At 44.2% G+C, this 72,089-nt stretch overlaps 1 protein-coding gene across 1 annotated transcript; it reads left to right on the top strand.

Moving 5' to 3' along the window:
• The first annotated feature begins 12,705 nt into the window (after nt 1-12,705).
• Nucleotides 12,706-66,190, top strand: LOC115154625 (fibroblast growth factor 11-like). The gene is made up of 5 exons (XM_029701065.1): nt 12,706-13,014; nt 49,066-49,176; nt 51,133-51,236; nt 63,620-63,818; nt 63,956-66,190. The coding sequence occupies exons 1-5, from the start codon at nt 12,822-12,824 to the stop codon at nt 64,150-64,152; spliced, it is 804 nt and encodes a 267-aa protein (XP_029556925.1). The 5' UTR covers nt 12,706-12,821; the 3' UTR covers nt 64,153-66,190.
• The last annotated feature ends 5,899 nt before the right edge of the window (nt 66,191-72,089 follow it).

The raw sequence follows: 72,089 nt of genomic DNA, 5'->3' as shown, positions 1-72,089 counted from the left end.
GTATTGCGCTAAGCCTCGCAACCACTAATGCTTTTATGTAAGGCTCTTAAAATATTTTAATTAAAAACAAAAATGAAAGCATCATTTGGAGTGGTGGTTAGTGCCTCCCCAAAAAGCAGATAGCTTTGGATAGAAAGGGAGTGCCAAGATGCTATTTATAGAGTATTCACAGCGCTGTTGTTTATCAGTGATATTTAATCACAGTCAAACAACATAGTAAAGGAGACTAACGTAAGCTGTTTAACTCCGTCACGTCCAAGAGCAATCATTCCTCCCTTTAACACACGTCACCAAACAAGTCTCCTAACAACACACTGCTCCTAATGATTACGTTGCACAAGTAACGTTGAGTGTACTGTAAGTACAGCTACAATGTAGGTACATCAGTGGTCCATGAGACCAGATCTCGGAGTTCCCTTTATCTGTAGTTGTTGTGTTTTTGCCCTGCTGTTGTTTCCTGTCTGGCACTGTGTGCTGTTTTCTGTCTGGCACTGTGTGCTATTTCCTGTCTGGCACTGTGTGTTGTTCCCTGTCTGGCACTGTGTGTTGTTCCCTGTCTGGCACTGTGTGTTGTTCCCTGTCTGGCACTGTGTGCTATTTCCTGTCTGGCACTGTGTGCTGTTTCCTGTCTGGCACTGTGTGTTGTTCCCTGTCTGGCACTGTGTGCTGTTTCCTGTCTGGCACTGTGTGCTGTTTCCTGTCTGGCACTGTGTGCTGTTTCCTGTCTGGCACTGTGTGCTGTTTCCTGTCTGGCACTGTGTGCTGTTTCCTGTCTGGCACTGTGTGTTGTTCCCTGTCTGGCACTGTGTGCTATTTCCTGTCTGGTACTGTGTGTTGTTCCCTGTCTGGCACTGTGTGCTGTTTCCTGTCTGGCACTGTGTGCTGTTTCCTGTCTGGCACTGTGTGCTGTTTCCTGTCTGGCACTGTGTGTTGTTCCCTGTCTGGCACTGTGTGCTATTTCCTGTCTGGTACTGTGTGTTGTTCCCTGTCTGGCACTGTGTGCTGTTTCCTGTCTGGCACTGTGTGCTGTTTCCTGTCTGGCACTGTGTGCTGTTTCCTGTCTGGCACTGTGTGCTGTTTCCTGTCTGGCACTGTGTGCTGTTTCCTGTCTGGCACTGTGTGCTGTTTCCTGTCTGGCACTGTGTGTTGTTCCCTGTCTGGCACTGTGTGCTATTTCCTGTCTGGTACTGTGTGTTGTTCCCTGTCTGGCACTGTGTGCTGTTTCCTGTCTGGCACTGTGTGCTGTTTCCAGTCTGGCACTGTGTGCTGTTTCCTGTCTGGCACTGTGTGCTGTTTCCTGTCTGGCACTGTGTGCTGTTTCCTGTGCTCTTGACTACCTGGTGTGTTTGGAACAGAACCCTCCTCTTGAGTGTAATCCTCTGTCCCTCACAGACTGTCCCACCTCACATTTTAGCCATTTTGCAGATGCTCTAAAGCTTACCGTATGCTTCCCAGTCAAAACAGCTCTTGCATACGTAAATTATGACACAGTTTTGTGACGTTTTTGTTTGATTTGGTCTTCGGCAGATTCTTGAGGCAAGTAGAAGTTTGGTACCCGAAGTCTAAGCCCATTTGACGGTGATTGGTCAACAGTATTAGGAATGGGAACATAGAATGCGAACATGAAGTGTCTGTTGTCATTAAACGAGAGACTAGAGACATTTTTCCACTTGAGAAATACTGCACCAAACATCTTAGCTGGATGTAAAATTGCATTACTAAGACCTCTTCTGCAAAAATGATTTTTGGATTTATCTTAGATTCATTCAGACTATTCTGAGGAAGTGTTTCTGGCTATGTTGTTGCTACGGTGGCTCAAGAGGGACAAACAGGATGGCCACTCTGCAAACCCTCTCCTGGACAGAGCTGAGAACTTTTTGGTGATGATCAATAGACTAGTAGGTATAACTTTTCAAAGACATACCAATTGTCCCTGAGATGGCCGCTGTCCACAACTCAGCAGTGCTGAATGTCAGAGCTCAGGATCTGTCCATGGTATCACTGCCATGGTAACGTTTTGACGAGCATGACTACTTCAGAGCCGTCATCAGAATGCCTTGGAGCGTTAGCTGTGGCTGCAGCGGTGATGAGTTCACACAGTTTGGTCAACCACTGATTAATACTGGATGGTTGTGCCGCCTCCAGTAATTGACGTCATTGAAATCTGTTTACTGGCCCTGCAGATATTTTATGGCCTTCTTTATTCAAATCATTCAATGCTTAGTTTAGTTTAATTTTTGTTTAATTTATTTGCACCAAGTAATAAACAATAGAGATAAAAAGTAATAAAAAGTAATAAAACGGTGTGCAGGTTTGGTTGGAAGTCCAAGGGCTTATATGAAAACCACACCACAAAAAAATGATATACAATACATAAGTACAAAAAAAAGGTTTGTTAAAACAGATAACAAAACGTACTAATTATGAATGTACAGTTGAAGTCAGAAGTTTACATATACTTAGGATGGAGTCATTAAAACTCGTTTTTCAACCACTCCATACATTTCTTGTTAACAAACTATAGTTTTGGCAAGTCGGTTAGGACATCTACTTTATGCATGACACAAGTAGTTTTTCCAACAATTGTTTACGGACAGATTATTTCACTGTATCACAATTCCAGTGGGTCAGAAGTTTACATACACTAAGTTGACTGTGCCTTTAAACAGCTTGGAAAATTCCAGAAAATGATGTCATGGCTTTAGAAGCTTCTGATAGGCGAATTGACATCATTTGAGTCAATTGGAGGTGTACCTGTGGATGTATTTCAAGTCCTACCTTCAAACTCAGTGCCTCTTTGTTTGACATCATGGGAAAATCAAAAGAAATCAGCCAAGACCTCAGAAAAAATGTAGACCTCTACAAGTCTGGTTTATCCTTGGGAGCAATTTCCAAACTCCTGAAGGTACCACGTTCATCTGTACAAACAATAGTATGCAAGTATGGGACCACGCAGCCGTCATACCGCTCAGGAAGGAGACGTGTTTTGTCTCCTAGAGATGAACGTACCTTGGTGCGAAAAGTGCAAATCAATCCCAGAACAACAGCAAAGGATCTTGTGAAGATGCTGGAGGAAACAGGTACAAAAGTATCTATATCCACAGTAAAATGAGTCCTATATCGACATAACCTGAAAGGACGCTCAGCAAGGAAGAAGCCACTGCTCCAAAACTGCCATGAAAAAGCCAGACTACAGGTTTGCAACTGCACATGGGGACAAAGATCATACTTTTTGGAGAAATGTCATCTGGTCTGATGAAACAAAAGGAGAACTGTTTGGCCATAATGACTATCATTATGTTTGGAGGAAAAAGGGGGAGGCTTGCAAGCCATCATGTTGTGGGTGTGCTTTGCTGCAGGAGGGACTGGTGCACTTCACAAAATAGATGGCATCATGAGGCAGGAAAATTATGTGAATATATTGAAGCAGCATCTCAAGACATCAGTCAGGAAGTTAAAGCTTGGTCGCAAATGGGTCTTCCAAATGAACAATGACCCCAAGCATGCTTCCAAAGTTGTGGCAAAATGGCTTAAGGACAACAAAGACAAGGTATTGGAGTGGCCATCACAAAGCCCTGACCTCAATCCCATAGAAAATTTGTTGGCAGAACTGAAAAAGCGTGTGCGAGCAAGGAGGCCTACAAACCTGACTCAGTTACACCAGCTCTGTCAGGAGAAATGGGCCAAAATTGACCCAACTTATTGTGGGAATCTTGTGGAAGGCCACCCAAAACGTTTGACCAAAGTTAAACAATTTAAAGGCAATGCTACCAAATACTAATTGAGTGTATGTAAACTTCTGACCCACTGGGAATGTGATGAAAGAAATAAAAGCTTAAATGTCAGGAATTGTAAAAAACTGAGTTTAAATGTATTTGGCTAAGGTGTATGTAAACTTCCGACTTCAACTGTATAAATGAATTGATCACTAATCAAGAAAAAAAGTATCTGTTTTGTTTAAATGTGTGAGTATGCATGTGAGTGTGTGAGAGTTGGGCTACATGGAGGAGATTACTGAGTAGTTTGGTTAATCAGGCTGACCCCCGTCTTCGCTTGAAGTTATTGAGGGATGAGGATGTTTAAGTAATGTGAAGATAAGAATTCCAGAGTATTGTTTTTATTAAAAAAAAATATTTAACCTTTTTTTAACCAGGAAGGCCTCATTGAGATTTGAAATCTCTTTTTCAATAACGTCCTGGCCAAGATAGGCAGCACCAAGTCATTACACAATTACAGACAGACCACATTAAAAACGACAGGTAATCTAGTAAAAAAACATAGAATTCACAAGAGTATAACAAAATCATAAAACTCGAAATTAAAAACATTGACAGGTCAGGGAATCAGCCTCAAAATCCTTCATCAAAGATTCAAAAACACCAATCGAGACAAGTTTAAAAGTATTTTGTAAGGCTTTCCAGGGCAATTGCGCAGAGTACATAAAAGCCCTTTTTCCAAATTCAGTTTGGACATTTGGAACAGGTAGCAGGATAAAGTCCTGCGAACGAAGAGTACCCACCACATTTTTTAACAATACAAATGCTCAAATAAAATGGTAGTAAACCCAAAATGGCTTTGTACAAGTATACCAGTGACTGAGCCTACTATTGACTAGAGAATGCCAGCCAACCTGGTATATAATGTGCAGCAGTGTGTAAAGGTTTTGCAGGTTAAAATAAATCTCAACGCTTCATGGTAAATGGTGTCAATTGATCTCAAACACTGAGTGGAAGCATTCATATATAAAATATCACCATAGTCTAGTAAAGGCATAAATGTAGCTGATACTAGCCTCTTTCTGGCTTCAAAAGAAAAACAGGCCTTATTCTTCAAATAAAATCCCAACTTCAGCTTCAATTTTTTTGTAAGTTGTTAAATATGCAATTTAAAAGAGTGGCCATCATCAATTAAAATTCCAAGATATTTATATGAGGTTACAGTCTCAATCTCATTGCCCTGACAGGTAGTAATAGGTGAAAGGTTCAGAGATCTATTTCTTTCTTTATAAAACACCATTAGTTTAATTTTGTCAGTATTGAGGATAAGCTTCAATTGACACAAGGTATGTTGAACAGTATAAAAAGCAGTTTGCAAGTTCTGGAAAACTTTTGTGAGACGAGGCACAACAATAAATAACAGTATCATCAGCATTAAAGTGAAGTTGCGCATTTTGCAAATGTTTGTCTAAATTATTGATATAAATAGTGAATAAGAGGGGACCAAGTACAGAGCCCTGCGGCACATCATTACAGACAGGCAATTTACAGACATAAGCCCATCAAATTGACTGCACTGAGTTCTATCAGACAGATAGTTAGCAAACCATGCAACAGCATGCTCCGTAAGGCCTACACTCGACAATCTCTGCCTCAGTATAGCATGATCAACTGTATCAAAAGCCTTAGAGAGATCAATAAAAAGTGAGTCACAGTGCTGTTTTTTGTCAAGGGCTTCAGTGATCTCATTTAAAACCTTCATGGCTGCTGTAATTGTGTTATGTTTCTTCCTGAAGCCCGATTGGTACATTGATAAAATAGAGTTAGCATATAAAAAACATTTATATACATAGGGTTTCATGTATTTTTTGACAGGGGTGAGAGCTTTGAAATTGGCCTATAGTTATTTAAAAGAGTTGGATCTCCCCCTTTTAAAAGTGGTAGGACACTTCTTTGGAAATCTGTCATTTGGTCTGATGAGTCCAAATTTGAGATTTTTGGTTCCAACCGCCATGTCTTTGTGAGAATCAGAGTAGGTGAATGGATGATCTCCGCATTTGTGGTTCCCACCGTGAAGCATGGAGGAGGAGGTGTAATGGTGTGGGGGTGCAATGGTGTGGGGGTGCTTGCTGGTGACAGTCTGTGATTTATTTAGAATTCAAGGCTCACTTAACCAGCAAGGCTACCACAGCACTCTGCAGCGATACGCCATCCCATCTGGTTTGCGCTTAGTGGGACTATCATTTGTTTTTCAACACCTCCAGGCTGTTTAAGGGCTATATGACCAAGAAGGAGAGTGATGGAGTGCTGCATCAGATGACCTGGCCTCCACAATCACCCGACCTCAACCCAAGGAAAAGCAGCCAACAAGTGCTCAGCCTATGTGAGAACTCCTTTTGAGAGAATGCCAAGAGTGTGCAAAGCTGTCATCAAGGCAAAGGGTGGCTACTTTGAAGAATCTAAATATAAAATACATTTTGATTTGTTTAACACTTGTTTTGGTTACTCCATGATTCCATATGTGTTATTTCATAGTTTTGATGTCTTCATTATTATTCTACAATGTAGAAAATAGTCCAAATAAAAAACCCTTGGATGAGTAGGTGTGTCCAAGAGGCTCAGTAATCGAGGAGACATTGAAATCACCAAATAGGCACCAATCTCATCATGGCCTGCTGCTAATATCTTTAAGTTAGCAATTACTTCCATCACCTCCAGGACACCAGGAGGATCAAACTGAAGTGGATACGGGAAATGTTCCTTAACGTAATCCAAAGGATTTCCATCAGTTTTCTCAATTGTCTTTGACAGAGAGGAAACCACATTCACAAAAAAGTTATTCAATTCACATGAAATAACATCATTCAATATAGAGCCCACAAACCTTTCTCCACCTATCTGTTTTATAGCCTCTTTTTCTTTCCACTCCATTCCTCTCAGGCCAGTAAATGTAGTCGGGCGCTCTGCTGTACAGTGGTATGTCCCTATCTCTGCATGTCTTTCAGATATATTACTGTGATCTTTATGGCCCCGAGACTCCTGGGATATCTGAGTTACATCTAGTTCTCGCCACCTCTTCTTTTCTATCCCCTCCTCCTCTCTTTACAAGAGACAAACAAACGCACATGCATAAACACACCCACCCACACACACACACACACACACACACACACACACACACACACACACACACACACCACACACACACACACACACACACACACACACACACACACACACACACACACACACACACACACACACACACACCTCTGTCCTCAGCGCCCCTTTTCGTTCCTGTCTCTGTCTGTATTTGTGGGGTGGCAGGTTGCCTAGTCGTTAGAGCATTGGGCCAGTAACCGAAAGGTTGCTAGATCGAATCCCCAAGCTGATAAGGTCAAAATTGTTCTGCCCCTGAACAAGGCAGTTAACCCACTGTTCCTAGGCCGTCATTGTAAATAAGAATTTGTTCTTAACTGACTTGCCTAGTTAAATGTAAAAAATGTACTCAGAGGTTTTGGGAGGATGAGAAGCTGTTCTCGGTAGATTAACTCTGAAATCACACGAGTCATTGTGTGCCCAATACTATCCTAACTCCTCTCCTAATCCATCAGATTAAGGGTCATATTAATCTAGCTTTCATATTTGTTTTAACATTCTTTCCTGGGGAAATGAGGGAAGGAAATTGAGGAGACCATCTAAAGAGAGAGTGCTGGATGGCAGGAGTGAAGTCAAAACATCGCTGTCTCAAATTTCCTTGAAGTCTAAATGGCTTTCGATACAAATCCCCTGACGTTCACAGAATGGGGTAGCTGAACCAGATGACAATTCCAATGCAACATTCCCTGCTATATGACATGGATCTTTACCTAATGTTTTATACAACAGTAATGGAAATGTTTATGGATCTGAGTGACTGCCATTCGGTCTGTTTGAAAATGTGACATTGATGTTATAAACTCAATAACCACAACCTGATGATTACTCTGATGGACATGACTTAATATTCTAAACATTTGGTTACTGGGCACTAATGTTACATACGGATGAATGCACACACACACAAACTATGGCCCCACAGCCCCTCAGCTGTTTGCCCGCCTGCAAGCCTCACTAACTCAGACCCCTCTACTTTAACGCATGCACGCATGCCTGCACACACACACACACACACACACACACACACACACACACACACACACACACACACACACACAAACACACATAATGCAGAGCGGCACTCAGGCCTCAAACATAATTACCAGGCGGTCTGAGTAAATACCAGAGAATGGAAATGATATCTGCAGCTCACTGCTAATGAGGAGCTGACCGGGAGGTCATGGACATTAGAAATATCCTCTCTGCAACCAAAAAGAGAGGCTGGTATTCCACATGGTTACATAATGGTGGGGGGATTACTGAAGGATACCTCCTGTCATCTGTGTGGAGCAGTGGTAGAGGGAGAGAGATAAAGAGAGGGGGTGACAGAGAGACAGAACTGGGCCAACTGTTTGGACGTGCCTGTGTGTGCGCGTGCGCCTGTGTTTGTGCCCCCCCCCCCCCCTCCACCCCCACAATGAAGGGGATCTCAGGGAAGGGATGCCCACATTTGTCAGGCAAGTCTGGGGGTCCTCTGTGGAGTGCAGTAGCTTTGGAAAAGCAGATCAAGGTCGCACTTAAGCCGTCCTCTATGATGAGAGCCACAGAGACAGACTGAGAAACACAAAGTCCCTGCAACTACATTAAAAACACAAAGTAATCTAAAAACACAAATATTCATCCACCTTCCTCTCCATCTCTTCTATTTCATCTATTCTATTTCAATACATTCCAAGTGACAAGTGTTTTTGAATTCAACAAACAAATATGACATTTTCTTTTAAATCACATTGATAATGTTAATCAGAAATAAATGAAAGCTCCCAACATTTGTTAACCTTGACCCCAACCTTACATCTACTAAACACTCACTTAGCGTTAATTAGGTGTTACAGTACTATTATTAGACTTCTGATGTAGAGAGATGAAGGAGTTGTAAAAGTCTTGGCAATGTGTGTAATGTCTTCTCCATTAGGAGATTGACTCTGGTCTCTTCTCTCCACTCTGCTCGTCTTATGGCCTGTGTGTCCATCTGTCCGTGTGTCTGTCTGTGTGTGCTCTGTATAGTGGTGCATGCAAACAGACAGACAGAGGAAGGATCAGATGGAAGGAAAACATATTTCCTGTTTCCTTGTCAATGGTAAGTGTATTACCCCACGCCACCCCCGCTCTCTCCGCCCTCCTCCTCCTCCTCCCCGTGGAGACCAGACGTCTACTGTCACCTGTCAATCAGTGTTGACCTTGCTCCCAATCGAGGAGGCGTAATGTAAATCGACCTTGCATTTTCAACTTGCTTCCACTGCTGGTTTCCATGGTGATTGCCTTGTAAAGAGGTGCCATGCCAAATAAAATGGAAGTGATTGATAGGCTTTATTGGGGTGTGAGGGACGGGACGAGTTAATTACTGTGGGTGATTTTATGCTCAATAACAGTTTTGCTAACGATGCAGGGTAAACAACAATGACAAATAGGATAACATGACAGGGGGGAGCTGGCCCGTCATGAGCCTCTTAACTGTAAATACAGCATATATATGTTCAATGTTAATGTCCAACTAAGCAATTTCTCCAGGAAGGGTTTACCCAGGAACTGTGCATACTGTGCATTTGTAAAGTATTCAGACTCCTTCCCTTTTCCCACATTTTCTTACGTTACAGCCATATTCTAAAATTGATAAAATTATTTGTTTTATTTATCAATCTATACGCAATACCCCATAATAACAAAGCAAAAACAGTTTTTTGGAAATTGTTGCAAATGTATAAAAAATAAATAAATAAATAGAGTATTCAAACCCTTTGCTATGAGACTCGAAATTGAGCTCGGTGCATCCTGTTTCCTTTGCTCATCCTTGAGATGTTTATAGAAATTGATTGGAGTCCACCTGTGCTAAATTCAATTGATGGACATGATTTGGAAAGGCACACACCTGTCTATATAAGGTCACACAGTTGACAGTGAATGTCAGAACAAAAACCAAGCCCTGAGGTTGAAGAAATTATCTGTAAAGCTCCGAGACTGGGTTGTGGTGAGGCACAGATCTGGTTAAGGGTCCCAAAAAATGTCTGCAGCATTGAAGGTCCACAAGAACACAGTGGACTGAGCAATTGGGGGAGATGGACCTTGACCAAGAACCCGATGGTCACTCTGACAGAGCTCCAGAGTTTGTCTGTGGAGATCTGTGAACCTTTCTGAAAGACAACCATCTCTGCAGCACTCCACCAATCAGGCCTTTATGGTACAATGGCCAGACGGAAGCCACTCCTCAGTAAAAGACACATGATAGCCCGCTTGGAGTTTGCTTAAAAGCACCTAAAGGACTCTCAGACCATGAGAAACAAGATTCTCTGGTCTGATGAAACCAAGATTGAACTCTTTGGCCTGAATGCCACGCGTCACATCTGGAGGAAATCTGTAACCATCCCTAAGGTGAAGCATGGTGGTGACAGCATCATGCAGTGGGGATGTTTTTCAGCGGCAGGGACTGGGAGACTAGTCCCTGCCGAGGCAAAGATGAACGGAGCAAAGTACAGAGAGATCCTTGATGAAAACCTGCTCCAGTGCGCTGAGTACCTCAGACTGGGGCGAAGGTTCACCTTCCAACTGGACAATGACCCTAAGCCAAGACAACACAAGAGTGGCTTCGGGACAAGTTTCTAAATGTCCTTGTGTGGCCCAGCCAGAGCCCGAACTTGAACCTGATCGAACATCTCTGGAGAGACCTGAAAATAGGTGTGCAGCGATGCTTTCCATCCAACCTGAAAGAGCTTGACAGGATTTGCAGAGAAGAATGGGAGAAACTGCCCAAAAACAGGTGTGCCAAGCTTGTAGTGTCATCATACCCAATAAGACTCAAGGCTGTAATCACTGCCAAAGGTGCTTCAACAAAGTACTGAGTAAAGGGTCTGAATACTTACGTAAATGTGATATTTCAGTTAATAAATTTTTTGCAAACATTTCTAAAAACCTGTTTTTGCTTTATTATTATGGGGTATTGTGTGTAGATTTATGAGGGGGAAAAAACAATTCAATCCATTTTAGAGTAAGGCTGTAACGTAACAAAATGTGGAAAATGTCAAGAATGTCTGAATACTTTCCGAATGCACTCTATGTTTTTCTGTGTGTAAGTGTGAGTGTCAATGTGTGTGCTGATGTGTGTGGTGTGTGTGTGTGTGTGTGTGTGTGTGTGTGTGTGTGTGTGTGTGTGCGTATGCGACTGGATGAGTGTATGCGATAGACTGAGCTTGGAGAGCCAGGGCCGGTGGTGTTCTGTGGTGGGTGTTGTGGCGGGAGGGAAGGGGGGAGGCTGTCTAACTCAATCTGTCCCTGGTCGTGTATCTGTCACGGTTAGCGTAAGCCAGCAGCCTTCCTTGACAGACACTCAATGACCGTCTCTGTAAGCAAACCTGCTTTTTCTACCCTCCATTTCATATGAGGAGTTTGAGGAAAGAGAAGGAAATAGAGGAGGGAAAAGGGAGGGAGACATGCAGCAGAGTCTCCAGAGAGAGTCAGCATGACATACTAGTGTAACGAAGATGGTGAATGACAGAGAGCATACACACCAAACAGAAACACATACCGTATGCAGAGATGTACCCAAAAGTGTTATGTGTGTTTATGCATGCACCTTAAGCACTCGTTCTCTTCCACACGCACACACACACATTCTCTCTCTTTCTCGCTCTCCACCTCTGACGGACAGTCGGATGGATGGGGAGGCAGCGCGACAGAGACATTGTATCTCTTCTAAGAGCGTTAACTCTGAGGAGAGAGGTGGCTGCATGGTTTCTCTCTCCTCAGCCTCTCTCTGCTTCTCTCTTTCTCTCCTCTTCCTCTCATTCCCAGTCGATCTCATTCTCTCCCATCACAGCCGCTCTCTCCCTCCCCCCTCTCTCTCTCTTTTCCACTATCTCTCTCTCCCCCTCTCTCTCTCGTTCTCTCTCTTTCTCTCATGAATGTCACCTCTACTGATGGTGGCTGCTGAAATTCACACACAAACACACGCACGCACGCACGCACGCACGCACGCACGCACACACACACACACACACACACACACACACACACACACACACACACACACACACACACACACACACACACACACACACACACACACACTCTCACACTAACTTGCTGGCTTTGGGTGGGTGGAGGGAGGGAGGGGGGGTTAGGTGAGGGCTGTGTGGAGAGAGAGCATGCCAGAAGAGGCGGAAGAGAAATCTCTCTCTGTCCATCCCTCTGTTCCGTTCCCGGCTTCATTCTTGTGAGTCCGTCACCGTCCCGCCTGTATGCTGCCACTGGATCTAAGTCTGCTGGATTACCGCGCCGTTTCTCCGCTCATTATTCCTGCCGCCTGCTTTTCCTCGGCAGGCAAAGTTGGGCATCCAGAAACTACATGGTGACTGCCTGTATATTTTTTATGCTGTTTAAGCTTCAAAATGATTTCACTCTTCATTGGAAGAAGTGTAATTTTTATATGACAGAGAAAAGAGCTCTGTCTCTTTTTGGGGGATTGTACACTTACAGGATAGGCTAGTGATTTTGCAATATTTTGAACTTCGTTGTCTGGTGATTTGGTCGTGAGGGACAAGATGGGTGGGGTTAAAAATGTAAGAAATGGAGATGTCTTGACATGGTTTTTTATCGAACAGACATTCTAACCTCAATCACCCTTCTTTATTTTGACTGATGATGTGACCTTACTGGTCTTTGTTTTGGGTGTTTTTTTTAGTGTTGGTGCATTTATTTATCATCACACTGGAGGGTCAACGTTGGATGTTTGACTGCACTTGAACTTTCACCTTCTCCAGCTATTTCCTTTTCCAGGGGGCTCTGAACCTAACCCCCATATCTGTAACACCGCGTAGAACCCCTCTCCCCCTCTGGGGCTCTCCCTGGACCTTCCCATCTCTCTCTGCTGCTTGAGGACAGAGACAGCCCCACCAGGAGAGGGGTTGTTGGGTAGGAAGACACCCCCCTCCCAAAGGTGAGAGGGGGGGGAAGATGGCAGCTCTCGCCAGCTCTCTCATCAGACAGAAACGGGCGGTCAAGGACGACGGACAAAACCGACCTGTAGCCAACAAAAGGAAGCCCTGTCCCAAGAGCAACAAGTCTCTGTGCCAGAAACAGATCTTAGTCCTTATCTCTAAAGTACGGCTATGTGGGGGTCGAAAAGGTCGAAACGAAAAGAGACCGGGTGAGTCATCGCTCTCTTCTTCCTCCTCCTCCATCTCCTCCCCTTCCTCTCTGCCAAGTCACTGATTGGTTGGTGGAATGGTGGTCACAGGTAAACACAAGATATGCTTTTGAGCCTGTCTGTAGTTTTTTGGGGTAAACATTTTGGGGGTTCGATTTTTTTGCCTAATTCATAACAAACAGAATGTGGGGATGTTCAAGTTGGAATTATTTGTCTTTTTTCTGTTGAATGAATGAATGATTAGAGAATTAGATTCTATCCAATGTGTTCATTTGGGTCAAACCATGTCACAATGAAAAGGAACGCCATATTAGATGCCGCTGGTTGTAGTGGGTATGCCCTAGTCACAGACAGACAACAGAGCCAAATCAGCAGTGGTGAGCAGGAGTCTCCGTCACACTGCTGGATTATATAGTGTACAGTCAGCCTTCCCCAAATCCACACAGCTGTTCCCATCCTGGGTAGTGGCTAGTTGCATAGTGGGTATGTCATGTGGAGCGGGTTATTACTCTGTCCATACTGGAGGGACCACATGATGCAGTAGACTACAAAGAGAAAACCCACATCTCACATGCATATACTATTCTTAGTTCAGTGCACCTTTTAGAACTGCCTTTGGGGAGGTAATTAGAGCCACTTATTTCTGTCTAAGTGTGTGTGTGTTGATAATGTGCACTGTAATGACACCTCCGGTTAAAATTCAGTTATGTTAAAGACCCTTCGACCTTTCCACCCCCACTCCAGAGCTGATTAATACATTTCAGATTGAGAGCAATCTAACCTGTGTTCTGATCTAAGTAACCTTGCCACATGCAAAAAAATACAATGATCACAACATTGTTCTTTTCAATGTCCATTGGGTGGCCATGAAAATGTAGACCACACGAGCCGCCTGATTAATGAAAATGGCTGCTTTCTGTGAATTCTTCTGTGCTTCTGGATAGTGAAGAGTTGAACATAAAGGATCATAGCAGCCGCCATATTGAGAATATAACCCATAACGCATTTCATACTACACTAATATTTTATTGTAACCCCAGATCATCCCTGTTTGGAGAATCACCACTTATCTACAAAGGCTAAAATGTCTGCTACGTTATAATGGTGTTTTCAAGATGTTGCTGAATAGTGTTGCAGAGTCAAGAGATGCTACTTCATGGACACAGTAAGGACAAGTCAGAGAGGGTCATTTTAACTACCATTTATCCAATAGCAAAAAATACAAGACGGTTTAGGTGCTGAATGGAAAGAATAGTAAATGGTAAATGTAATTTTCCATGCAGTTTTCGACTATAACTTAATATGCAATTTATCTACCCAATGCAACACTGTACCTTTTCTTACATGACTTGTCAACTGATACAGTATCGCCTGTCTCTCTCTGCTTGAAATTCATCAGCTTACAATGCATAAATGACATTCAGATAGTAAGTGGAATACACAGCGTGTACAAATCATTACGAACACCTGCTCTTTCCATTACACAGACTGACCAGGTGAATCCAGGTGAAAGCTATGATCCCTTATTGATGTTACCTTTTAAATCCACTTCAATCAGTGTAGATGAAGGGGAAGAGACAGGTTAAATAAGTATTTTAGAGCCTTGAGACAATTCAGACATGGATTGTGTATGTGTGCCATTCAGAGGGTGAATTTTATTTTATTTACATTTTTATTTCACCTTTATTTAACCAGGTAGGCCAGTTGAGAACAAGTTCTCATTTACAACTGCGACCTGGCCAAGATAAAGCAAAGCAGTGCGACACAAACAACAACACAGAGTTACATATGGAATAAACAAACATACAGTCAATAATACAATAGAAAAAAGTCTACATACAGTGTGTGCAAATGAGGTAGGATAAGGAATATATAGGCCATAGTGGCAAAATAATTACAATATAGCAATTAAACACTGACGTGATAGATGTGGCAGAAGATGAGTGTGCAAGTAGAGATACTGGGGTGCAAAGGAGCAAAATAAATAAAATAAATAACAGTATGAGGATGAGGTAGTTGGATGGGCTATTTACAGATGGACTATGTACAGGCGCAGTGATCTGTGAGCTGCTCTGACAGCTGGTGCTTAAAGCTAGTGAGGGAGATATGAGTCTCCAGCTTCAGAGATTTTTGCAGTTCATTCCAGTCATTGGCTGCAGAGAACTGGAAGGAAAGGCTGCCGAAGAAGGAATTGGCTTTGGGGGTGACCAGTGAGATATATACCTGCTGGAGTGCGTGCTACAGGTGGGTGCTGCTATGGTGACCAGTGAGCTGAGATAAGGCGGGGCTTTACCTAGCAAAGACTTATAGATGACCTGGAGCCAGTGGGTTTGGCGACGAATATGAAGCGAGGGCCAGCCAACGAGAGCATACAGGTCGCAGTGGTGGGTAGTATATAAGGGGCTTTGATGACAAAACGGATGGCACTGTGATAGACTGCATCAATTTGCTTAAAGAGTGTTGCAGGCTATTTTGTAAATGACATCACCAAAGTCAAGGATCGGTAGGATAGTCAGTTTTACGAGGGTATGTTTGGCAGCATGAGTGAAGGATGCTTTGTTGCGAAATAGGAAGCCAATTCTAGATTTAATTTTGGATTGGAGATGCTTAATGTGAGTCTGGAAGGAGAGTTTACAGTCTAACCAGACACCTAGGTATTTGTAGTTGTCCACATATTCTAAGTCAGAACCGTCCAGAGTAGTGATGCTGGACAGGCGGGCAGGTGTGGGCAGCGATCGGTTGAAGAGCATGCATTTAGTTTTACTTGCATTTAAGAGCAGTTGGAGGCCACGGAAGGAGAGTTGTATGGCATTGAAGCGCACCTGGATGTTAGTTAAGACAGTGTCCAAAGAAGGGCCAGAAGTATACAGAATGGTGTCGTCTGCATAGAGGTGGATCAGAGAATCAGCAGCAGCAAGAGCGACATCATTGATATATACAGACAAAAAAGTCGGCCCGAGAATTAAACCCTGTAGCACCCCCATAGAGACTGCCAGAGGTCCGGACAACAGGCCCTCCGATTTGACACACTGAACTCTGTCTGAGAATTAGTTGGTGAACCAGTCGAGGCAGTCATTTGAGAAACCAAGGCTGTTGAGTCTGCCGATAAGAATGTGGTGATTGACAGAGTCGAAAGCCTTGGCCAGGTTGATGAATACAGCTGCACAGTATTGTCTCTTATCGATGGCGGTTATGATATCGTTTAGGACCTTGAGCGTGGCTGAGGTGCACCCATGACCAGCTCGGAAACCAGACTGCATAGCGGAGAAGGTACGGTGGGATTCGAAATTGTCGGTGATCTGTTTGTTAACTTGGCTTTCGAAGACCTTAGAAAGGCAGGGTAGGATAGATATAGGTCTGTAGCAGTTTGGGTCTAGAGTTCTGACTTAGAGTATGTGGACAACTACAAATACCTAGGTGTCTGGTTAGACTGTAAACTCTCATTCCAGACTCACATTAAGCATCTCCAATCCCAAATGAAATCCTTCCTATTTCGCAACAAACCATCCATTACTCATGCTGCCAAACATACCCTCGTAAAACTGACTATCCCACCGATCCTTGACTTCGGCGATGTCATTTACAAAATAGCCTCCAACACTCTACTCAGCAAATTGAATGCAGTCTATCACAGTGCCATCCGTTTTGTCACCAAAGCCCCATATACTACCCACTACTGTGACCTGTATGCTTTCGTTGGCTGGCCCTCGCTTCAAATTCGTCGCCAAACCCACTGGCTCCAGGTCATCTATAAATCTTTGCTAGGTAAAACCCCGCCTTATCTCACCTCACTGGTCACCATAGCAGCACCCACCCGTAGCACGCGCTCCAGCAGGTATATTCACTGGTCACCCCCAAAGCCACTTCCTCCTTCGGCCACCTTTCCTTCCAGTTCTCTGCTGCCAATGACTGGAAGGAATTGCAAAAATCACTGAAGCTGAAGACTCATATCTCTCTCACTAACTTTAAGCATCAGCTGTCAGAGCAGCTCACAGATCACTGCACCTGTACATAGCCCATCTGTAAATAGCCCATCCAACTACCTCATCCCCATATTATTTATTTTTTTGCTCCTTTGCACCCCAGTATCTCTACTTGCACATTCATCTTCTGCCACACCTATCACTCTAGTGTTTAATTGCTAAATTGTAATTACCACTACAGCCTATTTATTGCCTTACCTCCCTAATCTTACCTCATTTGCACACACTGTATATAGTTTTTTTTCTATTGTGTTATTGACTGTATGTGTGTTTATTCCATGTGTAACTCAACTGTGTTGTTGTTTGTGTCGCACTGCTTTGCTTCATCTTGGCCAGGTTGCAGTTGTACATGAGAACTTGTTCTCAACTGGCCTACCTGGTTAAATAAAGGTGAAATAAAAACAACAAACAAATTCTGGGGATCTGTTTTGATATTTGTGCTTAGAGTTGTGAAAATGTAGCACATGCAGCACTTGTGTAAATTGCACCAAAGTGCTAAAAAAAACTATCTGCTGTTTCAGCTATAAGGTCTTTGTGTGACATACATTTTTTGTGCGTCTTTGTTAGTGTTTGTAGATCTCTATTTACATGTGAGTGAGGAATACTGCTTGTGTGTGTGTGTGTGTGTGTGTGTGTGTGTGTGTGTGTGTGTGTGTGTGTGTGTGTGCGTGCGTGCGTGTTAATGTATGTACAAGTAAAATAATGGAAACGAGTAAATAAGGATACAAAGTATAATGAAGGCAGCTACTTCCACACAGCTGTGGTTCCTGAGTTAATTAAGCACCCAACATCGCATTATGCTTAGGCTTACGTATCAAAATGCTGGGCAGGTTATTATTTTGGCACATTTTTGGGCTACCGTGGCTATGCCCCCATAGGAAGACAATTCCCCAATCCACGGGGCACGAGTGGTCACTGAATGGTTTGATGAGCATGAAAACAATGTAAACCCAGGCAGGTCACCCGTGATACAAGTCAGTATTCGATGTCCATCCATGTCTGAGGGATGTCAGGAGATGACGTGGAAACAGATCCCTATGGGCAACAGTGATCACTTTTACCTTCAAGTAGGCTTTAGTTTTGCTTGGGCATAAGCATCTCCCTCTGGTTCCAAAGGTTGCATGTTAAAATCCAGCGATAAAGTTTGTTTTGTTTATATTTTTTGTTTTAAGCCTAGCCCAAACCTTAACCCTTACTTGACACATTCATAGTTAATCCCTAACCTTAAGAATTCAGCTTTAATGCATAAACTTAACCTTGGAACCATACAGCAACCACGCACTTCAAAATGTGACGTTTGGAGCAACTTAGAAATTTGACGTTTGAGATACATGGATGAACATCTAATTCTGATGTGAGACTGTGTGAGCTTGTTGTGTAAACCATATGCCATGGCCGTCTCAGTCCCCAAATCTCAACCCAATTGAACACTTATGGGAGATTCTGCAGCAGCGCCTGAGACAGTGTTTTCCACCACCATCAACAAAACACCAAATGATGGAATCGCGTTCTTCCAATAGAGTTCCAGACACTTGTATAATCTGTTCCAAGGTGCATTGAAGCTGTTCTGGCTCGTGGTGGTCCAACACCCTGTTAAGACACTTTATGTTGGTGTTTCCTTTATTTGGGCAGTTACCTGTATGTGTGCCTGTGTGCCTGTGAGTGTGTGTGATTGCTTGCCTCCCGTATATGTGTGTTTGAGTTTATGTGCATGTTTATGTCTCTGTGTGTGAAAGACCCAGAATAATGTATGATAACGACCTCTCCACGGGCCTGAAATAGCACCGTGCTGTATTCCCATTGTTCTCGTGGCTACAGAGTGCACTGCTGCCATGCCTCATAGCTTTGTTATGGTAATACCCATTGGTGTTGCAACTGTGAGCGATATCATAAACAACAGTGAAAAACAACAGGAAAGCTTCGATGCTCTCACATATGACTGTATATTTGCATAACACAGCTTCAGGCCACTAAATGTCTCATAGTTGAGTTCACTGCACTTTAGGGTACTCACTTCGTTCTAGTGTTTGTGACTTTCATTTAGGGTGTGTGCAGAGTGTTATATAAGTGATCCATCGCCATTCCTCCATTTTAAGTGCATTCTACAATCAAGCCATCAGCATTGGCATGGTAATAGTTGTCTTTTTTACAATACCACCAGGAGAAATATTTAGGCTGAGGCTGCAGATCCGTAGGTAACCTTGTCCCGCCCCGCCCCCCCTGGAAGACCCATATCATGTTCTGAGCATGTATTTATTTACCTTTACTTTACACACATATTTTGTGGTCACCCTCCATTCACATTTCTCCCTGCCAATCGGAAATGATAATTCTTCCAAGTTTAACCGGTGAAACATCCATGCAGCATCTTCATGCTAACCATTTGATCTCAGTTTCATAGGAATATGCATTTAGGTCTTCTTAGTTATGTACAATGTTACTTTGAATTATGTACAGTGAGCAGATGTTGTTAAACTGTAGCATACCTGTGTTTTGTTTCAGTCAGATCCGCAGCCACTCTGAAGTATTTACCACTCTCATTAAACTGTAATATTTGCAGTATACACATTTCCTATAATGGCGGTAGGTGTACAGTGTTAAAGATGTCATATTACCATCAACAGTGTGATAGTTGCAAAATGCAGCATCAGCCTCTGCTCCCACCTTCCCTCCACCTCTTCCTGTCCTGACCTTTCTTAAGATGGCCGCCTGGCTGGCCCGCTATATGAAAGCTCTCTGCCAGTGATCTGCAGTGATTCTCCCCTCTCCGGTCCATCCAGCGCATTAATATAGAGTATACTGATTAATCAATAATTACCCCCTTAGTTTGTTCAAGGAGGAATCTGACCTGGGAAGGGTGGGATATAGAGCAGTGACCCTCTCCTCCCCTCACACACACTGTCTAACTCGCTCTCTCTCTCACACACACACACACACACACACACACACACACACACACACACACACACACACACACACACACACACACACACACTCTCTCACTCACACACGAATATTCACGCTCACACACACCTACAACCTGGCCAATGACACCTTGGCAAGATGAGAATGAGACAGTAATATGAACCAAAGCTAAAGAGGAATGTTTGATCTGCAGTTAGTGCATGTTGACAGCCAGACAGACAGGAAGTGTAGTATAGTCCCAGATGTCTTCTGGCGCAGAGGTGGGCCGTAGTAAAGCATGAGTAGGCATCAGTAGGGCCAATCGACTGTACTCTGGAAAAGTGCTGCGGGTCACAAATCTGGGACCCTATCGGCGAGCAGGAGAACAGGGAATGTGGTGAGATCCAGCGTAGGATAGCATTTAGCTGACCGCAAGAGATGAGGGCCCTAAAGTTGCTTACTGGACAACACCTGATCAGACTGAGCGGTGTTAGGTAGCCTCCCATCAGATCTTTACTGACAGCGACAGGGGTCAGAGAGAGAGAGAAGGGAGCGAGAGAGAGAAGGGAGCGAGAGAGAGAAGGGAGCGAGAGAGAGAAGGGAGCGAGAGAGAGAAGGGAGCGAGAGAGAGAAAGAGAAGGGAGCGAGAGAGAGAGAGAGAGAAGGGATACCATGAGGTTGAGAGGTAAGAGACCACGGTCAATAGAAAAAGTATTTATTTCTACACGTTAAGCCCTTCTTTTCCCTTTTGACAAAATAAAGCATCACTATAAGCACTGTCAGATCTGACAGTAATACATTTTAATGGCAAACTACTGTACATTGAATAAGCCGTGTCGATAGCCATCACATCTGCATAATAATTACAATGTTTTTCTTTTTTTTTACCCCTTTATCTCCCCAATTGGTAGTTTTAGTCTTGTCCCATCGCTGCAGCTCCCGGTATGGACTCGGGAGAGGCGAAGGCCGAGAGCCATGTGTCCTCCAAAACACGACGCTGCTAAGCTTCTTGACACACTGCTCACTTAACCTGGAAGCCAGCCACACCAATATGTCGGAGGAAACGCTATACAACTGGCGTCCGAAGTGAGCATGCATGCACCCGGCCCGCCACAAGGAGTTGCTAGAGCGCAATGGGACAAGGATATCCCGGCCGGCCAAACCCTCCCCTAACCCGGACGAAGCTGGGACAATTGTGTGCCGCCTCATGGGTCTCCTGGTCGCAGCTAGCTGCGACACAGCCTAGGATCGTACCCGGGTCTGTAGTGACACCTCTAGCACTGTGATGCAGTGTCTTAGACCGCTGCACCACTCGGGAGGCTATAATTACAATTATTAAGTGCTTTTATCACGAGTAAACCATATGCAATCCTGTTTTTAAGCTTGGTGTTTTATTTGAGATTTAAAAATGTCTTTAGCCATAACAAACAAGATTTAAAAATAACCTTTGTGTCTATTTTCAGAGTGTACTGTATTATGGAATAAAACCTAGGGAAAGAGTCGAGACCCAGCTTGTGTCTGTCAGTCGCTGGGCAAAACAATGAGCAAAGATCATTGTCCAACCAATTTCCGTGGATTTTCAAATTTGTCCATGAACAACCCTTGTTGCGTCACAATGACTAAAATACCTCTTAGCAAATAGCATCCAAGGACCAGGATGCTAGTATCCATGCGTAAGCCTATCCAATTAGTTTAGGAACAGAGGGAGAATAAATTCCTATATTCCACTGTTTGATAATGAGAATGCCCAAGATGCATCACATTACAGCCTTATGCAACAGCAAAGATTTGGGTCCGTTCCATAATCTTTGAGGATTTTTTTGCTCAAAAGGAAAAAACACAATTAGAAGTGAAGGGATTGATGTTTTTGGTTTGGTGGCTTAATTTTCTGTCCATAAAATAAGTATCCAAGCTGGAGCTCCTAACTGAGCTGCAGGATACAGTAGATGGAAAGCTTTCAGAATCATGCTGATATCTAAAAGAAATGCAGAATGCATAAATCAGATTATCATTCTCTTTGAATGGATCAGAGGAAACGTGGCCTTTGGCCAAATACACAGTGATATTAGAGTACAGTAGCCCTGATAGCTTTAGTGGCGGTTGTATTAGTCACATGCGCCGAATACAACAGGTGTAGACCTTACAATGAAATGTTTACTTACGAGCACCTAACCAACAGTTAAGAGATAAAAGTAACAAGTCATTAAAGAGCAGCAGTAAAAAATAACAATACCGGGGGTGCCGGTACAGAGTCAATGTGCGGGGCCACCGGTTAGTTGAGGTAGTATGTACAGTGGGGGAAAAAAGTATTTGATCCCCTGCTGATTTTGTACGTTTGCCCACTTACAAAGAAATGATTAGTCTATAATTTTAATGGTAGGTTTATTTGAACAGTGAGAGACAGAATAACAACAACAAAAAATCCATAAAAACGCATGTCAAAAATGTTATAAAATTATTTGCATTTTAATGGGGGAAATAAGTATTAGTACTTGGTGCCAAAACCCTTGTTGGCAATCACAGAGGTCAGATGTTTCTTGTAGTTGGCCACCAGGTTTGCACACATCTCAGGAGGGATTTTGTCCCACTCCTCTTTGCAGATCTTCTCCAAGTCATTAAAGTTTCGACGTTTGGCAACTCGAACCTTCAGCTCCCTCCACAGATTTTCTATGGGATTAAGGTCTGGAGACTGGCTAGGCCACTCCAGGACCTTAATGTGCTTCTTCTTGAGCCACTCCTTTGTTGCCTTGACTGTGTGTTTTGGGTTATTGTCATGCTGGAATACCCATCCACGACCCATTTTCAATGCCCTGGCTGAGGGAAGGATGTTCTCACCCAAGGTTAGACGGTACATGGCCCCGTCCATCGTCCCTTTGATGCGGTGAAGTTGTCCTGTCCCCTTAGCAGAAAAACACCCCCAAAGCATAATGTTTCCACCTCCATGTTTGACGGTGGAGATGGTGTTCTTGGGATCATAGGCAGCATTCCTCCTCCTCCAAACACGGTGTGTTGAGTTGATGCCAAAGAGCTCCATTTTGGTCTCATCTGACCACAGCACTTTCACCAGTTGTCCTCTGAATAATTCAGATTTTCATTGGCAAACTTCAGACGGGCATGTATATGTATTCTTGAGCAGGGGGACCTTGCGGGCACTGCAGGATTTCAGTCCTTCACGGCGTAGTGTGTTACCAATTGTTTTCTTGGTGACTATGGTCCCAGCTGCCTTGAGATCATTGACAAGGTCCCCCCGTGTAGTTCTGGGCTGATTCCTCACCGTTCTCATGATCATTGCAACCCCACGAGGTGAGATCTTGCATGGAGCCCCAGGCCGAGGGATATTGACAGTTCTTTTGTGTTTCTTCCATTTGCGAATAATCGCAACAAATGTTGTCACCTTCTCACCAAGCTGCTTGGCGATGGTCTTGTAGCCCATTCCAGCCTTGTGTAGGTCTACAATCTTGTCCCTGACATCCTTGGAGAGCTCTTTGGTCTTGGCCATGGTGGAGAGTTTGGAATCTGATTGCTTCTGTGGACAGATGTCTTTTTTACAGGTAACAAGCTGCAGTTAGGAGCACTCCCTTTAAGAGTGTGCTCCTAATCTCAGCTCGTTACCTGTATAAAAGACACCTGGGAGCCAGAAATCTTTCTGATTGAGAGGTGGTCAAATACTTATTTCCCTCATTAAAATGCAAATCAATTTATAACATTTTTGACATGCGTTTTTCTGGATATTTTTTTTGTTATTCTGTCTCTCACTGTTCAAATAAACCTATCATTAAAATTATAGACTGATCCTTTCTTTATCAGTGGGCAAACGTACAAAATCAGCAGGGGATCAAATACTTTTTTCCCCCACTGTACATGTAGGTAGAGTTATTAAATTGACTACAACAGAGAGTGGCAGTGGTGTGGAGAGGGGATGCGGTGCAATGCAAATAGTCTGGGTAGCCATTTTACTAGATGTTCAGGAGTCTTATGGCTTGGGTGTAGAAGCTGTTTAGAAACCTCTTGGACCTAGACTTGGTGCTCCGGTACCGCTTGCCGTGCAGTAGCAGAGAGAACAGTCTATGACTAGGGTGGCTGGAGTCTGACAATTTCTAGGGCCTTTCTCTGACACCGCCTGGTATAGAGGTCCTGGATGGCAGGAAGCTTGGCCCCGGTAATGTACTGGGCCGTTCACACTACACTCTGTAGTGCCTTGCGGTCGGAGGCCGAGCAGTTGCCACACCAGGCAGGGATGCAACTAGTCAGGATGCTCTCGATGGTGCAGCTGTAGAACCTTTTGAGGGTCTGAGGACCCATGCCAAATCTTTTCAGTCTCCTTAGGGGGAATAGGTTTTGTCATGTCCTCTTCAGGACATGAGCTGTAGTCAATGAATAGCATTCTCACATAGGTGTTCCTTTTGTCCAGGTGTGAAAGGGCAGTGTGGAGTGCAATAGAGATTGTATCATCTGTGGATCTGTTGGGGCGGTATGCAAATTGGAGTGGGTCTAGGGTTTCTGGGATGATGGTGCTGATGTGAGCCATGACCAGCCTTTCAAAGCACTTCATGGCTACAGACGTGAGTGCTTCGGGTCGGTAGTCATTTAGGCAGGTTACCTTAGTATTCTTGGGCATAGGCACTATGGTGGTCTGCTTAAAACATGTTGGTATTACAGACTCGGACAGGGAGAGGTTGAAAATACCAGTGAAGACACTTGCTAGTTGGTCAGCGTATGCCCGCAGTACACGTCCTGGTAATCCATCTGGCCCTGCGGCCTTGTGAATGTTGACCTGTCTAAAGGTCTTACTCAACTCGACTGCGGAGAGCATGATCACACAGTCTTCCGGTACAGCTCATGCTCTCATGCATGTTTCAGTGTTATTTTCCTCGAAGCGAGCATAGAAGTAGTTTAGCTCGTCTGGTAGGCTTGTGTCACTGGGCAGCTCTCAGCTGTGCTTCCCTTTGTAGTCTGTAATGATTTGCAAGCTCTGCCACGTCTGACGAGCGTCAGAGCCGGTGTAGTACGACTCGATCTTAGTCCTGTATTGATGCTTTGCCTGTTTGATGGTTTGCCAGAGGGCATAGAGGGATTACTTATAAGCTTCCGGGTTTGAGTCCCTCTCCTTGAAAGCGGCCGCTCTAGCCTTTAGGTCAGTGCGGATGTTGCCTGTAATCCATGGCTTCTGGTACAGTGGGGGAAAAAAGTATTTGATCCCCTGCCGATTTTGTACGTTTGCTCACTGATAAAGAAAGGATCAGTCTATAATTTTAATGGTAGGTTTATTTGAACAGTGAGAGACAGAATAACAAAAAAAAATATCCAGAAAAACGTATGTCAAAAATGTTATAAATTGATTTGCATTTTAATGAGGGATATAAGTATTTGACCACCTCTCAATCAGAAAGATTTCTGGCTCCCAGGTGTCTTTTATACAGGTTACGAGCTGAGATTAGGAGCACACTCTTAAAGGGAGTGCTCCTAACTGCAGCTTGTTACCTGTAAAAAAGACACCTGTCCACAGAAGCAATCAGATTCCAAACTCTCCACCATGGCCAAGACCAAAGAGCTCTACAAGGATGTCAGGGACAAGATTGTAGACCTACACAAGGCTGGAATGGGCTACAAGACCATCGCCAAGCAGCTTGGTGAGAAGGTGACAACATTAGGTGCGATTATTCGCAAATGGAAGAAACACAAAAGAACTGTCAATATCCCTCGGCCTGGGGCTCCATGCAAGATCTCACCTCGTAGGGGTTGCAATGATCATGAGAACGGTGAGGAATCAGCCCAGAACTACACGGGGGGATCTTGTCAATGATCTCAAGGCAGCTGGGACCATAGTCACCAAGAAAACAATTGGAAACACACTACGCCGTGAAGGACTGAAATCCTGCAGCGCCCGCAAGGTCCCCCTGCTCAAGAATACATATACATGCCTGTCTGAAGTTTGCCAATGAACATCTGAATGATTCAGAGGACAACTGGTGAAAGTGTTGTGGTCAGATGAGACCAAAATGGAGCTCTTTGGCATCAACTCAACTCGCCGTGTTTGGAGGAGGAGGAATGCTGCCTATGACCCCAAGAACACCATCTCCACCGTCAAACATGGAGGTGGAAACATTATGCTTTGGGGGTGTTTTTCTGCTAAGGGGACAGGACAACTTCACCGTATCAAAGGGACGATGGACGGGGCCATGTACCGTCTAACCTTGGGTGAGAACATCCTTCCCTCAGCCAGGGCATTGAAAATGGGTCGTGGATGGGTATTCCAGCATGACAATAACCCAAAACACACAGTCAAGGCAACAAAGGAGTGGCTCAAGAAGAAGTACATTAAGGTCCTGGAGTGGCCTAGCCAGTCTCCAGACCTTAATCCCATAGAAAATCTGTGGAGGGAGCTGAAGGTTCAAGTTGCCAAACGTCGAAACTTTAATGACTTGGAGAAGATCTGCAAAGAGGAGTGGGACAAAATCCCTCCTGAGATGTGTGCAAACCTGGTTGCCAACTACAAGAAACATCTGACCTCTGTGATTGCCAACAAGGGTTTTGGCACCAAGTACTAAGTCATGTTTTGCAGAGGGGTGAAATACTTATTTCCCCCATTAAAATGCAAATCATTTTATAACATTTTTGACATGCGTTTTTATGGATTTTTTTTGTTTGTTATTCTGTCTCTCACTGTTCAAATAAACCTACCATTAAAATTATAGACTGATCATTTATTTGTAAGTGGGAAAACGTACAAAATCAGCAGGGGATCAAATACTTTTCCCCCCCACTGTATGTACGTACGGTCACTGTGGGGACGAGGTCGTCGATGCACTTATTGCCATTGGAGGAATCCCGGGAACATATTCCAGTCTGTGCTAGCAAAACAGTCCTGTAGCTTAGCATCTGCTTCATCTGACCACTTTTTTATTGATCTAGTCACTGGTGCTTCCTGCTTTAATTTTAGCTTGTAAGCAGGAATCAGGAGGATGGAATTATGGTCAGATTTGCCAAATGGAGGGCGAGGGAGAGCTTTGGTACGCGTCTCTGTGTGTGGAGTAAAGGTGGTCCAGAGTTGTTTTACCTCTGGTTGCACATTTAACATGCTGATAGAAATTTGATGAAAGGGGTCTGTTATGGTAATGTTGTTATGGCTATATGTATGCTAGTCCCTGGTATTTAAAAGATTAGTTCACTATTTTACAATTTGATGTAAGATGGTTCCACACCCTGAAAGTAGTCTATGGACCATGAGAAACTGTAATCCATGGTTCAGTTCTTTAAACAGCCATTGCAAACTTCAGCTAACTTTAGCCACCGCTAGCAGAAAATCTGTGGAAGTGATGGAGGCATTTGATGATGTTGTATTTGTTAAAGGCAAAATCACCTTCAATTAACATGAAACCAAATATGGATTTGATTTTAGGTAATTTGGACATTCTTTTTTAAACATGCTCACATGCCCCCATCACTTTCATTGGTTTTTAGCTAGCGGTTGCTAAAGTTAGCTGAAGTTAGTAATGGCTGAATAAAGAAAATGTAACCATGGATTACAGTTTATCCTTGCCCATAGACTACGTTCAGGGTGAGGAACCATCTAACATCAAGTTGTAAAATAGTGAAATACTTACTCCTTTAATCAGAAGTTACGTAGTGAAATGGCAATTACATCATACTGTACGAATAACTCTTCTTTTCTGGCATTCATTAAAACAAGCACCCTTACCATTTGGCATCAGGCTGTGTTGAACTCATTAAAGTAAGTACCAAAAACTACTGTTACTACATAACTTCCAAATAAATACTAAATCCCAAACAGGAATGCAAAATCAAGTCTGGTCATGTATTAGTATTGTGCAGCAGTACTGTGCAGTGGTAAGAGTTCACTCTGTCTATGCTGTGTAACCCTGAGTGTGCACTGAACTGAGCTGAGCTGAGGGTGTTGCCACAGGCCCTGAGGCTTATTTACCGTCACCCAGCTCAGCTAAGGGAATATGTTTGCACAGGAAACACCTTTTTGCCTTCTCTCGCCCTAAAGATATCGCAAAAAGACAATGAACGCAGTCAGTGCCCCCCAAATATAACAGCTGAAATTGAAATTGTGGAGACTTTGATTAGACCGGACAAGGACAGATTGAGTTTAACCGCTAACAAGAGAAAGACAGAGAGAGGGGGTGGTGGAGGACAGGCAGAGAGATAAAGATGGAGGGAGTGTGAAAGAGAGACAGGGGTATAGAGAGAGAGAGTGGGATAGAAAGTGGGTGTAGAAGGCGTGTACCATTCCTGTCCATCTGGAATAAAGTAATCTATAGAAGAAAAATAGTGCATGAGCAACGTGCCTCTGTGTGTGTTCGTGTGTGTGTGTGTTCGTTCGTGTGTGTGCGTGTGCATGCACGAGTAAATGTACATGTGTGTGGTTAGTATTGACTTTGTGTCAGCTGTAATCTATCTCAGGCAATGTTGGGCTGAAAAGTGTCTGATCCCAGGCAGCACCAACACAAAACGCCTCTCACACAACACCAGTACTACATAGCACCACTCCATTCATGACCCACAATGTTCTCACATCAATTTAGTTTCTCTATATGCTGCAACAATCCACACATAGTAATATCTATACCAACAGTACCATTCTTCATATTGTGCATTTACTGACTGATTTATCTACAGTTTCAATCCACTTTATTAAGAAATGCAACTGAGAAGGAGATTAGGGTCTTGGAGGCGTTCTTTGATGTGGTTGTCTCCTGTGTGTGTGTGTTTGCACGTGGGATGTGTTTGTACATTCGCTCTGCCTAAACTGTACATGTGTACACAGTTACAGTCACTCACCGTTCTAGATAACTTGAAACAGTCTAACCAGGCTGGAAGTAGCCTAGGCTAACCTAACTAGCAAGCTAGCCAACCTCTTTTGCCAATTAGCCAGTGGGCTGGCTGAAGCCAGACCGTGGGAAAACTGGTTTGACCTTGTATTGCCTCTGTGGGGCTAGTTAGTGACTGTCAATAATTTAAATGGGAAAACATTTTCATATTGCACACCTTTTACATCTCATTTAATGCTTTCAATATTTGTATATGAATTGCTGACATTTAAAAATATTGTTCCATTTCCATTGTGTAATTTACCTATTGTCCCTAACTAGCCCTATAGTGATATCCAAAGTTAAACCAAATTTACCATGGGCATCACAATCAGGTTGCATGCAGCTGCGCTCTGAATTGATGACTACTAAGGTGCTGCCAGCTGTGGGCATTATTGAAATAAACCCACCCAAGGAATACTGTGGCGTACCTTTAACCCTTTACACTCATGGGAATTGGCCTATATGGATAGGGCTAAATTGAAATGTTTCTTACAAAAGAAATATGAAATGCATATGCATGGTAGCAATTGAAAGGGGTAGGTGCAACATAAGACAAAACAATTACAAGAATTTGAGTGAGCGGACTAACTGGTGTCTCCAAGTGGACACACATCTCTCCAACGTGGGCACAGTTCCTAAGTCATTTCATATTTTTTTATGATTCAAAGAAGAGTCTTCAACTATAAGGTGCTGTTTTGAGCTCTCCTAGCTGTGCCGTTGAGGAACTAGAGCAAGCACACTTGTAGTTGTTTTGTTTGGAACACAACCCTGAATCTCCGGCATCACATAATTACTGTTTTTGTTTTACGCAATCCAAAAACATCCCATTATAAATCACAATCTGGGTCAGGTGGGCATCATATGAAAGCTTGTTCTATTGCCAACATGACTAGCTAAGTTATAGAATATGATCATACGGTGTTAGGCTTTGACAAGGCAAATCAGAGACACACATTGTAGTTTTGGAGTGCATAGAAAGGACTCAGGAGTGCAATCAGGTTTCAAATCAGACTTTATTAGTCACATGCGCCGAATACTACAAGTGTAGACCTTACCGTGAAATGCTTACTCACAAGCCCTTAACCAGCAGTGCAGTTCAAGAAAGAGTTAAGAAAATATTTACCAAATAACCTATATCAAAAATAATAAAAAGTAACACAAAATAACAATAATGAGGCTACAGTGTATACAGGGGGTACCGGTACAGAGTCAGTGTGCGGGGTTACAGGTTAGTTGAGGTAATTTGTACATGTAGGTAGGGGTGAAGTGACTGCATAGATAATAAACAGCAAGTAGCAGCAGTGTAAAAATCAAATGGGGTCAATGTAAATAGTCTGGTGGCCATTTGATTAATTGTTCAGTGTTATGGCTTGGGGGTAGAAGCTGTTAAGGAGCCTTTTGGTTCTAGACTTGGCGCTTGCCGTGCAGTAGAAAAGAACCTGGGTGACTGGAGGCTTTGACAATCTTTTGGGCTTTCCTCTGACACTGCCTAGTGTATAGGTCCTGCATGGCAGGAAGCTTGGCCCCAGTGATGTACTGGGCCATACGCACTAACCTCTGTAGCGCCTTGCTGTCAGATGCCGAGCAGTTACCATACCAGGCGGTGATGCAACCGGTCAGGAAGCTCTCGATGGTGCAGCTGCAGAATTTTCGGAGGATCTGGGGACCCATGCCAAATCTTTTCAGTCTCCTGAGGGAGAATAGGCTTTGTCGTGCCCTCTTCACGACTTTCTTGGTGTGTTTGGACCATGATAGTTCGTTGGTGATGTTTACACCAAGGAACTTGAAACTCTCGACCTGCTCCACTACAGCCCCGTCAATGTTAACGGGGACCTGTTCGGCCTGCCTTTTCCTGTAGTCCGCGACAGTGGAGGCTGGTGACTTGAAAAATTGAGGAGGATGGGAGACCCACGGTATAGGCGAATAACGCACAAAGACGACAAATTGTGATTCAGAAATCGTCAAAGACTAATTATTTTATCCTAAAGCATTTAATAAAGAAATGTATAGTACAATATTATAGGGAATGGGAATGAGAGGGCTACTTACACAGTGTTGGGAAGGGATCACAGCAGTGATTGAATGAGGGTATGAGGCATGAGTTGAGGTGTTCAGAGGCTTGACAAGTGCAGGACAGGATTTGACTGGGAAGACAAAAAACTATAACACAACACAGTTAGACAAAAGAGCTTAGAATGAGTTAGTCCAAGCAAGGAGTAAAATCATTGATGTTTAATAATGTGATTGCCTCTACATACAGGAATGAGAGAAATGTATAAGGGTACTCACAGTGCTTGGAGGGGAAACATTCAATGTGCCAGTGGATGAGTGGGCACATGAGACGTGGCTTCAGTTCATGTCAGGAAAGAGTTGACAAAGGTAGTGGAGTGGAGTGGTCATCACTTCTTAATCAGGGAACAGGAGGAGACTTAGCTGTAAATACAAATAGCAGATACATTCCATTACAGCTGCGCCATCGTAGGTTTGGACAACGAGTTTCTCTATGAACTTAAAAGGAATTTAGTCAAACACAGACTGCACATCTCGCTTACTTGACACATCAAAGTAGCCCAAGAAATGTTCCTGAATGAAGCCCTGATCATCCACATACAGTACCTGACGATAACTGACAACTGCAAGCAGACTGGTGGCACCATAGGTCCCAGAGCGGTGTAGCAATTTTTACCCCCTGGGGCCTGGAGTTTTTCCTTATATGTTAATCTAACTAGGAAAACTCTGGACCCTATAAGGTATGACAGTGATTCATTTGTAAAAAGGTTTTATATGGGCTATGATGGGACCCGTTTTCCCTAATCAGGTCACATGATTTTTAAAAACTCCTGAAACAAACTCCTGGCCCTGGGGAGATGAAAACCCTGTCAAACTGCAGTTAACTTATATTTGTTCGTATGAATTTTATTCGACTAGATTAGGAGGGGGATTTCCTCTACCCAGACAAATAGACAACAACTGATAGACAATAGAACTCACAGGGCTGAGCTTGCTTTATGCATGTTTGCATCATGCAGGCAACTGTAGGCTTTATAAAACATTTACTCACACCCGTCAACACTATTATGTTGAATCATTAATTCCAGTTAATCATTATGGATTAAAAACATATAGGCAGCCTAAGCCAGTTAAATTTTGAATATAAACTAAATTTGATCATATTCTCTCCTGACACACAAATGGACTATAAATACATAACGTTACCAATTATTTTACCCTGACCAGATGGACAGGGCGCATAGGATGTACGTAGCTGCTCATATTAGTAACCTACAGTTGATCAAACTGAAAAATAGTCTCGTTTTCATCCCATACAGCATGTCAGATTTCTAATGTTTAGGTGTAGCCTAGGCTGTTGCAACATTTATATCATGAGTTTTTGCTTGTTTCTGTCCGGAGTGATCATGTGTTATCATCTTCGCTAAATAAATACCGGAGGAAAGTGGAAAGGCTACTTGAGCGCACGCGAAAAAAATGCGCTGCGTCAGACTCTCTCTTTAAACTTGTAATGGATGATGCGATGGAAGCGATCAAATCATTCGGAATTATTTTCTACATCCCAGAAAAGACAGTCGAAAGTGTGATATGTTCAGCAAGTAAAGCATCGTAACGTGCAATTTCCTCTGCAAGCTCCTTGTAGTTGCCCTTGCCAGCGGAACTTTCCATCTCGTCGTGTCCTCTAAAAGCAAATTATTGCATGCCCAAAAACGCAGGCAAGGCCAATAATACAGGCGGCTTGATGAAAGTCACCCTGTTAACCAGCTATACTTTTGATACCAGTTGGTATTGAATGCCCTCACCTTGTCATACTTCTTCATGAAACTAATCTCAGGCTGAGGTCGACCCTCGCGTTTAATTCGCACTTTTTCCGTGTACCCCAGAGAATGAAGGGGTTCTTCAACAAAAAGTCCACAACATTTTCGGCAGCGTTGGCTATTCTACCGTTCTGGCGCAGAAAACTGCACACTCGCGTTGGTAGCTAGCTGGCTACTGAAGTTAGCAAGGCAAATTTAAATAAATCGCACTAACTGGACACAAAAATAAAGTTCTAAAACCAAGAAAACTATTTGTAATATACCTCCTCAGTCTCCTGTAATTTGAAAAAACAAACTTGAATTGAATAAAATCAAATAAATGCTCAACTATCACTTCACACTTAATCTCTATCCAACAATGTCACCAAGAACCTCAACACATAGATGCTCCGTGGCACAATCCCAATACAGCTCAACATGTTCATTCTCTGATCCTAATTCTAGGATTGGATGGACAACATGTCAATTCATACTGCAAAAGCTTTGATTGGTTGGAGGATGTCCTCCGGAAGTGGTCATAATTACCATGTATGTCTATGGAAGGGGGTGAGGCCTACGAGCCTCCTAGGTTTTGTATTGAAGTCAATGTAGCCAGAGGAGGACAGAAGCTTAGCTGTCCTCCGGCTGCACCATGGTACTACCCCAGACAGTGCTGTTGAAGTTATTGTAGACCTTCATTTCAAAAAAGTGTTATTTAATCAATTATTTGGTGACATATACACAACTATATTTAATGTAATTTTATCGAAAAAGGATAACTTTTTTAATGTTTCACTATTTTTTTAAATTAAATTTCACTGAGGAGGATAGTCCTCCCCTTCCTCCTCTGAGGAGCCTCCACTAGTCCACGATCAGCTCCTTTGTCTTGCTCACATTGAGGGAAAGGTTGTTGTCCTGGCACCACACTACCAGGTCTCTGACCTCCTCCCTATAGCTTGTTTGATGGTTTGTCTGAGGGCATAGCAGTATTTCTTATAAGTGTCCGGATTAGTGTCCCGCTCCTTGAAAGCGGCAGCTCTAACATTTAGCTCGATGAGGATGTAATCCATGGCTTCTGGTTGGGATATATACATACGGTCACTGTGGGGATGACGTTGTCGATGCACTTATTGATGAAGTTGATGGCTGGGGTGGTATACTCCTCAATGCCATTTGATGAACCCCGGAACATATTCCAGTCTGTACTAGCAAGTCACTGGTACTTCCTGCTTTAGTTTTTGCTTGTAAGTACGAAATAGGAGGATATAATTATGGTCAGATTTGCCAAATGGAAGGTGGGGGAGAGCTTTGTATGCATCTCTGTGTGTGGAGTAAATGTGGTCTAGAGTTTTCTTTCCTTTGGTTGCACATGTGACATGCTGGTAGAAATTAGGTAAAACGGATTTTAGTTTGCCTGCATTTGAGAGGGTTTTTTTGTTCTTTATTTTGGTTAGGCCAGGGTGTTACATTGGGTGGGCGTTCTATGTTCTTTTTCTAGGTTTTTGTATTTCTTTGTTTTGGGCCGTGTGTGGCTCCCAAGTAGGCACAGCTGAAGTTCGTTGTTGTTGATTGGGAGTCACACATAAGGAGCATGTTTTTCCTTTGGGTTTTGTGGGGGATTGTTTTCTGTCTCGTTCGTTTTTGACCAGACAGGACTGTTAGCTATCGTTGCTGTTTGATGTTTTGTTTATAGTGGTTCATTTTATTAAATATTTATAATGAATCCACAACCTCCGCTGCATCTTGGTTTTCTTGCGACGACAGCCGTTACAGCATTAAAGTCCCCGGCCACTAGGAGCGCCGCTTCTGGATGAGCATTTTCTTGTTTCCTTCTGACCTTATGCAGCTGGTTGAGTATGGTCTTAGTGCCAGCATCGGTTTGTGGTGGTAAATAGACAGCTACAAATAATATAGATGAGAACTCTCTTGGTAGATAGTGGGGTCTACAACTTATCATAAGGTACTCTATCTCAGGCAAGCAATACCTCGAGACTTCTTTAATATTAGACATCGCACACCAGCTGTTATTGACAAATAGACACAAACCCGCCCCTCGTCTTACCAGACGTAGCTTCTCTGTGCATGGAAAATCCCACCAGCTCTATATTATCCATGTCGTCATTCAGCCAGGACTCAGTGAAACATAGGATATTACAGTTTTTAATGTTTTTAATGTACCAACATTTCTTTACAGTAGACAAACATAGGCTCATTCTGTTTGTTCAGAACAACCCATAGTATGACATCATGTCATCTTGTAACTGTACATCAAACATAGTGATCATAAACGTTGACACTGTATATGACATGAGTTTTATGATATGAAAATGTGAACTGCACATTTGGACTCATGGGTGTTTGGCTTACATGTAGGACTTTAAAGCAGTATGTATCATAATCCTCAAAGTGTTGTGTTTCAAAATACATCGAATCCTCTTAATTTACAGTGTTTCCTTCAGTCTGACAACCTAAAAATGGCAAAAGTTGGCCAATTAGCAGAAGGGATGGGGGAACTTCTTGTCACATACAAGTTCAGAAAGGCTGTCAGTCAAAACCCGTACAGCGCTGTGAAGCACAGAACCTGAGCTCTGACTGTAATTTATAACATGTACAGCCACTACGTTCCAATTTAGATGCTTATCAGTGTCCAAATCTGCCATTTTCAACCCATATACAGGTATGAGTGTAAAGGGCTACAAAAAAAAGAAAATCTGTCAGCAGTCACTTTTTGAAGATATTGGACTTTCAAGGAACAAAGTATCACTTGCACATCCACATGATGATGCAAACTTGACTGTTGACATGTAAAACCTTTTGGGACTGTATTGACAGTGGACATTTTCCTTTAATTCCGTGTCATACCATTTTCTCCTAATCATCTCGCAAATTTCAGTTTTGGATGAGATTGACTTTATGAACAAAATGATTCTATTACTTTGTAGTCCATTTTGACACAAGAATAAAGGGGTGGCAAGTAGCCTAGTGGCTAAGATGGCTGGTTCTTATCCCTGAACTGGCAAGGTGTAAAAATCTGCTGTTCTGTCCTTGATCAGGGAAGTTGACCCCTAACAACAAGTGCTCCCTGGGGGCTGTGGACATTGATTAAGGCAACCCCCCTCACCTCTCTGATTCAGAGGGGTTGGGTTAAATGCAGAAGACACATTTCAGTTGAATGCATTCAGTTGTGCAACTGACTAGGCATTCCCCTCCCACATAGGCTGTTTTCAACCAGAGAAGTTGGTTTTTTGATTCAGTTGCTCTTTAAGCAATAAGGCCGGAGGGGGTGTATATGGCCAATATACCACGGCTAAGGACTTTTCTTATGCACGATGCAATGCGGAGTACCTGGATACAGCCATATATTGGCCATATACCACAAACCCCCGCCGTGCTGTATTGGTATTATAAACTGGTTACCAACTTACCGTAATTTCCGGACTACAAGCCACAACTTTTTTCCCACGCTTTGAACCTCGCGGCTTAAACAATGACGCGGCTAATATATGGATTTTTCCCGCTTTCAATTTTTTTTGAAAGGAGATTACTTCAGTGGTTTCAGTGCACAGGAGGAGGAAGATAGTGACCAAAGACTTTCTTGGTAGGCTACTGTTTACTGCTAATTTTATTTTTTTTGTTACAAGCCGTGTTTTGTTAAAGCCTATTTATTTTTGTTACAAGCCGTGTTTCGTTAAAGCCTGTGTAAAGTTAATTTGTTTCAATGTACCGGTAGGCACCTGCGACTTATAGACATGTGCAGCTTATTTACGTTCAAAATAATATCTTTTTTTTAATTCAGTGGGTGTGGCTTATATTCAGGTGCGCTCAATAGTCCGGAAATTACTGTAATTGGAACAGTAAACAAATAATTTTGTGTCATACCCGTGGTATACGGTCTGATATTCCACAGCGTTCAGCCAATCAGCATTCAGGGCTCAAACAACCCATTTTTTATGTCCACTATAACACTGGTTGTTTGGATCCTGGATGCTGATTGGTTGATAGCAAGGAGTTATAGCACCACAATCTCGGCATTCTCCGGGTAATGCCTGTTAGTAGCTCCATAACATTTTTCAATGTGCATCCACTGTCCCACAGCCCAGCCAGTCAATTTATAAACTTAATCTCCCCTGAAAAAAAGCATTTAGACAATATTTCCCCATGCTACTAGGCTAGCACTTGCAACAGTTGGGGTTTGTCTAAACCAGGAATGGGCATCTGGCTGCCTGCCCCCCTTTTGTAGACCAGCAAATCAATTTCCACAACAACAAAAAGTAAATAGATATTACATTTTTTGAGGTAGTCATTTGGGGTCATAATTTACTGTTGCCAGTTAGAATACTAGAAACATAAGGTACAATTTTGAAATGTAGTTGTGCATCAGCAGTTTTTCTCTTGTTCTGTCAGAAACGGACAGTTACTCAATTAGCTAACATTCTTTAGATTGGTAAGTTAGTCTAGCGGCCAGCTATCTAAGCTTGGAGTAATCATGGTCAAATTACCGACCGGGTGGCCCACATTGATTCTGTTAGTCACTCTATTTCAGATATCATATAAAAATATTTCTCTCTACCCCAAGGCAAAATTAGTAGAATTGCATGAAATTAGTGATAACATTGAAAAATCTTCTCTCCACCCCATTGCAAAATGTGTAAAATTGCAGCAAACTTTCTTTAAAACTGCCACATTTTCTCTACGCCCCATGGCTAGGTATGGATGTCAGTACGCAGACCCGCGAACCACTGTATGAGTTCAGATTTTTTTGTGGCCCCCAGCCACATCAGTGCATCCCTGGTCTAAACCTTGCAGTCTGCCTCTCCAAGCTGTGTAATAATGCTGCAGTTCTTTTTGCGATCTCCACCGTGCCATGCATATGAACGTGACGAGACTGACAGCTTCTCTGAACCTGACAAATTAATTTATCAGGATCATTACAATGGATATATCCAAAGAAACTGCAACAGAAACAAAGGTAGAACAAACAAAAGTGCACATAGTTTGCTGTCATTTCATCTGCTCGACGTGATTGTGTGTTGGCTTTAGTTGGATAGCTAGTAAAGGAGCCTGCATAACTACATGCCAGGGTTTTGTTTAGCATAGCAACCATTGCAAATAGAATGGATAGAACGACCAGCCCAGTAGTTAGGTGGGCAGGTAGCCTAGTGGTAAGAGTGGTGGGCCAGTAACCAAAAGGTTACTGGCTCAAATCCCTGAACTGACAAGGTACAAATCTGTTGTTCTGCTCCTGAGCAAGCCAGTTAACCCACTGTTCCCTGTGGATGTTGATTATGGCAGCCCCCGCACCTCTTTGATTCAGAGGGGTTGGGTTAAATGTGGGAGACACATTCAGTTGGGATAACTGACCCTCTTTCCTTTTAGCTAGCAACTTCAGAATCTCAGATAATTGTGTGTTGTGGAAGGATGAAATAAAATGAATTTACTCAAAATAATTTAAGAAATGATGAAAATATGTTAATCTTTATATGTTGACAAACGTTTTATAAAAGCAACAACGCCCTCGTACTCTGGAATGATCAAGAATAACATCTTCCTAATAACAAATTTGAAGGTAAGACCCAGGTGCAGACAATGTCGAAGTAACAAAAGTTTATTAAAGGTAGAGGATGGTAGGCAGGCTCAGGGTCAGGGCAGGCAGAAAGCTCAAAACCGGGAAAACTAGAAAACAGGCACTATAAACAGGACAGGAGCAAGGGGGAAAACGCTGGTAGGTATGAATGAACAAAACAAACTGGCAGCAGACAAAAAGAGAACACAGGTATAAATGCACAGGGGATAACGGGGAAGATGGGCGATACCTGGAGGGGTGTGGAGACAAGACAGCTGAAACAGATCAGGGGGGTGAAGACAGGTGAAACAGATCAGGGTTTGACACCTATGTGCTGTTTCTATGACCAGCCATTAGTCAGGAATTATTCACACGATAATTACTAGGTTCTCATGCCTTATTGGTTCTCATGCCTTATTGCTTAATTATAAACTGGGTGGTTCGATACCTGAGTGCTGATTGGCTGACAGCATGGTATATCAGACAGTATACCACGGGTATGACAAAACATTTATTTTTACTCTAATTACCTTGGTAACCAGTTTATAATAGCAATAAGGCACCTCGGGGGTTTGTGATGTACGACCAATATACCACGGCTAAGGTCTGTGTCCAGACACTCCATGTTGCGTAGTGCTTAAGAACAGCCCTTAGCCGTGGTATATTGGCCATATACCACACCTCCTCAGGCCTTATTGCTTAAATATACCACGGCTAAGGTCTGTGTCCAGGCACTCCATGTTGCGTAGTGCTTAAGAACAGCCCTTAGCCGTGGTATATTGGCCATATACCACACCTCCTCGGGCCTTATTGCTTACATATACCACGGCTAAGGGCTGTGTCCAGGCACTCCGTGTTGCATCGTGCTTAAGAACAGCCCTTAGCCGTGGTATATTGGCCATATACCACACCTCCTCGGGCCTTATTGCTTACATATACCACGGCTAAGGGCTGTGTCCAGGCACTCCGTGTTGCATCGTGCTTAAGAACAGCCCTTAGCCGTGGTATATTGGCCATATACCACACCTCCTCTGGCCTTATTGCTTACATATACCACGGCTAAGTGATATTCTTTGACGCAACGTGAGGCACAACCCTGAGGTGCCTTATTGCTATTAAACTGGTTACCAACATAAATAGAATGGTAAACAAGCATGTTTGTGTCATACCTGTGGTATATTGTCTGATATGCAAACGGGTGGAATGCTTTTTTAGCCTATCAGCATCCAGAACCAAAACTACCCAGTTTATAATCTACTATATACACTGGCCAATCAGAATGATCTTCTGGTTTAAATATCATGACCCAGTTCTCCAGTTGACAGATTGTTCCCCTTACACACCACGCTGTGCACTGCTGTAGGGAGAGGATACCCCTCTTTCTGTAGTGAGGATGAACCCTCATGGGACAGTGTTTGTCTTCTCTGGTAAATCAAACAGAGGTGCCTGGCTGAACTTGTGTGCGAGTGCAGACGTGTGTGTGTATGTGTGTGTGTGGTATGTGTGTGTGTGTGTGTGTGTGGTGTGTGGTGTGTGGTGTGTGGTGTGTGGTGTGTGTGTGTGTGTGTGTGTGTGTGTGTGTGTGTGTGTGTGTGTGTGTGTGCGTGTGCGTGCGTGTGGTGTGTGTGTGTGTGCGTGTGTGTGCGCGTGTGTTGAAGGGTTCATGGGAAAGACATGGTAGATGAGGGTTTGAGGGTCATGGGAAGCTGTTGGATAGGACTGAAGGGAGAGTGAATAGTGTGTGTGATGATAAACAGCACTCCTGCTGCTTTGCATTGGTTTTCTTCACCTGCCTCTAGACCTTATTTCTCCAAGTAAGCAGGGTGGAGGCATTGGAGTCTGTAGCTAGTTGTTATGGAGAAAGGAGAGAAGAAACCATGGTGTATGGAGGTAGTAAGAGCAGTCCTTGCGGTGTATGGAGGTACTGTAGTAAGAGCAGTCCTTGGGGTGTATGGAGGTAGTAAGAGCAGTCCTTGCGGTGTATGGAGGTACTGTAGTAAGAGCAGTCCTTGCGGTGTATGGAGGTACTGTAGTAAGAGCAGTCCTTGCGGTGTATGGAGGTACTGTAGTAAGAGCAGTCCTTGGGGCGCACTATGGTGCTCCCTTTCTTTCTGAGCTGACAGCTCCTCAGACAGTCTTTATTGCTAATTACTAAGGACACGGATCTGTCATGATGCCAATGAGACAGATATGAAATATGTGAATATTTAATGTGTGTCAACTAGGGAATCAGTCAGTGGGAGCTCTATTTGCGTCGCTGTGTGTTTGACATGTCCTTGTCAATGTCATTAATAAGTAGCAGTAACTCTCGCCTGGCTGGCTGGCTGCTGTGTGTTTGACATGTCCTTGTCAATGTCATTAATAAGTAGCAGTAACTCTCGCCTGGCTGGCTGGCTGCTGGGTGTTTGACATGTCCTTGTCAATGTCATTAATAAGTAGCAGTAACTCTCGCCTGGCTGGCTGGCTGCTGGGTGTTTGACATGTCCTTGTCAATGTCATTAATAAGTAGCAGTAACTCTCGCCTGGCTGGCTGGCTGCTGGGTGTTTGACATGTCCTTGTCAATGTCATTAATAAGTAGCAGTAACACTCGCCTGGCTGGCTGGCTGCTGGGTGTTTGACATGTCCTTGTCAATGTCATTAATAAGTAGCAGTAACTCTCGCCTGGCTGGCTGGCTGCTGGGTGTTTGACATGTCCTTGTCAATGTCATTAATAAGTAGCAGTAACTCTCGCCTGGCTGGCTGGCTGCTGGGTGTTTGACATGTCCTTGTCAATGTCATTAATAAGTAGCAGTAACTCTCGCCTGGCTGGCTGGCTGCTGGGTGTTTGACATGGGTAACCGTTTCACTGTGGTATAATTGAAAGTGAGAGGGGAGTGTTTGATTGGCAGATGAAGAGGTCATTAAACACCCTTCTCACGCTACTACTGCATCATTTACCCAACGTACCTCTTCTCCTCTCCCTTTCCCGTTCTCTTCCTTCTAATGTTTCAACCTTCCTCATATCCACATCCTTCTCTCTCTCCTCCTCCTCTTCTCCTCTCTGTCCTCTATCTTTCAGCTTCTTGTCTATCCTCATCCCTGCCTCCCTATTGTTACCCCTCTCTCTTTCTATCTCGCTCTCCACGTCACACGTAGCATCGATAATTACCAGCGATACTCCAGAATTCATGGCTCTTTTTGGAGGGATTGAACACTCCACCAGAGACAAACTGCTCTCTCTCTCTCTCTCTCTCTCTCTCTCTCTCTCTCTCTCACGCACACATACAATTCCCTCGCAATCTGGTTGAAAGAGGAAGGCAGAGAGCGAGGACAAATGACAAGAGGGGAGGGGAGAGGCAGAGAGTTCTTCTAATGAAAGGAGAGGGAAGCCCCTGTAGTTTAGCCCGGTCACAGAGCAGAATGAGAAATGCCCTTGGCTGCTAAGTCAAGCAGTGCTTGTGATTACTCTCCACACTTATCAAGATGAGGTAAGTCACAGATAACCCCAGCAAGCTACAGTTCCCAGGGAGCAATAGACTAACAGAGCGTTGCAGACACACTCACTAACATATACACAGGCACACACACAAAGACACACACACACACCACATACACACATGCACTCATACAAGCGCACACACACACACCAACACACACACATACCCAGAAACAAAGACACGAACACAAAGACACAAACACACACATGCACACACGCGCACACACACACAAAAGGGTTCCAAAAGGGAACCCTTTGTTGGCTCCACTGACTGGCATCCATGGTTGATGATGGCACATGCTCTGTATGACTGCCCTCACCCTGGACTGGAATAGTGATGCAATAGTGATGGCTCAGCATATAGGTGCCAACAAGGGGAGTGGGTTAATTGGCTCACACTGTGGGTAACAGCAGCGAGAAGGAAACAAAAGGAAACAGCAAGAAAATCCTTCAGCCAATCATATTAATTAAAGGGTATTGATGTGTGAGATTAAATTAGACAGAGCCAGGGGTAAAAGTAGATTATTGTGGGTAGAAGGTACGGTGTGTGTGTGTGTGTGTGTTACCCTGTCTGATGAATGAAATGAGCATGGATCTGTTACTGTGGTGACAGTGTAACATTTTTGCTGTGGCACTGAGGTTGTCACCCCTACCCGTATGCTACCTGACCATTAACTAGGAGGAAAAAGCATGTCTGTCACAGGTGGCCGGTGGCACCTTAATTGGGGAGGATGGGCTCATAGTAATGGAACAAATGATAATGGTATCGAACACATCAAACACATGGTTTCCATGAGCCGTTCCCCCCTCAGCAGCCTCCTCTGGCGTCTGTGTATGAGAGAGAGAGAGAGAGAGAGAGAGAGAGAGAGAGAGAGAGAGAGAGAGAGAGAGACGTCCATGTGTTCATGGTAATGTAATGTAATGCATGGCTGCAGTATCCTGTGACATGGAGTACAAGGAGTCAGTGTTATGATTCTGCACTATATAGTCCGCTGTCTGGTTGACATTCACATCAATGTCATTGTGCCCATTCAAATGTGTGTGTGCACGCATATGTCTTCGTGAGACAGCCATGGATGGAGTATTGAGGGGAGATTGTAAAACGGCTAACTAGCTTGAGGGAACCATTTTGGTAAACATATAGGTAGACGGTCATTTGGAAAATAGCATGTGTGCCTGCACTAAGATCAACTAAGAACTATGAACTGAATAAACTGAACAGTTAAACTGTGGGCATATACGTTGACATGCCAGCCTCAGTCTGTCTGGGAAATGTCCTTCTGCCTTCCCTTCTCCCCTCTGGTCTTGCTTTCTCCCAGTCACCCCCTCTCCCCTCTGGTCCTACTGCCTCCCAGCCATCCCCTCTGGTCCTACTGCCTCCCAATCACCCCCTCTCCCCTCTGGTCCTACTGCCTCCCAGTCACCCCCTCTCCCCTCTGGTCCTACTGCCTCCCAGTCACCCCCTCTCCCTTCTGGTCCTACTGCCTCCCAGCCATCCCCTCTGGTCCTACTGCCTCCCAGTCACCCCCTCTCCCCTCTGGTCCTACTGCCTCCCAGCCATCCCCTCTCCCCTCTGGTCCTACTGCCTCCCAGTCACCGCCTCTCCCCTCTGGTCCTACTGCCTCCCAGCCATCCCCTCTCCCCTCTGGTCCTACTGCCTCCCAGCCATCCCCTCTCCCCTCTGGTCCTGCTGCCTCCTAGTCACCCCTCTCCTCTTGTCCTGCTGCCTCCCAGCCATCCCCTCTCCCCTCTGGTCCTACTGCGTCCTAGTCACCCCTCTCCTCTTGTCCTGCTGCCTCCCAGCCATCCCCTCTCTCCTCTGGTCCTGCTGCCTCCCAGCCATCCCCTCTCCCCTCTGGTCCTACTGCCTCCCAGCCATCCCCTCTCCCCTCAGGTCCTGCTGCCTCCCAGCATTCACCTCTCTCCTCTGGTCCTGCTGCCTCCCAGCCATCCCCTCTCTCCTCTTGTCCTGCTGCCTCCTAGTCACCCCTCTCCTCTTGTCCTGCTGCCTCCCAGCCATCCCCTCTCTCCTCTTGTCCTGCTGCCTCCTAGTCACCCCTCTCCTCTTGTCCTGCTGCCTCCCAGCCATCCCCTCTCTCCTCTGGTCCTGCTGCCTCCCAGCCATCCCCTCTCCCCTCTGGTCCTACTGCCTCCCAGCCATCCCCTCTCCCCTCAGGTCCTGCTGCCTCCCAGCATTCACCTCTCTCCTCTGGTCCTGCTGCCTCCCAGCCATCCCCTCTCCTCTCTGGTCCTACTGCCTCCCAGCCATCCCCTCTCCCCTCAGGTCCTGCTGCCTCCCAGCCATCCCCTCTCCTCTCTGGTCCTACTGCCTCCCAGCCATCCCCTCTCCCCTCAGGTCCTGCTGCCTCCCAGCAATCCCCTCTCCCCTCTGGTCCTGCTGCCTCCCAGCCATCCCCTCTCCCCTCTGGTCCTGCTGCCTCCCAGCCATCCCCTCTCCCCTCTGGTCCTGCTGCCTCCCAGCCATCCCCTCTCCCCTCTGGTCCTGCTGCCTCCCAGCCATCCCCTCTCCCCTAACTCTCCAGGGTTGCTCTGCTCTGGGGAAGAGTGAGTTGTGACATAATGGCCATCTGTAACAGGCTTGCCTGGGATTGAAAGCTCAGCGTGACACAGCCTCCCCAACAATCATGTCTCTCTCTCTCTCTGCTGCCCAGTAAAGAGCTCCGCTGGGAGCGCTCTCTCTCTCTCTCTTTTTCTAGCACTAACTATCTGTCTCTCTTCAGTGATCTTTTTTTCTGTCTGTCTTTATTCTATTTACATTTTTTTGGGGGGGGGGGTTCACAGCAAAGCTGTGTTGTTCTTAGATATGGTTTTTCCTTGACATGCTCAAATAACAAAGATTGGTAACTTTTTTGTAATCTGTTTGACTAAGAGACTTTGAACTTTGTATGTCGGTGTCTTTCCTAATGTTGAACAAATTTGTCCATAACATCCGTCAAGATAGATTTTCCTCCATCTTTGACATTTTGGAAAACCTTTGAAAACATTTTGTTATTAACAAATCAAAAATCACATTTTACACTTTAAATCCACTCCACAGTAGCCTATCAACTCAAAACGTGTCATCACCATCCTGGACGTCCCTAAGATGAACCTCACTGAATGTGGTATTGATATCTAGAAAAACAAGGAAACTATATTAACAGTAATTCTTTGCAATATATAACACTAATGCTCAAAATCATCATCTCCTCATGAACCATATGGCAGATTCACTCCAGATTTGGTATTTAGACTTATTACATCAGTCGTTACTGGTTTTGAGACAAATATGGCCGCAATGTACCTATAGATGCATGTTAGCACATATGTTAATGATAAAAATGCTTAAAACATCTTCTTCTCATGAACCATGAGTCAGATTGGCTCCAGATTTGGTATATAAACTCAATTAATTATCCTCTAATGAATTTGAGAATGATTTGTTTCTGCATTCAAAGTCGGCCACTACACCACTAGATGGTACCATATCACACCAGGGCTATAAGAACTGAACCCATGGATATGAGGCCATGAAATTTGGTATGTAAACCTTATGTATTTGTCCTTAGAAGCTGTGTGAATATAAACTCACTGCAACCATAGATGGCTGCACCAGGCCAGTTGGTGACACTATAGATGTCATTGGCACCAGTGGCACCATAGAATGCTAGAGCAGTAACTATTGATTCAGTGATCTTTGTCTCATGCAATTGAAGGTTAGATTTAAATTTTACAGATGAACAATGAGAAATATCGTGATTAGTATATCTGCATAATCACATATTGTTGCCATATCACATGTTGTTGCCATATCACATGTTGTTGCCATATCATGTGGTCTGAACATAGTGAAACATTTATATTTTATTCTGGAAAATGAGAAACCTGAAGTCCTGCCGCTTGAGCAGTCAGTGTATTACAGCTGTGAGCGTGTATTGAAGTATTTTGGAATGCGAATGTGGAGTGTTAATGAACTTATCTTGTTCTTTCTCTCATCCTGTTGACCCTGTTCATTGCTGCTCTTTCTCTCTCCCTCCTCTCTCTCTCTCTCTCTCTCTCTCTCTCTCTCTCCTCTCTCTCTCTCCCTCCTCTCTCTCTCTCTCTCTCTCTCTCTCTCTCTCTCTCTCTCCCTCCTCTCTCTCTCTCTCCCTCCTCTCTCTCTCTCTCTCTCTCTCTCTCTCTCTCTTTCTTTCTTTCTTTCTTTCTGACCAAGAATTTAACAGAACTCTAGTCAGTGACAAATGAAACCCTCCTTTGGCCTTCTGCACCAACTGGCTTGACATCCTTGTGACAATATATTATGCTGTTCTTCATCCCAAAACCACAGTCCCACTTGTTTCATGGTATAAAGAGGCTACTAGAGCTGCAATGCTTTTTCCATTGATCGATGTAGAGCGTTAGCAGAGCAACACAAGAGCCCTAATGGCACCTGGGAGATTCCCAGTGGCACTTCCTAATGGCTAGAGTTGGTAAAAGCCACAGTGGGCCATTATTTACCTCTGGTGCATATCTGCTGTGTTGAGGACTGGTTAATAGCTCTTGTCTTCCATTTGTTCTAAGCAGCCTGAGTTTGTATTGTACAGTATGTTGAGACAGTGGGACCTGTTCAGTGTGGGAGTGAAGCATCAGATGTATTGGCCCAGACAGACAGCAAGCAGTGGTGTTTATTAGCCCTGTCTTGCATGAGCTGTCTGTTGAACAGCACATACAGTCATCTTTCCCAATGAAATGACACTGTTATCTCTCTCTCTGTCTAAGATCCCTTGTTGTCTCCCTGCTCTCCCACAGACATACGCGGGGACATGTAATGAACGGCTTCCCTGCTCTGATTGGGTGATGTATGGTGTTATTGGGTAGGATGAATCCCACATAACTCAAAGGATATGAGAAAGAGAGATAGAGAGAGAATGGGGGTGATAAAGAGAGGGAGACAATGGGGAACGATAAAGAGGGAGAGAGAGAATGGGGCGATAAAGAGAGAGAGAGAGACAATGGGGAGAGGTAAAAGAGAGAGAGAGAGACAATGGGGAGCGGTAAAGAGAGAGAGATAGAGAGACAATGGGGAGCGGTAAAGAGAGAGAGAGAGAAAGCAAGGAAGGGAAGTAGAGGAAGAGGGAGGGAGGGGGAAAGCGTGAGTGTTGTAGCTACATGGTTGTAAATATGAGAGTCTCCGTCACATTTTTACAGACCCTGACTCTGTTCCTATGGGAAATAACCCTTCAAATCATATACCCAGTCACATACCCACATAGTGAGTACACACACACACACACACACACACACACACACACACACACACACACACACACACACACACACACACACACACACACACACACACACACACACACACACACACAGAGAGAGAGAGAGAGAGAGACCAATCTTGGGTTCTTCATCAGGATCTGTGTATCGATCGGGATCCTGCGCCGGTCCTGAAAGTGAAGAAAAAAGGCGAGCAAATGGCTCTCAGGGAGGCTGAGAGAGGAGAGGGCAGAGTAGGGGTTAGAGGAGGTTAGGAGGAGGTTAGGAGGAGGTTAGAGGAGGTTAGGGGGAGGTTAGAGGAGGTTAGGGGGAGGTTAGGAGGAGGTTAGGAGGAGGTTAGAGGAGGTTAGGGGGAGGTTAGAGGAGGTTAGGGGGAGGTTAGGAGGAGGTTAGAGGAGGTTAGGGGGAGGTTAGAGGAGGTTAGGGGGAGGTTAGGAGGAGGTTAGGAGGAGGTTAGAGGAGGTTAGGAGGAGGTTAGGAGGAGGTTAGAGGAGGTTAGGGGGAGGTTAGAGGAGGTTAGAGGAGGTTAGGGGGAGGTTAGGAGGAGGTTAGGAGGAGGTTAGGAGGAGGTTAGAGGAGGTTAGGGGGAGGTTAGAGGAGGTTAGGGGGAGGTTAGGAGGAGGTTAGAGGAGGTTAGGAGGAGGTTAGGAGGAGGTTAGAGGAGGTTAGGAGGAGGTTAGGAGGAGGTTAGGAGGAGGTTAGGAGGAGGTTAGAGGAGGTTAGGAGGAGGTTAGGAGGAGGTTAGGAGGAGGTTAGAGGAGGTTAGGAGGAGGTTAGGAGGAGGTTAGAGGAGGTTAGGGGGAGGTTAGAGGAGGTTAGGGGGAGGTTAGAGGAGGTTAGGGGGAGGTTAGAGGAGGTTAGGGGGAGGTTATGAGGAGGTTAGGGGGAGGTTAGGAGGAGGTTGGAGGAGGTTAGGAGGAGGTTAGGAGGAGGTTAGAGGAGGTTAGGGGGAGGTTAGAGGAGGTTAGGGGGAGGTTAGAGGAGGTTAGGGGGAGGTTAGAGGAGGTTAGGGGGAGGTTAGGAGGAGGTTAGAGGAGGTTAGGGGGAGGTTAGAGGAGGTTAGGGGGAGGTTAGAGGAGGTTAGGGGGAGGTTATGAGGAGGTTAGGGGGAGGTTAGGAGGAGGTTAGAGGAGGTTAGAGGAGGTTAGAGGAGGTTAGGAGGAGGTTAGGAGGAGGTTAGAGGAGGTTAGGGGGAGGTTAGAGGAGGTTAGGGGGAGGTTAGAGGAGGTTAGGGGGAGGTTAGAGGAGGTTAGAGGAGGTTAGAGGAGGTTAGGAGGAGGTTAGGAGGAGGTTAGAGGAGGTTAGGAGGAGGTTAGAGGCATGGGAACTAACATCTGACCTCCAGAGGGTTTCTCACAAACTGCTCTCTCATCCATGTTTCATCTCCCTCATTAAAGCTGCATTGTGGAGGAGAGGCGGCCTGCTAGCTTAGCCCGGCCAGGCTGTTCTCTCTAACTGAGAGTGACTGAGCATTAAGCCATGGCACCACAGCACCTGCAGCCTCCTGCTGGCAGACTGTCAACTAGGAGCACCACAGAGCAGGGAAAGGGAAAGTGAGGAAGGTTGTAGGAGTGAACCGGACCAGACTCAGTGGCTGCATGTCTTCTAGCTGCAAGGATTCGTTATCTGTCGGTTTCTTAAATTAACACAAAGTAGACGGCAGGGACCCTGCTCATGAAACGTTGAGTTATTTTATTCCTCTGACTCCTCCTCCTCATCTCTTCCCCATCACAAATACATGTGTGATGCTGATGTATGGAGCAGAAGACAGGCTCTTTCACTTGACTAAATCCTCCAATGACCCCAAACTTTCTGCTTAAAATACCAACAGGCATGATAATGGGCAGAGAGAGATAAGGTGCTGGCGAGTTCCAAGAGCGAGCCAGCAGCCACTGTTCATGACATCAGTTTGTTTATTTTTGTCGTTAACTTTTATTCAACTACTATTCATCATTATTAGATGACGTTGCAAATATTCATTGCATTGACAACTAAACAATTTGTATACCCGTCTAAAAGACAAATTTGATTGTGTGTGTTGTTAACTCAGACTACTACAAGTATTTTCCTACCTTCCTAACTGACAATCTTCTATTAACCCATTTTGTTCAACTCCATGTTCCTCTCAACCCTAAATATCTATTACATGACTCTTCTATCTGTCCCTGTCCACGGGCCCTGTCTAATAAAGTTGTGTGCTGACTGTTTCCTCTGCAGAGCCCCAGTTGAAAGGCATCGTTACCAGGCTGTACAGTCAGCACGGATACTACCTGCAGATGCAGCCGGATGGCACCATGGATGGCACAAGGGACGAAGGCAGCTCCTTCTGTAAGTGTGTGTGTGTGTGTGTGTGTGTGTGTGTGTGTGTGTGTGTGTGTGTGTGTGTGTGTGTGTGTGTGTGTGTGTGTGTGTGTGTGTTTTGGCACATGGCCTGCCAGTCTGGCTAGTAGCCAGGTATTGTATACTTCTCTCAGTGTCTGGTCACTGGCACCAGTTGATTGCTCATTCAACAACCGCTGATCAGGGCTATTGGTCTGTGGCTGAGGTACTGAAGCCTATGCTTTTCCAGAATAGGTGGATACTAGATACTGGTATCCTGGTATACTGGAATAACCTATACGCAGCACACAACCCAATCACCATTAACACCAACTCAGATCAGGTCATGGCAACAGTACACAAAACCACACCAAGCACACAATTTGAAACACTGAAATATTCAGTGTTACACACAATGCATGACAAGTCTAAAACGACAAGGTGCAAAAAAAACTCCCTCATCCATAAAATCCTTCATATAGTGAGGTCATGTGAAGAGAAGATAGAAGGAGAAGTGGAGAAATAAAGAGAGAGATAAAGAAATAGAGAAAGAGAGTTGAAAGGGAGAGAATGGATCCGAAAGAGAGAAGGGGGAGTGAGAGGGATGTGTGCGGTGTGTGCTGACTGGGTCTGTCCACAGCTCTCCTCCTCTGGCCCAGCTGTCTGTGTGTGTGAGGAGGAGAGCAGAGAGGAGCGTGTGGAACAGATTGACTGGTCTTTGATTGGGCTGGAGTTTGTCAGAGGGTTTGGTGCAGGGTGACTATGACACTACAGAGTGATGAAAAGGGAAGAGAGAAGACAGCAGCATAGTGAGGCAGAGAATGGGGAGGTCACATCGGAGACTAATAGACATGGCTGCTTTCTTGATGGACCATGACATCAGTGTACAATAATATAGTTGTTATTCAGCAGGTAAATAAATAACCACCTGAGACGTCAAGGACCGCTCGCTTTGCAGGCTCTTTGTTTCAGTGAATTGTTTATTTACTTTTAATATGGATTGGATTTATGTATTGACTTTCAATATTAATCTTATTTGATTCCCAAAAGCGCCTTTAGAAACTGTCAACAGTGAAAATACACAAAATCAACAAGAGGATTTGACAAAGATCTTATTGAAATATACTTAGAGATTGGGAAAGCCAGATTCCCCCTCACATACAGCAAGGTCTGCAAATAAACTGACAACACAATCACATGTTGACAAAGACGCTGTGCTTCTTATTGCGTCGGGTTTAGGTTTCAGAATGGGTGTGGATTTGATAAGGATATTTAGTTGGCACATTTAAAATCCATGGAAGCAATAATTGTTCCTTTATCTCTCTCATCTCTACTTTCTCTTTTCCACCCGATCTGGCTTCTACTCTCTCCACTCTGTTTTCCTGTTCTGATGGTTCCATTGGTCTCTATGTAGAAAAGCTCAGTAACACCCCTGAAACCCGACACGCCCCAGAGAGAGTGAGAAGAGACAAGAGAGATAGAGGATAGACTTGTCCTTTCTCTTCCTTCCTTCCTCCCGCCTCTGCCCCTTCCTGACGTCTATTTCTGTCATCTTTCTGTCACTCCATCCTCTCTGTTGTTCACGCTCTCTTTCTCCCTTGTTTTCTCCCACTATCTCTCTCATATGCTCTCGTTCTATTCCTTTGTTTCACCAGTCCTCTTAACTGTCTTCAGGGAGGTGCTGTACCCAGAGTAGAGCAAGAGTATGGCAAACCTGAGGTGACGTGATGATAGCGCCTCACTCCAACAACACTCCATATCTTGCTCATGTAACTCTGGCTTAGGCTCAGAGAGGTCGTGACCTTTGTGCCTGGTAGGGTTATTCAGAGGTGAAACAACAGCCATATTAATTCCTATAGAAGACATCCTAGGAAGCTCTTGATTGCTGCTCTCTGGGTCGGTCTAATGTCAGTCTCATGCTCTAATGTTTCTCTCTCCTCCCTCCCTCTTTCCGCCTCTCTGCAGCACAATTCAACTTGATTCCTGTGGGTCTGAGGATCGTGGCGATCCAGGGGGCGAAGACAGGGCTCTACCTGGGCATGAACAGCGAGGGGTACCTCTACACCTCTGTGAGTCCACATGCTCAACAATACATAAACCAGTAGCAACATTGGACAATATGTCTTTAACAGTAATGTTTCTGAGTAAATCTGGGGGAAATGGCTGTGTGGCAATAGGCCAGTGCCAGCAATAGAGATACTCAGTGAAGCTTTGGCTCTCTAAATGACAGTTATAATGACCATGCAATGGCTGGAATAGCCATATCAGGAGTGGACTGCTGTTGCGAAATCTCCTCAATTACGGTCTGTGTTGTTGCTGTCCATGGTGCTGAACTCTGTGCCAGGAGAATCTGTTTGCTGTCCATGATGCTGAACTCTGTGCCAGGAGAATCTGTTTGCTGTCCATGGTGCTGAAATGGACTTCAATCTGGAGTTGCACATCCTGTTCCATGGGCTTGGATTCAGCGGTGCAGTTGAGCCACTTAGAAATATACACCCCCCATTCAAAAATATGGGGTCACTTAGAAATGTCCTTGTTTTTGAAAGAAAAGCACATTTGTTGTGCATTAAAATAACATCAAATTGATAAGAAATACAGTGTAGACATTGTTAATGTTGTAAGTGACTATTGTAGCTGGAAACGGCTGATTTTTTATTGAATATCTACATAGGCGTACAGAGGCCCATTATCAGCAACCATCACGCCTGTGTTCCAATGGCACGTTGTGTTAGCTAATCGAAGTTGATCATTTTAAAAGGCTAATTGATCATTAGAAAACCCTTTCGCAATTATGTTAGCACAGCTGAAAACTGTTGTGCTGATTAAAGAAGCAATAGAACTGTCCTTCTTTAGACTAGTTCAGCATCTGAAGTGACCCCAAACTTTTGAATGGTAGTCCATATATTTATTTTGTCCATGTAGCCTGCAGGTATACATTTGTGTTGAATCTGCAATGTACAATTTTATGGGGGTTGAATACCGTATGCAGCTATAGTACAGCGTCTGTACTGAGGATGTACTGTTCAGCGTTAAGTCTCTTTACCGAGCTTAGGTAATAGGGTGTAAGCTCTGTGTGTGATTAAGGATGAAAGGTTACTGTGCCCCGAGCGTCTAGATTGCCACACAACATAAAAACAGCAGAATAATAGCAAGGGATTAGCCACTGTAGTGTGACCAATTACCTACACTGTGTCTGGTGCTACTGTAAAGGACATAGAGCAATAGCATTACAGAGTGGTGGAACATTCCCTCACTGTGTGTGTGTGTGTGTGTGTGTGTGTGTCACAGCATCCATTTTTTAAAACACAGGGCATAACCGTGCGATACTACATTCATAAAGGGGCGGCAGCGTAGCCTAGTGATTAGAGCGTTGGATTAGTAACCGAAAGGTAGCAAGTTCAAATCCCCGAGCTGACAAGGTACAAATCTGTCGTTCTGCCCCTGAACAAGGCAGTTAACCCACTGTTCCTAGGCTGTCATTGAAAATAAGAATTTGTTCTTAACTGACTTGCCTAGTTAAATAAAGGGGGAAAAAAATAATGAAGTCTGTCAGTGGACAGTGCATGTAGGGCAGATGCATTCAAGTTGGGAGAGTCACGGAGAACAATCATTTGTCAGTCGTTGGAGCGTTGGTGTAAGGTTGTAACAGCTACACCTCTGTCAGTGTGAGAGAGAGAATATCCCTGAGCTGAAGATTAACATTCAGCAATGAGAAGGCGTTTGTCTCTGTGTGTACAGAGGCAATAGGAGTATCGGGTTCAAAGGAAACACAATCACAACCCCTTGGTATGTGGCTTCAAGCAGACAGACAGAGTGTCTTCCCTTAGAATAGAATCATGCTGAGGATGTGTAACCTTGTGTGTTTGGTGTGTGTTACAGTCACACACATCGGTAAGCTGTTGTTTGTGAGTGCGGATGCATGTTTGAAACATTGATGTATTCTGTTTTGTGACTGTGTGGGTGAGAGGCTGAGGTGAGTGACAACAAGAGACACAGAGGACACTGCCATTGGGGAAAACCTCTGCAGCGCTCTCACTCTCTCTCACTCGCTCTCTCACTCACTCTCACTCACTCTCACTCTCTCTCACTCGCTCTCTCACTCACTCTCACTCACTCTCACTCTCTCTCACTCGCTCGCTCTCTCACTCACTCTCACTCTCTCTCTCTCACTCACTCACTTTGATTCTTTGTCCTCCTCTTTTCAATTAGGCTGTGCATTGCAGTAAAAGCGTGATCAGTCAGCTTTTGTCAGGCTAGTGAAGCACATAGCCCAGGAGGGCAGTATGGAGCTAATGACAAGGGGGAACTCCATGTCACAGCTCTGTTGTCTCAGCCATGAGCCTTAGCTTCCCTATACCTGTAGGAGACTCCAGGAAAATGGCTTCTTTCCTGGTAAAAATAGTGCTCAGCTCTGTCCTGACCCATTTTATCATCTGTGTTCTCTGGAAAACCCTCCTGGGCCATGAGAGGGGGGAGATGTGCGAGAGAAGGGGGCCGATTGTGTGTGTTTGTGTGTGTGTGTGTGTGTGTGTGTGTGTGTGTGTGTGTGTGTGTGTGTGTGTGTGTGTGTGTGTGTGTGTGTGTGTGTGTGTGTGTGTACGTGAGTGAGTGAGTGAGTGAGTGAGTGAGTGAGTGAGTGAGTGAGTGAGTGAGTGAGTGAGTGAGAGAAAGACAGACAGACAGAGCGATGGTGGGTGGGAAGTGGCACAATTGAGAGACTAGATTTCACAGATGCAGTTCCAGTGCATGCCAATCAGGCCTCTGACATGAGCCGCGGTGACTGCGTATTTAATGCGTGTGTTGATGTATGTATGCATACCTTAAATTAGAATGTCTATGATGTGATATATGTTCAGCGCATTTGTGTAGTGGTTGATGTGTGTGGGCAGATTTTACACATGCGGTTGTGTATATTTGAGTGGATAATTGGGTTTGTGTCTGTGCTTGTATGAGTAATTTCTATTGTCTGCGTTGAATTGCTTGTGAGGTTACACATGTAAATCACTGTAATATCTATGTGGTGCTGTATCCATGTGTGTGTGTGTGTGTGTGTGTTTTTTTGTCTGTGTGCATGCATCCGTGTGTGTGTGTGTGTGTGTGTGTGTGTGTGTGTGTGTGCGTGAGTGTGTGTGTGAGACAGAGAGAGAGAGAGAGAAAGAGAGAGACAGAGAGAGAGACACACCTTTCCTGATGAATGGCTGTGTATTCCATTCTTCACCTGTGAGGGCTGCATTGAGATGCAGGACAACACAGCCGTCCAGATAGCATCAACCCCTCACAATGGGGGAGAGAGAGAACAGGAGAGAGCTGGAAAAAACAGGAAAGGGGAAGAAGAGAAGAGTAATCGGGCAAAACGGCAGGGATAGAGAAACAAGGGATGAGGTAGAGAGAAACGGAATGGAATGATGCAGAGGCAGACATGCTGCCAGCCAGGCAATGAAGTGCACTTAGGAGAAGTAATGCTGTGTGCAGGCAGGGTTCCTTCTTTCTATTCATTTATCATTAGCCAGCCCCAAGGCCCTCTGCTAAGATGGTACTAATAAGTAAGAGATGTAGACTTGGTTGCCGCACCAGTGGCATCTGTTGTTGTAGTCTTTCCAGCCACACAGCATTAGATAGTGTGTACATATCTGTATGTGTATTGGGTGTGAGTGTGTTGTGAACAAAGAGCTTTGTTTTGACAGATGTATCACTGCTGTGTAATTTACCCTGAGCCTATGAAAAAGACCACTGCTGGTCTAATGACACACAGAGACATCATAAGTACACTATCTCCCTCCGTTCTCTCTCTCCTATGAAGGGGATATTGAAAGGGGGATGACAAATGGAGGTATAAAGGGATGAGAGGTGGATGCGTGGTCACCTCTGTCACTCCCCTGCATGTGAATCACATCAACAGAGACTGTCAATCAACCCAGAGATGAGTGTACAGTAGGCAGTAGACTCCACTTACACATCCCCTAGCCCCAACTCACTCTGCTCCTAGCTATCACTCACACAATATAACATCATACCAAGCCGTGGCATCATAAACCATTAGAGAAGGGCCATGTAGTTATGGTGACAGAGGGCCATCTGCATGCCTCACATGCTGACTACACCGGCCAGGCGCTCGCGTCCGCCGTCGCGCTCATGTTGGTTTTGTCCATCCACACCAGACACAATCTGGGCAGGCAGGTTAAAATACCAAAACCAACTGTGAATCAACTACATTCATTTCGGGGCAGGTCGAAACACACATGAAACATTTATGGATCTTTAGCTAGCTTGTCCTGGGAGATGAACATTTGGTTGTTATTTTAGCTGGCATGCATATGGTCCTCTTTTTAGCTGGTTCTTTGTAGAATTTTGACCCGGAGTCATACAAAATCGTGTTTCTCTACTCCGACGATTAATCCACAGATAAAAAGGGAAGCCTAGTTTGTTTTTAGTTCATCGTTAATGAATCTCTCCTCTTTTGTCTTTCAAGCTTCCACGTAGGTCTGTAACTTCCTGATATCCAGTTAGGAGGGGACTTGCAGCGTGTGGCGCGTCTCAAATAGAAACAAGCTCTATTTTAACGCTTGGGTACGCAGGCGCTCGTTCACAACCTCCAGCCCAATCAAAGACCAGCGCTCGAGCGGTGTGGGTGAAATTATTGAATAACATGTATTTTGCAATGCTCGTGCACACAACATGACCAGTGAGGTCAGCCTCACCCTCTGTTAACCCTTCTCTTTAAGTGCATATACAGTGCCGTGAAAAAGTATTTTCCCCCTTTCAGATTTTTTCTATTTTTGCCAATTTTTTTATACTAAATGTTATCAGATCTTCAACCAAAACCTAATATTAGATAAAGGGAACCTGAGTTTATAAATAACCAAAAAAATGGATACTTAATTTTTTTAATTTAATTAACAAAGTTATGCAACGCCCAATTCCCCTGTGTGAAAAAGTAATTGCCCTCTTACACTCAATAACTGGTTGTGCCACCTTTAGCTGCAATGACTGCAACCAAATGTTTCCTGTAGTTGATCAGTCTCTCACGTCGCTGTGGAGGAAATTTGGGCGACTCTTGCATGCAGAACTGCTTTAACTCAGCAACATTTGTGGGTTTTCAAACATGAACTGCTGGTTTCAAGTCCTGCCACAACATCTCAATTGGGATTAGGCCATTCTAAAATGTTAAATGTGTTGCTTTTTAACTATTTACATGTATACTTGATTGTGTCTTTTGGATCATTGTCTTGCTGCATGACCCAGCTGTGCTTCAGCTTCAGCTCACAGATGAATGGCCTGACATTCTCCTGTAGAATTCTCTGATACAGAGCAGAATTTATGTTTCCTTCTATTAAGGCAAGTCGTCCAGGTCCTGAGGCAGCAAAGCATCCCCAAACCATCACATTACCACCACCATGCTTGACCATTGGTATGAGGTTCCTAATGTGGAATTCAGTGTTTGGTTTTCGCCAGGCATAATGGGACCCATCTTGTCCGAAAAGTTGACTCAAGTGTGCCAAAAGGCAACTGAAAGCACCTGGATGATCATCAAGACTCTTGGAAGAATGTTCTATGGACAGATGAGTCAAAAGTATAACTTTTTGCATGACATTGGGTATTGCATAACTATGCCACTATGTTTAACAGCAAAGAAAAAACCCTAAATGATAGTTTTTCAACTTGAATTTTCTGACTTTTCCTAGAGTGACCCCAACGTTAGAAAAAGTGAAACATCGCCTTTGTTGATATTTCCATGAAAGCTGTACACCACCAGAGTACAAAGATTGTCTTAGGGTCATTTTTTGTCCCGGCAGTTATAAAATCATTTACACACCACAAAAACAACAAAGACACGCACACACACACACAATGAGAAATTTAGATTATGTGTGCTACTGATTGAACTCAGCCAGCAGCTCCTGAAGAGGAAGATCACTATGGTTGGCACAGTTAGAAAGAACAAGCCTGAGCTCCCCCCTGCACTCGTAAGAAAAGAGGCCTTCTCATCAAAGTTTGCCTTCACTCCCACCACCACTCTATTTTCTTACATCCCAAAGAGGAACAAGAATGTGGTCCTCCTGAGCACACTGCACAAAGTGGCTTATTTCAGTGATCATGAGGACAGGAAGCCAGCCATCATCCTGGACTACAACCACAACAAAGGATGCGTGGACAACCTGGACAAGGTGATTGGAACTTACAGCTGCAGGAGGATGACTGCCCGCTGGCCCCTGGTCATCTTCCATAACATCATTGATGTGTCCTCATACAATGCCTTCTTGATATGGAACAAGATCAACCCTACCTGGATGCCTGATAATGGAAACAAGAGGAGGGTGTTCCTGGAGCAGCTGGGAAAGGCACTTGTAACCCCACGCATTCAAAGAAGGGAGCGCCTGCCCCACACAGCAGCCTCTGCAGCACTTGTGAAAGCTATTCAGGGGACTGAATCTTGTCCTGATCCACCCGAGGCTGCAGCTGGGGCAGGCAACAGGAGGAGATTCCAATTCTGCCCCCCAAAGAAGGACTGTAAAACAAATACTATGTGCTGCACATGTGAAAAATACATCTGCAAAGTCTATGCACACACACTTGCATACTGTCCTACATGTGCTAATTAGAGATGATTGATTTATGTTCTTCACATTTTTGTTTTGTATCTATTATCTTATTTTATTTGTATTTATTGTTGTTGTTTATACACTTTGTGCTGCTTTATTTTAAGGGTTTAGTGAAGGCAGGTCATTTTTTACCCTTAGGACAAGGGGAGTATACAGAATGTTAAGACTACACAAGGGTTAACTTATGTAATAGGCCATGTCACAGAACATCTGCACCTGGTTCTAAAAACATCAACAACATGTGCTAGTGTCCCCCACCTCTGCACACTCCGACACACACACACACACACACACACACACACACACACACACACACACACACACACACACACACACACACACACACACACACACACACACACACACACACACAGAGAGGAAAGACCCAATAAAAGATTCAGTGAAGGTTTTGAGGGGGGTTGTTGCTACAGCGTTAATGCAGCACCATGAAAATATGGCGGGATTACTGTAGCTAGGCAGATTTCACAGCATCTCTTAGAATACCCAGGACTGCTGGGGATGGTCAACAGACCCAGGCAGGGCTGCCTAATGTGTCACTACCACCCCTGCTGGCAATACAGAGCACTACACCAAGGAAACAGGACCTCAGTCTTACTATGAGCCGAACACATATTGTAATTTACTCTCCCGTCATATTTACTAAGCATTTGCACTGGTGCAAGAGGTAATTTACTTATCAGGGAAGAACAGACAAAGTAGAAGTGGCAGTAAGTGCTAAAGATGACATTTTGTTATGCGAAAGGAGATTGTTTGAAAGGGAGAAAGTGGCATAGAACTCCCCCACTATGAGAGGCTCTCAATTACACACTCCTCACATTTTCTCCCCTCTCTTCCTAACGCCACCATACATCACGCTACGTTGCTCTCCTGAAACACTAGTTAGGCCAAGGACTCAGGCCAGGGTGATAGCACACAAGGTGTTTACATTGTAGCTGTTACCTCTTCCTCACCCATCAGTCATTCATACATTTAGGGCTATTCATGCAGATTCATAGAGAGAATCTCAATGGAATACTCCTCTCCTAGCCTCCTTCTCAAAACCATTGGTTGAGAAAGCCAGAGGTCCCACCTCTCCTCCCATGGGTTTTGAGAAGGAGGTGGGACATCTGACGTTCTCAACCAATGGTTTTGAGAAGGAGGCTAGGAGAGGAGTATGCCATTGAGATTCTCTCTATGAATCTGCACGACTAGCCCTAAATGTATGAATGACTGATGGGTGAGGAAGAGGTAACAGCTACAATGTAAACACCTTGTGTGCTATCACCCTGGCCTGAGTCCTTGGCCTAACTAGTGTTTCAGGAGAGCAACGTAGCGTGATGTATGGTGGCGTTAGGAGTTCAGCTTCCTGGAGCAGGTAGAATACGTGTGATCAGGCACTGAGGGAGGAGGAGGAGGAAGAGGAGGAGGAGAAAGGAGAGGGGTGAAGAGAAGGTCGGGACACTGCTCTGCATGATAAAGAGGTTCTTCCCATCCTCAGGATTCTCTGCATGGATGCTGGATATTACCTATTTCGCCAGCTTTCATTAGAATTCATTCTGGCTGGAGATGCAGGGAAAGGAGGCTGCCCAAGTCAGTCAGTAAATCAGAAGTGAAGAATGAGATTTTTATTTAATTTAATATTTTGTCCCCCCCTCTTCTACAGTTAAAAATGGTGACCCTCCCTGTCACGTTCAACACACACTCAGCAATTATTTACTCCACTGGTGGTTCTATAGGTACCCAGTGGAAGTTCAAAGGTCACATTGTGTGTGTGTGTGGGGGGGGGGGGGGGGGGTGTCTTCCATTCTACAGAGATAGATAGTAGATTACCTGGGTCCTTGAGGCTGACTCATGGATTAAAGGCATGGTAATTACAGAAACTAGGTTGTAGGAGATTTGTTATAGCAGTCATGGTAGCTGAGTTGGAGGTTATGAGGATGATTAGTTCAGGGGTTTAGCGGTCGGTTATGATGAGGGTCCTTCCTCTGTGCTGACGTCTTTCCAGGAAACCTCAGGAGACGTCCTGCTAACATATGCTGTTAGATAGACGTCATAATGAAGATGTGGGTTATAATTAGGCTCATTCTACAGGATTTATCATAATTATCGTCATGGTAGTGTTTACAAGTACAATATGTGGATTATAGTCAGGGTCATTTCAGAAGTCGACTGGTGGGTTTTCATGAGGGTATAATTTCAGAGAGGAAATTGTGTTATCATGAGGGTCATTTCAGAATTGAAGGTTATCTAGGTCTTAGTAATGGGTTATCCTGCCTGGTGATGATTCAGAGGCTGATTGGTGGGTTTTGGTGACACAGAGGTCAGTGGTAGGGTCCTAGGTTATGGTGATTGAAGACTAATTGTCCTTGGTGCTCTGCTTCCAACTGCAGGTCCTGGGGGAGAACCAGGGGAGAACCAGGGGAGCAGGCATCAGACTCAGACCCTCTCTCTCCAAATGACATGCCTCTGGCATTAAACAAAGCCTGTGTGTCCATGTATGCTGATGATTCAACTATATACTTGTCAGCAACCACAGCTAATGAAGTCACTGAAACCATTAACAAAGAGTTGCAGTCAGTTTTGGAATGGGTGGCCAGTAAATTGGACCTAAACATCTCTAAAACTTAAACTAAGCTCGAGACCTCAGCTGAATCTGGTCATGAATGGTGTGGCTGTTGAACAAGTTGAGGAGAATAAATTACTTGGTGTTACCTTAGATTGTAAACTGTCATGGTGAAAACATAATAGATTAAATGGTTATAAAGATGGGGAGAGGTTTGTCTGTAATAAAGAGATGTTCTGCTTTTTTGAAACCACACTCCGTAAAGCAAGTCCTACAGGCTCTAGTTTTGGCTTATCTTAAAAATTCCAAATTGTTTGCATAGTCAACTTATGCACAGCTCTGACACACACACTTGCCCCACCAGACATGCCACCAGAGGTCTTTTCATAGTCCCCCAAATCTAGAACAAATTTAAGAAAGCGCACAGTACTATATAGAGCCATTATTGCATGGAACTCCCATCCATCTCATATTGCTGAAATGAACAGCAGACCTGGTTTAAAAAACCAGATAAAGCAACACCTCACGGCACAACGCCTCTCCCCTATTTGACCTAGATATTTTGTGTGTATGTATTGATATGTAGGCTACGTGAGCTGTTTTTAAACGTAAATAGTTATGTCCTTGAGCTGTTCTTGTCTATTAATGTTCTGTATTATGTAATGTTTCATGTTTTGTGTGGACCCCAGGATGAGTAGCTGCTGCTTTTGCAACAGCTAATGGGGATCCTAATAAAATACCAAATACCCTTTCTCTCCCTCTCCACCCTGATTAATAATGAATGAAGCAGATCATCTATCAAGCTCCTTAAGATACCAAACCTGACAGAAGACGTATAAATAACTCTGTGATCTGGGGGGGCTGGGGGTGGAAAGTACCTACAGATGAGGGTGGCTCAGGTGGTCCGGAGGTACGATAGAGAAAACAGGGTCGAGGGGAACTGAGGAAGGATATGAGGGCATGGCGGAGCGGGGCGAGGTGGAGATATGGTACCGCGTGATTGACTTTCCCAGACACGCACAGCACCTTGAAGGTGAGAGGTGATGATCTGGGAGCGTGTGACCATGGAGCTCCTTCATCCCTGACGAGTCCACTACTGACTCCTTAATGCCCCTTCTTATTGCCGACTCGTCCTCCCCCAGTCCTCCACCGTCTCCCTCAGTCTCCCTGAGCCCCAGAGAAAGTCTCCAGTCAGCTGTTTCTGCCCTTCTGCTCGCACTATATAAATCGTGCAGATTGGGTTTGCTCTCTGGCAAAGGAAGGAGGCTGACGGTGACTAAGAGAGATGTATACCTGTCGCTAGTGGTTACAATCACCAGGCAACATTATGCAGGGTTTAGTGGTCCTTATGTTAGTTCTGGACATAGAGGGGTTAAACACTGGTGTAGGGACTGGGGAGATGTTCTAACAGCCAATAACTGTCGAGTTTCCATCTGAGATTTACCCCAGTGTTTTACCCAAAAGGCTCAGACTTTTCTGTTTCCGTCTACGCGGGCCGGCAGCCATGTTTTACTGGGCCATGGCTTCGGTGGAACTGCTCTAACTTGGGGACACCTTCTCACAAAGCAATAGTCTTGAATGACGTAGAGGTTGTTGATTCTGCTCGCCCCATGTTTCTGGTCGCCCCATGTTTCTGGTCACCCCAAGTTTCTGGTCGCCCCATGTTTCTGGTCACCCCAAGTTTCTGGTCGCCCCATGTTTCTGGTCGCCCCATGTTTCTGGTCACCCCAAATTTCTGGTCACCCCAAGTTTCTGGTCACCCCATGTTTCTGGTCACCCCAAGTTTCTGGTCACCCCAAGTTTCTGGTCGCCCCATGTTTCTGGTCACCCCATGTTTCTGGTCACCCCAAGTTTCTGGTCGCCCCATGTTTCTGGTCGCCCCATGTTTCTGGTCACCCCAAATTTCTGGTCACCCCATGCTTCTGGTCGCCCCATGTTTCTGGTCACCCCAAGTTTCTGGTCACCCCAAGTTTCTGGTCACCCCATGTTTCTAGTCACCCCAAGTTTCTGGTCGCCCCATGTTTCTGGTCGCCCCATGTTTCTGGTCGCCCCATGTTTCTGGTCACCCCAAGTTTATGGTCACCCCATGTTTCTGGTCGCCCCAAGTTTCTGGTCGCCCCATGTTTCTGGTCACCCCATGTTTCTGGTCACCCCATGTTTCTGGTCACCCCATGTTTCTGGTCACCCCAAGTTTCTGGTCGCCCCATGTTTCTGGTCGCCCCATGTTTCTGGTCACCCCATGTTTCTGGTCGCCCCATGTTTCTGGTCACCCCAAGTTTATGGTCACCCCATGTTTCTGGTCGCCCCAAGTTTCTGGTCGCCCCATGTTTCTGGTCGCCCCATGTTTCTGGTCGCCCCATGTTTCTGGTCACCCCATGTTTATGGTCGCCCCATGTTTCTGGTCGCCCCATGTTTCTGGTCGCCCCATGTTTCTGGCCGCCCCATGTTTCTGGTCGCCCCAAGTTTCTGGTCGCCCCATGTTTCTGGTCGCCCCATGTTTCTGGTCACCCCAAGTTTCTGGTTGCCCAAAGTTTCTGGTCACCCAAAGTTTCTGGTCACCCAAAGTTTCTGGTCACCCCAAGGAAACACAATAACACTAGAGCCCATATTAACATAAGACAGCGGTGGCACACAGGTGTGGGGTAAGTCTTAGGTGGAGGAGCACCATAAATGTTGGAAAAGCTTCAACTTCGAAGGGGATGGGTGCTGCTATGTGTGTTCACTTTCAGCCAGTATTACAGTGTGTTAGTGCTCTGTATTGAATTTTGAAATTGAAGGTTGAAAGGGACTTCCATCTCAACCATTTGTTCTGCCTCCGTACTTTCATGTGTTTCCAAAATAAAGGCGAATGTATTGTTGTGTGTGTTATTCATTTGCATACTATGTGCGCTTATTTGTAGGTATGTGTCAATCTTTTGTTTATGGGAGAGTTTCCCAGTGGTTTCTCCCTTCCACTGTACCTTAAAGGGCTTTGTTAAGTTTATACCACTGATGCTATAACGTAATCCCTCACTATGAGTGGAATAATTCCACACTCTTCTCCCCAAAGACCAGGAAATTCTCGCTTTTTCAAAGAAACATGAATACACATAGAATCCTAGCATTCCCTTCCGTTCCCCTTAGACACAACTCTCTTAATGAATATGTTTTTCACTGAGTGTGTGTGTGCGCCTACGGTATTTGTGAGCACATACTATGCATGCATTGGAATGTCTGTTTGTGTTTCTGTGTTGGCTTAGTGGGTACAGTCGATCCTCTCATGATGTGTGTTGTGTTTGTTCTCCTTTAGGAACACTTCACTCCAGAGTGTAAGTTCAAGGAGAGTGTGTTTGAGAACTACTACGTGACCTACTCCTCCATGCTCTACCGCCAGAACCAGTCGGGCCGCTCCTGGTATATCGGTATCAACCGCGACGGACAGGTTATGAAGGGCAACCGGGTGAAGAAGACCAAAGGAGCCGCACACTTCCTGCCTAAAGTTATAGAAGGTTGGTCCCGTGCCCTCCTGTCCAAGCTATGATGAATGTTTGAGAGGAACAAATAAGACACGGATATATCAGAAACATATTAAGTTATCATAGATGTCCACTGGACACTCAACTGTTTTCTCTCTTCTGCTCCACAGTTGCCATGTACAAGGAGCCATCGCTACACGAACTAGTCAATGAACAGAAAGAAAAAGAGAAGGAAAAAGAGAAGGAAAAAGATAAAGACAGCCCCGCTCGGAAGACACTGAAGACGTCAGAAGAACGTCATGAAATAACATTCTCCATCAAGAACTGCAGGAAAGAGAAAAAAGCTCCCAAGGCTGACGCGTCGTAGCACAGGGGACCTAGGGGAGGGGAGGGGGAGCAGTGACACTGAGAACTCAATGGGGACTCAATCACCGATCATACGTTGGGCTGGCTGGAGGAATGGCCCTCATGGGCCCCCTTTACCAGAAGTGCCCTGGGCTGCACCATGCTGAAGTGCCAGGGGTCGACAGCTCATCAGCAGCTCACCAGGTCTGGTTCTGGGAGGGTTTCTTCTCACCTGTCACCAGAGAGAGAGAGATGGACCAGTGCCCGAGCCAGCATCCCCACCCTTCCTCCCTGTCAATCACCTCTACCCCTCCTCTAGTACACTCACTACCAAAAGCACAGCCTGTGTCATACCTCTTTAAATGATCTACTGCCCTCCATCACCTGTCTCAATTTTCAGAAATCACCTACCCTCGCCCACACACAGTCATTTCTAATCAGTGTATTTTGATGTGTGTGCGTGCGATTGTGTGTGTGTATGTTGGAGAAAAAGTGTAACACTAATCACTTTATGTCATCATAATCGCCATGCGTGGGTCCACTCTTCTAAGTAATGGAAATCACCATGGTGACAGTGTCGCCATGCCTGGCCTCCACCATCTGCCCACCTGCAAATCACACACCCCACAGCTGGACTTGGGCCATCAAAATGATGTTTTATTGGACAACATCAGGGGGATCTATTTATATTTGATAGTAGGCCTGTCTGTTGAACGGCAGTCAGCCAATCAATTTCAAAAATGCCAAATGTTCTGCTGAAAGAGAAAAGTCAAGCCAGCTCTTTTGGGATCAGAGATATCTACAGGCTACAGGATAACTTTTTCAGTGACCAGCCTTTTCTAGCTCACTCTTTCAAAGTCCATTTCTCCTTTGATCAATCACAATGAGGAAATAAATGGAGGGAACTGAAGAAGTTTATCATATTAAATCATGAGGATGATGTAAAGGATGATAATGAGGATGATAAGGATAACGATAATTACAATGGTTACAGTGATTATGGTGATATTGATGATTCAACTGCCGCATAACCTTGCAATAATCTCACAGGCAAAATAACGAGACAGAAATGTCAGGGTGTTCCATTAACTGAAGTTGATAGCCATTTGCCCTTCTGGAGCCATGAAAGCACCATGTCCAAATTACTATTAGAACCCTGACTGGTACATGACTGCCATGTGTGGCCCACATAACAGTAGCCTGACAGAGATGATTTCAGATTGGGCTCAGCAGGCTGATTCTGAGCATGTGAGAGAGTGATGGAGCTAAATGCCCTCTGGGCCCAATGTTATTATGATGCAACTCTTTGAAGGTTATTTCCTGGGGATTTAATGGAATACAGCCATAATTGCTTAAGTTATTCGCTTAAATGTATGTAAAAAAAAATGTAACATGTCTCTGCAATATTTGTACACTGTTGAGTCTCTGTCAGAGCTGGGCTGTGTTAAAAAAGAAAGTACGGCATTTTATACAAGTGAAGGAGATAGTGACAGTGGTTATGAATGTGTATGCTTAAAAAAACTCCCAATTGCTAGCCTCCAAAACTCACCTTGTGGTGCTCATAATTCACTAAACTATTTCAGATAAATGGTAAGGATTGGACCTGTTCAATCTGATAAAATTCTCTGCCACCTTAAAGGTAGTGCTAGCGACCACTGAGTGTATCCTTTGCTTGGCAACTGTTGTCGACATGAAGCAGAGTTTAAAGCTGACATCAAAGTCTGAGGAGGCTCTTAACTGGAGCACAATAGATATATGAGACTTTCTGGATGAGTTTTTATAAGACACAGCTGGAGCACCTACTTGCTATTCTAAAGACATCTCACTGCTTATCCCTTCCCCAGAGTTCTCAAATCACCACAGAGGAATCTACTCGCAAATATGGATTTCTTTGTGTGCGTGGCTGTTTGTGATTGTGTTCTTCTCCCAGTGTATGGATGTTTGTGGGAATATGTGAGTTTATTTTGGTATAGTGTGTGTATCCATGTTTGTGCAAGTGTCTGTTTCAGTGTGTGTGTGTGTGTGTGTTGAGTGGGAGGGGACTTCTACAATGTCCTTCATACTGGACATGGGGCACTGTGAGGGGTGTCTTAGTGATGTCCTTCATACTGGACATGGGGCACTGTGAGGGGTGTCTTAGTGATGTCCTTCATACTGGACATGGGGCACTGTGAGGGGTGTCTTAGTGATGTCCTTCTCTGGGGAGATGACGTTTGGGTGACAAATGGCCACCTTTCAAACACAGCACTGCCACTGCATTGTTATTGGCCTGAGAGTGCTGAAGAAAGCAATGGGCAGTAACATCTGAAACAAACCATGGACATAACAGTACAACATACACAGGGACATCCTGGTGTACAGAAGGCTGATTTTCTGAGCATGGGGATATATGCAGTAAAATGCCCAAAGGCATTGCTGCGTAGCTTGTTCCTGCCATGGCGGCTGTGCTGTCAGAGTGAGATAGCAGGGGTGTTCTGTGTGACCAGCTCCTGTCCTGTCTAGTGGGTCACTGAGAAGGGATGGCAGCACAAGTGAGCTTATACCACTGTCCCTTAGAGAGCTCCTCTATAAGAAACAGGCAATAGCAGTGGACTGCCTGTAAATATGTTACACAACATTACAGAAGATGAGGGAAAACACAGAGAGGGAAAATACATAACAAATGAAAATCAAATCAAATTTTATTGGTCACATACAGTACACGTGTTAAGCAGATGTTATTGCAGGTGTAGCAAAGTGCTTGTGCTTCTAGTTCCGGCAGTGCAGCAATATCTAACAAGTAATATCTAACAATTTCACAACATATACCCAATACACACAAATCTAAAGTCAAGGAATGGAATTAAGAATATATAAATATATGGATGAGCAATGTCAGAGCGGCATAGACTAAGATACAGTAAAATAGTATAGAATGCAGTATATACATATGAGATGAGTAATGCAAGATATGTAAACATTATTAAAGTGACATTATAAGAATGTTACACACGTTCCCAAAATGTACAGAATGTGAGAAGGATGTTTTCGGCATGTTATTGAGGATCAGAGTATGTCTGAGATGATCTAGAATGTTCTAAGAGGGTCAGAGTGTGTAGGCAGTCGTTGAGATACAGTCATGTTCTGAAATACCAAGCCTGCTTTTTGGGGATGTGGACTATCTGAGAACGTTTTTGGGTTAGACTTAATATTAGGGAATGAGGGTTCCTTGCTGAGTTCTAACGTATGAGGAGGAAACTTCACTAGTTCTGAGATAGAATGTGAGGCAGAGAAAGTTAGCAAGTTCTGAGGAAGAATGTGAGGCGGAGAAAGTTAGCAAGTTCTGAGAAAGAATGTGAGTCAGAGAAAGTCAGCAAGTTCTGAGAATGTGAGGCAAAGAAAGTGTACTATGAGAAAGAGGAAGTCAATGAGAGTCAAAGAAAGTTCAATAGTTTTGAAATAGAATGTGAGACAGAGAAAGAGGAAGTCACTTAGAGTCAAAGGAAGTTCAATAGTTCTGAGATAGAATGTGAGGCAGAGAAAGTTCACTAGTTCTGAGAAACAATGATAGGCAGAGAAAGTTCACTAGTTTTGATGTAGAATGTGAGACAAACTGGTTCTCTAGGTCTGAAACAGAATGTGAGGCAAAGTTCACTAGTTCTGTTATTGAATGTGAGGCGGTAAAAGTTCACTAGTTCTGAGATAGAATGTAAGGCAGAGAAAGTTAGCAAATTCTGAGAAAGAATGTGAGGCAGAGAAAGTCAGCAAGTTCTGAGAAAGAATGTGAGGCAGAGAAAGTTTACTATGAGAAAGAGGAAGTCAATGAGAGTCAAAGAAAGTTTAATGGTTTTGAAATAGAATGTGAGACAGAGAAAGTCAGCAAGTTCTGAGAAAGAATGTGAGGCAGAGAAAGTCAGCAAGTTCTGAGAAAGAATGTGAGGCAGAGAAAGTTTACTATGAGAAAGAGGAAGTCAATGAGAGTCAAAGAAAGTTTAATGGTTTTGAAATAGAATGTGAGGCAGAAAAAGTTCACGTTTTGTGATAGAATGTGAGGCAGAAAAAGAGGAAGTCACTTCGAGTCAAAGGAAGTTCACTAGTTCTGAGAAAGAATGTAAGACAGCAAAAGTTTTAAGAAATAATGTGAGGCAGAGAACGTTCTGAGATAGAATGTGGGACAGAGAAAGTGCACTAGTTCTGAGAAAGAAAGTAAGACAAAGACAGTTCAATTGTTCTGAGATAAAATGTGAGGTAGAAAAAGTTTACACGTTTTGTGATAGAATGTGAAGCAGAGAAAGAGGAAGTCACTTAGAGTCAAAGGAAGATCAATAGTTCTGAGATAGAATGTGAGGCAGAGAAAGTTCACTAGTTTTGAGGTAGAATGTGAGACAAACTGGCTCACTAGTTCTGATATTGAATGTGAGGCATAGACAGTTCACTAGTTCTGAAATAGAATGTGAGGCAACGTTCACTCATTCTGACACTGAATGTAAGGCAGTGAAAGTTCACTAGTTCTGATATTGAATTTGAGGCAGTGAAATGATATTAAATGCAAAGCAGGACTGTTTGGCAGTGGTGGAAAAAGTACCCAACTGTCATACTTGAGTAAAAGTAAAGATACCTTAATAGAAAATGACTCAAGTAAAAGTCAAAGTCACCCAGTAAAATTCTACTTAAGTAAAAGTCTAAAAGTATTTGGTTTAAAATATACTTAAGTATCAAAAGTAAATGTAATTCCTAAAATGTACTTAAGTATCAAAAGTAAAAGTATGAATCATATAAAATTCCTTATATTGAGCAAACCACCATTTTCTTTTTTTTTTAAATGTACGATAGTCAGGGGCACACTCCAACATTCAGACATTATTTACAAATGAAGCATGTGTGTTTAGTGAGTCTGCCAGATCAGAGGCAGTAGGCAGTAGGATGACCAGGGATGTTCTCTGTTTAGTGAGTCCACCAGATCAGAGACAGTAGGGATGACCAGGGATGTTCTCTGTTTAGTTAGTCCACTAGATCAGCGGCAGTAGAGATGACCAGGGATATTCTCTGTTTAGTGAGTCCACCAGATCAGAGGCAGTAGGGATGACCAGGGATGTTCTGTGGATAAGTGTGTGAATTTGACTATTTTCCTGTCCTGCTAAGCATTCAAAATGTTACAAGTACTTTTGAGTGTCAAGGAAAATGAATGGAGTAAAAAATACAATATCTTCTTAAGGAATGATTTGAAGTAAAAGTAAAAGTTGTCAAAAATATAAATAGTAAAGTAAAGTATAGCTATCCCAAAAAACTACTTAAGTATTTTTACTTAAGTACTTTACACCACTGCTCTTTGGTTCTGATATTGAGAGCACGCCAGAGGGATATTTAGCTGGTTGAGGCAGAAATAATGAATTAGCTATCATAAAGTAAGGCAAAGAGAGCTCTTTTCTTGATTAGAGCAGAATTTAAGGCAGAGCAGGTCCCACAAGGGGAGGAGGAGGGGTAGTGACGTTGAGAATACAAGGACAGTTGTGGTTCACACACGCCCGCTCATGTCCGCCTCGAAGTCACACTCCACTTAATGCGCAATCTCACCAAAAGGTGTCCTATATGTCTACTGCCCATTAACCTTCCCTCTACACACTGTGTGCTTGTACGTGCGTGTGCGTTCGCTTGCACGTGTGTGTCTGTGTGGGTGAGTGAAAGTGACTGAGCGAGTGTAATGACCTACCTGTATGTGTGCATGAGTGTGTGAGGGAGAAAAAGGAGAGAAAGAGAGAGGGGGAAAGAAAGAAAGACAAGGAATGAGGGTGAAGTGACGATCGATAGACTCAATAAAAGCCAAAGTGGAAAGCAATAGTATAGTGTTGAGAGCAGTAATGTCCCTTAGGTGCAGTGGGAGGAGCAACACATGTTTGTGGACAATGAACTCAGAGCAGTTTTGTTCCATTCCAACGTGAAAACTGTTTGTGGACAATGAACTCAGAGCAGTTTTGTTCCATCCCAACGTGAAAACTGGACAAAGTGGCCTGTTGCACAACAAATGTGAGGGCAGATTTTTCTCCCACCTTACGGTACACTTTAGAGATCAACAGCCCCATACAACTGGCCAGTGTGATCTGACCGTGTACTGAGCTGCTTGGGTTTCTGTCGTTTACCGTCCTTTTCTGAGACTCTGGGGACAATGCTGTGGAACTCCATTAGAGTGCACTCTGTTTGAAGGGCTTTGGTCTTAGGTTCTGATCCAACTGGGGTCAAAACAGGGAACACCACTCTCATAATAACAAGAGAAAATAGTGGTTAAAATGTCATTGTAATAATAATAATAAATATTTATAGAGTTCTTATGAAGGGATTTGACAGTACTGCCAAAGTCTGGCTTAGCCTTTTTGACCCTTTAAGTATGATTTAACAGCCATGTTTAAGGTATAGGGCTGTCAGTCTACTGTACACAACTAAAGGCCAGGGAAATTGTTTGAATGGACAACAAACCTAGCATTTGTTGGTGCTTTCCTGGCTCATTGTTTCATAGAAATATTACTATATAGCTATGTCCATATATAAATCATATATGGGATATATGTGTGTGAGGTGTTGTATTGATATTTTTCAGAACATATCTCCAAGAATAGGTGGTGAACATTTTTCTTGTTGTGTTTTATTTTGCTTTGTCATGTCTTTCTGATGCAGACTCTTGGGAAGGATGTTTTTCTTTCCTCATACCAATCCTCCCTTCAATGTGGTTTTGTAGGCGAACAACAGTGTTGTGTTGGGGTGAAGTGTTAAGGTCACTGCTTCATCATTCCCACAGAATGCTAAATGACGCAGTGTGAGCTTCCACCCAAACTAAATCCTCTGGGTGGAAGCTCACAGTGAGAATGATTTACCGTATGCCAGAGACTTAACCCTAAACTGTAAATGTTGTCAAAGTTCAAAAGAGTATGTGGAAACATGCAAAGGGCCAGATCTGTCCTCCTAACGCCAACACCTGTCTGTCAGTCAGTTATGACCTTTCCCAGCAATGACCAGACTTCCCCAGCACCCACTGGGCTCAGCGTTATGGTCACACAAGTCTTCCAAAAACAAACTACGCCCTCTCCTTTTTCCTCTCGGCTCTTGGTTTATCTCAGTCCTTTCCTCTCGTCTTCCAAAAGTAACAGACGTCTTCCAACAAGAGCCATAAGTAATAACACAGGGCTTAGCACTGATGGACCCTATGAAAGAAGGGCTGTGGTATTACTTACCAGGTGGGACTCTACATGGCAACTGAGCCAAAGTGAGCAGAGCTGGATCTACTAACTCTCCAGCCACAACAAAAACTGAGACTAGAGAGTATGAACAATGCAGTTAGGACTAACAACCTGCAATGGGGACAACCAGCTCGCAAGGACGGTAAAACAGTCTTCAGCGGGGATTAAGAGTTAGCAAGGAGGACTAACAGGCTACAAAACAGTCCAGCAGTCTGCAATAAGGACAACAAATCCAGGTTGACTTGAGAATTTTTGCAACGCATGCATGCACCACCATTTACCAACTTTCATGATAAGGGATGACTCCTCCTCCACAGTAACTAGAGACACACAGGCCCCTCCCCTCACCCTATCTCTGAGTTTGACACAGACCTGTGTACATTTCTATAGTAACTCACACCTGCCTCATCTTATTATGGAATATTATTCAATAAAACAAACGGATATATTTGTATGATTGTACGTATTGTCCCTTGGTGATTCTTTTCATGACTCATGCTCTGGTCAAAAGAGGTCATCTGATGACGTGTTTTTGATGATGTGTTGTGCAGATTGACTTATAACTAAGTGATTACAGGTTCTAGTTATGTGGGACTACTGACCAGTGGAACTTCAAGACCTCAAGGTGAAGAAAACACATACTCTCATACCTAATCAAATCACGTGTGTGTGTGTGTGTGTGTGTGTGTGTGTGTGTGTGTGTGTGTGTGTGTGTGTGTGTGTGTGTGTGTGTGTGTGTGTGTGTGTGTGT

Source organism: Salmo trutta, chromosome 19 (assembly GCF_901001165.1).
Source record: "Salmo trutta chromosome 19, fSalTru1.1, whole genome shotgun sequence".
In the NCBI taxonomy this organism is placed as follows: Eukaryota; Metazoa; Chordata; class Actinopteri; order Salmoniformes; family Salmonidae; genus Salmo; species Salmo trutta.
Note: the sequence above shows the minus strand (reverse complement) of the source record. Positions and strands in the feature narration are given on the sequence as shown.

Bases quoted from the DNA above. Each gene is read 5' to 3' on its own strand.
- LOC115154625 (XM_029701065.1), top strand. From the start codon at position 12,822: ATGGCAGCTCTCGCCAGCTCTCTCATCAGACAGAAACGGGCGGTCAAG. The intron at 49,177-51,132 runs GTAAGTGTGTGT...GCCTCTCTGCAG, and splicing joins GGACGAAGGCAGCTCCTTCT to CACAATTCAACTTGATTCCT. The intron at 51,237-63,619 runs GTGAGTCCACAT...GTTCTCCTTTAG, and splicing joins AGGGGTACCTCTACACCTCT to GAACACTTCACTCCAGAGTG.